Raw genomic sequence first — 72,089 nt, 5'->3', positions numbered from 1 at the left:
TTCAGCTCTTAGACAGAAGACGAAAGTGCTTCGTGGAACATCAATACTCTAGTCTTTCTGTACAACGATTTCTTCCATAAACCTTATTTACGACAAACTAGGAAGTACGCTGTATCTGTACCCCACCTACAAACCGCCGCATTTCAGATTGAGTCAATATAAAAAAACAAGAAATCAATAAATATGACCTCAATAAAACCCAGACAGAGGCAAACTAAGTTTCCGATAGGTTAGTAGAAAATGTAAATGTCAGACTGAAGAAGAACATAGACATTTGAATGGCACCCCTGGCAGTATATATCAAAGAAATGAAGACACCATACAACGAATATTTTTCAAGTGATGATGTAATATTACGTTTACCTAAATTGCATGCTGTCTTGTCACAGCAATGTTCATTCGTACATCTCATATGCTAGATACACGACTTTTTATATTTGTAATCATAGAAGGCGGGTCCCTATTTCACTAAAATCAACAAATATTTTCTATATTTCAACTATGAACACTACATCTTTGTGATATTGATCTGGCACTGCGTGTTTCGGAAAACCGCTCGATCAGCTGCTTTAACGTCATCACCAGTCATGATCAGTTCACAAGAACACAGTTATTTTACTCGTCTTTACATAGCGTGTATTAAGAAACAGGAAACATTCCGATAATGAGATTGTAAAAAATCCCTATGAAACATCAAAATTATCAAACAATGATTTTATCTGTTTTTTTCTTTCATTATTACAGCTCAACGTATTCTATAGTTATATTTTGTAAAACACGTTTCTCTCTCAATGTCAAATTAGCCTTATTAGAGTTTCAACGCGAGTCTTCGTGCATTATTTTATCGTTTATATTGCGACATACTGCGCTGCGTGTGGAACGTAACAAAAGAAATCTTACGGGCAAAATAATCCATTTGGTTAATGTGATATATTTTTTTATTTCACATGCAACATTTATACTCGCTATAAACACATAAACCTTCAATTTGTGGTTAGATAAGAATATTTTCTAAACGCGCAATCCGCACATCTCACTGATGAATCTCAAATAATAAACTCAAATTAAATTAAAATTACTATATAAAATTGATTAATTGCCACTTTTATACGTCTGTATCAGGCTGGTAGTCAACAAAGAGGCATATTAACCCAATTTGTATATGGTATAAAGTAAAAAATGCTCTACTTAAAATCTCGGAAACGCATTGTATGTAATCGCAATATTTGCACCCTTCTTAGCAAACGTTGTTATCTGTAACGTTGTAACTTTCAAAATAACACAATTTGATTTTTTGTATGACATCTAATTTTTTTGGCGATTTAGGTTCGAAAACGAACTTCAGTATCAACTGGCTTCTGTAAGCTTGATATATTATAAAATACCCATACGTAATTATATATTCATCACGGCTATTTGCATACATTGCTGTACATTAGATGGCATTTATTTTTTTGAAAAGTATATTGACAACGTTTAGTTCGCAATGATTTATGAATTGGTTTTATCGTCTTTCAGATTACACTGGATGAACCTACATCACGGCAAGTGAAATATAATGTATCACTAAAAAGCTGGGTACTATCATATAGACGGAGTATAGACGTCTACAACAATATAAGCAATCAAGATTTGAAATTTTAAGTATAAATGTAAAAGTCACGTAGGTACTAAAAAACTTACCTTGTTTTCTTAAATTGCGAGGCGAGTCGTAAAAGTGGCCTGTATAGCACCGGTTGATTCTTCGTATTGCTTCGAGCGTTCACTACCTCGCAACTTAGAATGATGCTGATTCGACTTTTATAACACACTTAGGGCGTTCTTCGCTTGGTACGTGAATTAATACTGCACCGTTTGTGTGGAGAGCCAGAACACAAAGTTGACGTCAATATAACCAGGGAGTAATGAGCAATGTCAGTGGTGACACCTTTTATTTTGTATCATGGGGGTGGTAGTGGACAACCACGTGACCCGAAAACTGTCATGCGTACTAAATAGGTGTTCATGGTCTCCCCCGAGTCATTCAGCCATGCAAATTACTAACGCGTTTCCGATGTTACTCTGACAAAGGTTAAAAAGAGATAATTGGAGAAACAAATTGATCTGCGCTTGCGCAAAACAATTAACATTATAAAAAAAATACTCGAAGCGTGGTCAGTGACGTCACTGCTCTTATCTATCTTAACATAAACATGTGTTATAACAGCAAACTCCTTGGTTGATCTAATGCATATAGCTATGTATAAAACTAATTTCAATACGAGTTTACATGATCGGACATTTGCTGAGACTTCATGGATACATCGTGTCGACCGTCGTGAGAATCGAGTGGCAATTCCGACAAGATATTCAACTCTTTAAAACAAAATCATTAAAGTGTCCGTAAATTACCACTTTAATAGTTTTCATCTAGTTTCGATTCGGGAAGTGATTAATATGTTATCTGAGTCGCGCGTCGAGATAGTATTAGAGCGTCGATTTTTCCGTCTCGGTTGGTTTTCATGTAGGTTGAGTCTTTATTTGCCATTCGTATGAATCCCGTTGGGATACTTTGTAATATAATCGATGAAGAGTAAAAATTGAAGATAGCAAGGACTTTTACAATGAGTTCCATTGAGTTCGTACAATAGAAGCACCATTGTGTCGCCATAAAGCCCACTGTAAAGATATAAATATCCCCTTGTCTTCGCAGTTAAATTAATCATGATCGTTGTTTAAAATATTTTAAACACGTACCACGCAATTGAAGATAATTAATACAAAAATCCTAGCATTACTTTTCATTTTAGTATGAACAATATTATGTGACTCCAACATGTACTCACACGCCTATACTAGCTTACACGTGCGAATTGCTTCTAGATCTCGTACCGTTACACAAGTTACGATAAACATGCCTGTTATGCCTGGAGTGATTTCTACGAGTCCCGCCCTTCCGCATGGCAACATTTAATGACTTTTCTGACTTCTTATTAGTCTTCGTATAATCTCTACTAGCTGCAAAATAAATCGAATGATTTTATCAGTTGAAAAGTTCCCAGGGCAATAGTGGGAAGTATTGGGACAAGAACTTCAATAATGTCCCCCGCCAAATCATCGCTTACTTTGCCCATACCGGGTACAAACCACGTGATATGAAGAAAAATGTTGTTCTTGCGCACACACCAACTGAGATTATTTCATATAGAGAATATAGAGAATATAGAGAATATAGTTTAGTTGAACGATATGCATACAGTTGTAACAGTATCTTGCAAATACATGATTTATGATTTATTAATGATTTATTAAACACATGTTTAGACATGTACTGCTGTTGAAATATCTCTGTGATGGCAATGAAAGTTATTGATACATACAGACTGCGATCTTTGATTTGTGCTGGTATATTAGTATAATAGACCAAAGTATCAAGAATCTAAGTATGTGAGCAATAAAATAAAATGGCTAAAATACATAACAATATTAAAACATATCGCAACATTTCAAATTCGAATCTCCATAGTCGCCGACGAAAAATGCCTGACTCTTCAACCATCCACTGAAGGAGAAAAAAAAACATACCGATAAGAAATTGCTGAAGCCATTCAGCTGTTTTTATTGAAGTCAATTGCGAAGATTACTTGAGATCCATGATTAAATCACATTTAACGAATACGTAAAAGGTAAAACGGAGAGTGTATTCAATGTTATTTGAGTAAGTTTATACTAGTATGTAATTAACGTTTTGATCCATGGTAGCGGCGTGGGCTGCGATTAATATGGGCATGTCGCATTTTTGTATGAATTTGTTACAGTAGGTGCAACAAAACTAACAAACAAACAGGCGTACACAAGTATGCATACGATTGGTTCACCCATATACATATGTATTTAAATATGACTACTCCTATTAACTTTACCTGACTGTGTATAATATTGTGGTACCACAGTATATTAAGAATTGACATCACAGCGAGGTTAAACACAAAATATCCACGCAATGTTAGCCTCGGAGCGAGTATCGAGTAACTGCGATGATGGACAGATTTCCAATCACCATTATCGATAATATTGTGATAAACAGATTGACATCTGGTCTCATGCATTTACTTCTCATTCTACAATCAATTATTTGGGTAAGGACGGTCAGACGCGATGTCATCAATAATATGAGTATAGTTAGTTAGAAATTAGCAAATAATTCAAGTTCATGCCTGCTATTACTTTCGATAATACTAGTATTCTTTTCATCGCTTTTGAAGCCTTACCATAATACATATTGTTCGGTTCTGTCGATGTTACATATTTTTCTGGCATTGATTCACATATAAGTAAACGCAAAGTTCTTCGATCACCATGGAGACAGAGTCATACTTTGATGTTATTTGTCATGAACCTTAAAATTACACTTTATATTTTTAATGCAATTCCAGTCGAGCTAATCTGTAGACCAATACGTACCACCAACTAGATCAGTACTCGGAAAAGATCTTAACCCAAATGTATTTAGTGAATTTCCATGTATTTATGTAAATCACAGATTTATGACATTAAAACAGAAAATAAGCACATCTGTTACACGCAAACTGATTTGAAATACACGTCAATAATCGAAGTTATTGATTGAATCTCTTATTTTAATCACTTAAAAACTAAAAATGAAAGATTCGATCTCAATTCGCGAACTGAATCAACAGTATCATTTTCGACGATATTTGAGTACATTAATATTTTTTTCATGTTATCCTTCTTATTTACTAATAATAATACCTTTATTGCAATTATTTCTAATTGGACATTTTTGACCATTCAAATAATCAGCATCGAAAAATGTTCCCATACACCAGCGACAAAATGTCATCATGTTGAATTTACATTGCTTAATTTATAAAGTAACAATCGCTTATAATGAAATGATGAAAAAAAACAAAGCAACAACAACAAAACAGAACTAGTTTATTTGCTTTTGAATGGATTGATAATTTTTTTCAAACAATGGTTGACAACATCAATCCATTTCAACTCATACACTGCTGACAAATACTGACGTTTTTGGAGGAGTATTTGTTCTTAGAATCATTAAACCAATATAGTAGGCGTATTTTGCCTACAAACTATAATACACGTTTGTAAATTGGAAGTGATAATCGTCGTTTAAACAAGATGCCTATTCTTTGTTTTTGTTTTGTTCATATTCGTTGGTCACTTGTTCTCTGCTATCTCAACAAACATAGGATAATGTGTATACCGCAAAATGATGCATATCTATCAGGAATTGTGATTGATAAGGCATTTCAAGAACCCCTGAAGTATGTAATTTCCGTTTCTTATCCTTAATGTTGCCCTGCAGGTGGCGAGGTGTTCCGACATAATCAGCCTATTCAATGAACCCAGCCATCTGAGAAAGCACTCTCTCTCGCTCTGAGTCTTTTTACTAAGCCGCGATTAGTTAATATATGTTAAACTTATCATTGAAATAGCGTCTCTGCTGGTAATACCGAAGATTGTAGTGATGACCCGGTACAATTGTATCTATTGGAGTGTATGTGTGTTTTATACGTGGAAAATCAGGTTGTAAAAATGTGCTCGGTGCAGAAGCGCGGTGGTCGTCGCGCAGCGCGTGTTTGAAATTTACACGCGTTGTGTACGTCGCTGTGAGTCCCATATTGAACCGGACGCGGCGCGACGACCACCGCCCTTTATAAAATAAAATAATATTGTTTCAATAGCAGTTGATTTATTGTGGAGTCGACGGTCTCCAGATAATCGGATGATATAATAAATATAATATACATCGTTAAAACCAATGCTGTATTATTAAACTTTTCGTTCATGTAGTTGTCAATAAAAAAAAACACGAAAGGCCACTGTCATAGAAATCAGGTACAACTTCCACGGACGTAAATGAATCCGAATTGGAAAAAAAAAACGTTTCCTCACTTGAGAGGATTCATGTACAAATAAGTGTAGATGAAATGAAGTTCGGGCGACCCTTCAAATCCCATCAGTTATTTATGCGGCAAGAAGCAATTAATTCATCTAATCAAAAGTCATTAGAAAATGAAGCCGCACATTACCCTTAGGATTGATAGGTAAGTTTTGATGGGCTAGATCGCCATTTAATTTGACATCAGTTACGCCAAGAATGTCATCCATATGTAACATAGCCACAAGTGAACAACAAATCCATGCATATACTTTGTGAGAGAGTTTCTAAACGAGGGTGAATGCGACGACGGGGTATGCTTTGACGTTAAAATGGCCCTTTTATAATGATTCACGTCAGAGCACATTACTGACGCCTCACTGCGATACTCGCATCCTCGCCATAGAATTAGTTTATGTATTATTGCACAGGTCTGATTAAGTTGGGCGGTGCAACACATCGTAAGAATTTAATCAATACAATTAGGAAAGTAACACTGTAGATCAACCAGTCATTATTTATACACACATGGTTGGAACCTCGTTAGTATAAACCCAACTGATAATTAATTATGAGCGAATGTACACAATTGCTACTTTGATGCAATGGTAAAGTTGGATCACATTGATTGGATCTGTTAATGAGTATGCCACCTAATTATATATTTTTCTTTACAAGAGCAGATTTCAATTGCAAGTTCATTCAATGACGAAATATTTTGCTTCATCGCAAATGTAAACGATATATACCTATATTGATTACGTGGTTGTACTGCATCAGCCGTTAAGATGCGATCTATTGCAAGTGAGCCTTCACAACGCGTTGGATTCGCTGGAGACAAAATCAGTATATTTGACTATTTATCCCCGATTTCATTTCAGGATTTTCCGGTGAATTTAAGCATTGCGTTGTATTCAATTTTTCTTATTATATGTATATGCGTACACATGGTTCACGCTTAGCGTTGCTTAGGCAACTGGGTGGCGCGTCAGCCGTTAAGATGCGATCTATTGCAAGTGAGCCTTCACAACGCGTTGGATTCGCTGGAGACAAAATCAGTATATTTGACTATTTATCCCCGATTTCATTTCAGGATTTTCCGGTGAATTTAAGCATTGCGTTGTATTCAATTTTTCTTATTATATGTATATGCGTACACATGGTTCACGCTTAGCGTTGCTTAGGCAACTGGGTGGCGCGTGTTAGAGATGATAGGATTGAGAACAAAATGAACCAATTCCTTCCTTATCCTATTTTCGACTCAAAATCAGTTAATAGTCAGGTGAAGGAAATTATAACTATGGGACACGGGGTGTCCAATTATCGGGATAATGAATGTCCATTTTCATACATATTTATTACAGTCTCAGTGTGCGTTCGTGCGTTGTTGACACAGAATATGACAGATACAGTTTGAAGAAGCACATACTTTTGACTCCTTGTATTGGCAATGCGTCTGTAATAGATTTTAGCGCGCAGAGAAAACGTGGAAATATACATAGCTCGTAATTAAATGATGTCTGCGTTCATGTCTTTATGAAATCAAAGACATTAAAAAAAATATAATATAATGTCTTTGGTGAAATTAATAAAAAAAAGTTTCGATTACTATTAGTACAAGACTGTTGGATATCTGGTTTTAATCTAAAAAATAATTTTATAACTAGTTGGCATATTTTTCATAATTTATGAACATTTAAGTAACAAAGGTACTTATAATTTTAAAAGAATCATACATTTATTAAGTATATTAATATAATATATATATATATATAAGCATAAATAAAAATCGATTTCAATGGTTGACCTATGATACAATTTGCCTGGGATTATTCCCTGTTCAGGGGGAGTGAATCACTATTTTCAATGGGAGTATATTCGTCTAGAACGGAAACGGAAGTCCATTTATGTTACTTGCCCGCTGTTAAATTGATTATGGTGAAGGATTTGAACAGTTTCCATGGCGGATTGGCGGTTCAAGCTTATTTTGTATTACATTAATGCTGAGTATACGTTTAAATAACACACATGTAATTGACATAGTTTATACACTGGGATAACGGTAACGCAGATTGACAAAATCAGGACTTGTTTTGGTTTCAATCCATACTTAATTTATTCACACACAAAAAATATTCGTCGATATATCAACGCACTTCAATGTAGGGGACGTTATGTATTACGAACATTAAATACATCTGCTATTTAGGTTACTGGATACCATTTTCATTGCACAAATACTTTATTTATACGTGGTAGTTGTGAATGTGTCTAGTCAGGACAAGTATATAGACGAGGATAGTGTTTCAAGTGTTATTTACTTCGTACAAATCCATCGACTCGTGTTAATTGCCATATAGCCTGGATATCAGTAACAACTAGCATTGTCTCCATGGAATAATGCAAATGTGTGCAAACCAAAATAACATCGCTGTCTCCACGGATTTAGGCAAATGTTTGCAAACCATTTCATTAAATGTTTGAACTGTACTGAAAAAATACATATATATATATAAATACATATCCGCTTCCCAAATAGCAATTTGCGTAAACTCTATAATATCGATATATGTTGTTATCGACCATTGCGTATTTGGCGAATCAATTTGTTCGTCACTTTAAACAACATTGATTAGCCTTGTCTACATATTAAAATTATTGGAAAAACGTAATGGCTACACTTTAGTGGAAATATGAGCGGAGTGAAATTATATACTGTATATATACCATATGTGTATATTAGTTTTGTTTTCTTGGATCACTTTTCGTCACCGTGACGTGACATACTTCGTATTTCGTTCAAGCATAAGTGACAGGTCGAAAATGAAGGTTGAAAGTTTTATTGTAATCCACGCAATGAAAACAAGTGGGGCGTGTTTTTAATGGCCTTGTGGTTCGGATGATAAATGGTATTGATAAATGTATTGAAATCGCTCGCCTCATAGTTTTGTCTACACGCGGTCATTGGTTTAGAATTGGAGGACGTTATTATTCGGACCCAATCATTCGATGGTATCTAATCAACTGTGATAAAATTGAGTTTACCATATTTATACTTTAAACAAGCAAGAACAAGAATATGTAATTGTTAATACTGTTGTTGGATGCTGAATGTTGATGAATATATTATGATTAGGATTTGTCGTGAATTGCAGACGTTATTTTTCTAAGCTAAATATTTGTTCTATGTGAAATTCTCTAATGCGCCTGTGAACTGATTGTTTCGAAACATACACTAACAATCACAGCAAATGCGAATTTCTATCGAACGCATACGAATACTATTTTGTGCGTGCTGCAAAATAAATATTCAATCAGATAAATCATAATAAAATTTACTCATCAACATTCAGTACCCAAAGATAATATTAAAAACGGCATGTTCTTGTCAATATTAGAACAGGTCAATGAACATATAAAAAAATATCAAAACCACGACGTCATGACACGTAGAACACTGACGAGATAACTACGTCATTTGAAGGTGTATTGATACTCACTAACCTCGTGACGTCAAGCACTCGTGACTGTTTGTATGAACGAGTGAAATGGTACGATTCAACCCAAAACCTTCATTTAAACGAACTTTTTTTCTTTGTGGTCATACCGCGCACAAAGTACGGACCAATATTAGGATTGGTGTTGTATAACATTTATTTTTGTAAATTGTAACCAGAAGTAAACCTAATTATTAATTAAGTTAATTATTATATGTGAGTGTTTACACATGTGCTTAGTGCTTTTCGATGGGCTGGTGGGAACCAATTCAAGTTGATGCATGCGCAAGTTGTAGTTGGCATGACTAGCTTCAAAAAATGGTCTCTTAAATGGCGGCAGTCGTGTGCGGCATTTGTGTTGATAAACAGTGATTTTCCCACAATCCAATGCGTACGAGTTTTGCCCTGGCACCACTTGCACAAATTGCCGCCGACGACTCCTTCGATGCCTTCCAAACACCAAAAAAATACCTAATTAAGCTTGATAACCTCTCAGTTTGTACTCGTTGGTGTGCGCAACAGTCAAAATCGTCATCTTTGTATATATGAGACCCATATCTAGCGCATGTGCGGCGCGACGACTACCTCCCTTTAAGCATAAACATGGACAAAATATAAGTGAAATATTCGCCTATTAAAGAACAACGGTAAGCTTAGATTTCATTTACTGGTTATATCGGCGCGTCATAACCGCATTTACGTTTTCAGTAAAGGGTGCCACGTAGTGCAAATTGATTTCGAACTGTTAGCGCTTCGGTGATACGATTATCGACAAATACATCTTAATTGACACCCAGTCACGTGATTGACGTTGATAATTCAATTGCAGCCTCAAACACGTAACAAATTATCGTTGACGATCCAATACGTTGTCAGTTAACAAGTTAGGGCAGAGTCGATTCTACGCTTGATAGTGTCTTTTCCTGCGGCAAGCACGTTATCTTACACAGCTTGTATTTGTTTAATTATAACACATGCACGTGTACTATGTGATTTCATCGCTTATTTTGCTAATCTGCGCCAATGCTACCTCTATGTTTGTTAAACACGGTCAACATGGGTGTGAGACAGGGTGACCCCGTCTCACCCGGCTCTCTTCAGTTCATCTTGTCTTTAGAGCTGCTTTTAACCCAGTTGCGGTATAGTGACTCTATCCGTGGGATCTGGCTGCGACATCAAATATTCAGCTTTCGCTGATGACCTTACATGTTTTTTATCAGATCTTGAATCAGTTGAAAATACGTTTGCGCTGCTCAGCGCTTTTCATTCCTTCTCAGGCCTAAAAGTAAACTATGACAAGACAGAAGCAATGTGACTTGGTAGTTGGAGGTCTCGTGTTGATAAACATATTGGGGTCACCTGGCCAATGCCTCCTGTTAAGATTGTCGGGATATACTTTTCTTACAATTCGCTATAAGCATATAAACAAAATATTGAGGGTCCCTTTGATTTGTTAAATAAATGTTTACAGATATGGTCGACTCGAAATTTTACATCAATTGGTAAAGTTCAAATTATTAAATCTCTAGTTATCCCAAAATTTCTATATTTATTTAACTTAATTGTCATCAAAATGGAAGATATATGTAAACTAAAAAAATCTCCTACATAAGTTCATTGATTGGAGACATTACCTATCTCCTGTTGAGGGTTACAGATATGGTCGACTCGAAATTTTACATCAATTGGTAAAGTTCAAATTATTAAATCTCTAGTTATCCCAAAATTTCTATATTTATTTAACTTAATTGTCATCAAAATGGAAGATATATGTAAACTAAAAAAATCTCCTACATAAGTTCATTGATTGGAGACATTACCTATCTCCTGTTGAGGGTTCTCTGATCTTTAATTGTAAGTATAAAATAAATGTTTTACCCATAATGCTTCCCCCGTTCTATGAAAGTTTACTCTACAGTTGCCGGAAAATTCATTGTCGCGAGGTTGATTACACACAATAGCAAATATCATAATTTGGAACAACCAACAAATTCTAATAAATAACAAGAGTTTATGTTACCCAGATTTCATCTCAAAAGGCATTGTGTACCTTGTGTTTGTGATCTATAAGATTTCACTGGTCAGTTTAAAAACTGGGAAGCATTGAGAGTCATTGGTCTGACGCAGAACCATTATTTGCTATGGCGGGAAATACTAGTAATCTCGCTATACCGAGTGAGTGGAAAGCTTGTGTGCCATATATTGTTAGACCACAAGTACCTATAGGTATAACCATTAATGATAAATGTGTGTATCTAAACGATTTAACATGCAAGCTAATGCGAAGGGTTCTGTCTAGCTTGTATTTTATTCCACCTAAGAGTACACTTGTTGTTGTTTCACATTGAAGACACCGAATGGAAGTAAATATTTTTTTTATCATTTGCTGTCACCATGGAAACAAAACTTCAAGAATTACAGTGGGAAATTACACATACTGTCCTATACACAAACGCCATGCTACATCACATATATTCTTACAGCCTCTGGTCTTTGTACGTAGTTTTGTCATAGTTTTGAAAAAAAACACTCCTACACTTGTCTGTCAATTGTGAATATGTTAAAAGCTTTTGGACTACATTGTGTGATCAATACGGAACAAATTTAAGAACCCCAGGTGCTCTCACATGTAAACAAATATTATTAGGTGATACTCTGTTTTCTGCATTATTGAATCATCTACCATTATGATACCATTATCATTACCAAGTGGACAATTCAATATGTATATCGTTTAAAAGTATACTGAACGATCAGTGTTATTACGGCTCAGGGGTATGACTTCCTCTCACATTTTGTCATTTGGTGGCGCACTTTCGGCGAGAGTCGGAAATCCGGAAACTAGTCGACCGTTTCACGATTCAATATGGTTAAAATGAACATACATAAAATACAGCAATTTGAACACTATATTTTAATTAAGGAAAATAAAACAAACCTCTGTTTTGAAAAAGTGGAAAATCTTAAAATTAGGTAAATTGTTTTGTTTTTCTACATGCTATTATTGTCACTCTCGTTAACCGTTTTTTAAGGAGTCTGGAGAAATATGGCACCACCACATCCAGCTACTTTATTTTGTTATTTACATGTATATTTATATACTCAACAAAATCGCACTAATAAGTGAGTCTTTAAGAACCATAGTCAGGAAGAAATGTACTTGGTTTGTCAAAAATGCATATTTTGAGAACAGAATTTTTTTGTGATATGTAATTTTTACTCTTTATTGTGATTTGAAATGTAACAACTTCTGACAAAATATACCGAGTAAACTGCGATATATTTAATAAAAAAAACACGGTCTTTCAAGATGTCAATATATTAACCTTGGTTATATTGAGAACATTTTTCTGGAAATCGAACATTTTTCTGTGGCACAGAATAGATGTGACGTCATATTCTATTGTTTCTTGTGTTTGTCGCACTGCGTCGTATTCGATGTGAGTCACGCGACGTATACAAATTCGCTGGTTCTCGACGTTCTTTGCAAAGTCGTCGGCTGGAAACCAGCGAATGTATACAGGGCTTGTAAAATGCATCGTTTGTTTACACGAAGATCTGAAATTTAAGGTTGTGCTGATTGACAACTACGACGAGCTAGCGCAGCAGCCAGAATTGTAATTTAAATTGAGATTCTAAAATTTAATAAATATTTCAACTTTATTAAAATTCGTGGACGAGCCTATTTCTTTCAGTGGTCTGAAATTTGGACTGCATCTTTTTACGCGGGAAAACGGTTAGTTTACCGTCAGAAATGACTATAGCCATATATGTGCATTGTCAAGCCTATTGTCTAAATGTAGAAATACAATGTGGTGCAATATTTAAGAAGAACTGTTACCTGTAACTGTTTTTTTATTTAAACTACCATCGAAAAACGAAATAATAAGTTTTATCTTGTGAACATCGGATCACGAGATTTGATATAATCTTAAATGGCGAACGATTTTCAAAAAAAAAAAACACCGTGATGCACAATATGCATTTAATTACCACATCGATCAGAAATCTAAATAAATGAATGAGTAGATAGATAAATAAGAAAATAAGAAAGATTATTCACCAACGCATCTTACAATGAAATTAGATCAATGCACCCCCATCATTCTTATTTTGAATTTCCATGTCGATCTCTGAGATGAAGGGATGATCCGCCCATTTGTGTCTTAAACTGACATATCCCAAGTGACACATGGTCATATCAAGGCTAGATGTCCATCATCCGTATCCAATTTCCCGAATAATCGTCAGATAATTTGATTAAATATGATTACAATCTCATTATTTTGACAATACATAGATACCAAATTTTGGAGATCATAGATTATGTGGAATCGATCGGAGAAAACAGGAAGTCAGGAAAACAACGAACGGATTATAAACTATTATAGTCGATAGATAGCATATTACAAAAAACTGTGTTTAAAGAGTTGAAAAAGTACGACATCGATAGAGGGTGCTCCTACTATCACATCAGGACAACCACATGGTACTCAGCTGGATTTCAGGCAGGGGGAAATTAAACATAGTGTCAATGCATATCAAAACGCAAGGTGTTTTCCGTCTAAATTCGTTAGAAAACTCGACTCTGAGCTTAAATATCGCCTGGACGAGTGAGACAATACGCTTCAATTAAAAGTGTTGCATTTGTCAATTGTGTCTCAAAGTATTTGTTTATTATATATCTTATATTTATTTTTAGCTGCAAGTTTAATATTGAATTTTAATTATACACTGTATCGTTTCCTACATGTGATTTCTGAAGTACTCTTAACCTGTTTAGTTCAAGTCACGCACTGTGATGGGACAAAAGGGAATATCTACATGTGTAGTGTAGTGAAAAACAATGCGACCTTTGGTGAGTATCCTCCCATATGCGTTATTTTGTACGTTTAATAAATGCATGATGTTTTCAAATATATCGTGTCTTAGAACACTTACAGATTTATATATCCAACAACACACTATGAATGACGTTATAAATTTATATGATAACAATTTCAACCATAAAACCTTACAGCTATAAAATGTATCCGTGGCGTTACAAATGTATTTTCATGTATATGTCCACATATGTGTACATTGGCGCTAATGAATTCATATCTTGATAACGCCCAAGTATATTTATCCATAGCCGATTTTATTGCGATGTGCCTTAGAATGAAAATTTATGAAAAGCTATTTTTGACTGTTAAACTTGATATCCTTTGTTTTTCCATTTGCAAGTCGCTGACTCGGGCGTGATGTATATGTAACGACCAGTAGTTAGTACGTATTTAGTGTAGATTAACGTGGTCATAGCGTCAGGTATTGTCACTTGTAGCAACAAGTGGAATAAAAACAAAATAACCTTTTCGTTAAAGGTTAAGTGGACGTGTAAACACCGTAGAGATCGTTTTATCTAGTTTGTGTGTGTAGCGTGCAGCGATGGAGCACCTTATTCAGTGGCTGTGGTGCTCGCTAATATTCGTGTATATGTGAAAATAGAAGAGACACTGAAGTAGTGAAACTGTTTGGAATAAGACCATAATTATTTCTTAAAATTATTATTAGATGATACTAAATTAAACAAAAATCATAAGGTTACTATATATAACATAGGAAGCTGGCATATATAGCAAGTCGGTTTCAGGGTTACCATGCCAATGCAACTCATATACTACCACTGGCAACAATTCAATGCAGCGATGACGTGATTGTTAAGGTGGACCTTGTTAAGGTGGACGTTATGCCTACACACATTTAAGGTCGTCGCGTCGCGTTCATTTCGATATGGGACTCATAGCGACGTACACAGCGCGTGTGAAATACATTGTTTCACATGAAATATGGCCACGGGCGGCGCGAAGATCACTGCCCTTTAGAAACTTAAAGTGCCTGTGCAATGCCCACCCTCACGTTTCCCATTTTAGATATGTGTCCCATTGAAAAGGGTAGTTATTGATTTTTTTGCTGAAAATGATTACTCGTATCCAAGTAAATTTGGGATATTTCTTGTGTTGTAGCCACGCCCACCTATCGTGAAACGGTCGACTAGTTTCCGGATTTCCGACTCTCGCCGAAAGTGCGCCACCAAATGACAAAATGTGAGAGGAAGTCATACCCCTGAGCCGTAATAACACTGATCGTTCAGTATACTTTTAAACGATATACATTTTTCAGTCGGCGTTTTTTCTTTTTTTTGTCTATTTTATTATTTTTTTGAGAGAGAGGTTTTAGATGTTGTGTTGTGGGCAGTTGCAGTGATCATTTAAATTTAGATTCATTCAACTGTCCTCGTCCATAAAAAAACGACTAGGTTTAAAGAGAAACGCCGGCAACGTAAACCTGGCGCAACACTTTTGAAAGAAATAGATTCCGGACCAGCCCATGATCACCGAGGCGGATTTCAGAAGAGAGAGAGACGTCCGGCAAGTGTTTCAAATCAGTTGACTTTTTTTGCGATCCTGGTTATCGTTTTATAGAGACCATTTAGTCCCTGTTAAGTAAAAGGTAGCAATAATTTTGACAGTGACACGAAAACGAAGCGTCGGACAAACAGGAAATTACACAGCCCTTACACACTGCTAACTGTTTTCATTTTCGAAGGCTAAAAGTTTCTGAATTGTTTGGTGATTGGTGTTGAATGTCGAATTCACACCTCTGTTCTTTTTTTACCTTCATGCTTGCAGCTTGATCTGCGTAATAATTTATGAAATATGAATCCGGGCTTGGTCAATGTGTTTCCACCAAATACAGTTTTAATACGATGTTATAATTATGACAATCACGCCATGGACCAAGCTAACTCGAATCCACTCTGAATTTATCTGTAAGTGTGTCGATCTCGATTATTTTCGTTATCCAATTAAACGCCGCTTTTAACGCACTTGGCCTCGCCGTGACCCGACGCGTTCCCCTATTTCAACAAAATGTCAATTTATTTCCACGCGGCTGTCATTTATTTAGTAACTGTGATTTGTCGATTTTTTTAATTATTTTATAGTGATCACTATAGTCTAATGTTTAGAATGTCAAAATATGTTCTCTTTTATTTTAATTTTGAATGTTTTATTCAGACGATCGATGAAATAAAACAATGTAGTGACGTGCCTAGTAACCTGCTAAATAACGAGATAATTCCGACGTCAAATTCTATTTTGTCCAGCAATAGTGTACAAACGTGCGCCGGTGTCGGTGACGATCACGGTGACCAGCTACACCAGAACGGACATATTTCGCATCTAACTCAACCCCATGCAACAAAAATTGATACTATGTGTTCATTATGGTCCATTCTTCCTCGACGAACAAGTACATAAGTGACAATATAGTCAAAGACGAGAAAACTGCACAAAAAATTTGCCTTATTTACACGTATCGGCAATGCAAGCTGCCATGCGACTTCCCCTTCTGACGTCACAATTTCTGTATGCAAATGAGAAGCTAATGGAGCCTCGTTTTAAAATACATTTTTTCACTTAAAAAAATAATTCGTGCTTAGAAACATAAAAATTAATAATATGTATGTATCAATTGATAATTTTAGGCGTGAAAATAGCAGCCATTTCACAGGCACTTTAAGCCTACTATTAAATAGAAGATGGCGCGTCTCACCGGTGATTCTAGAGGACATACTAGTGGAGTATACTATCAATAGAAGTGCTGTTATAATAACATATGTCTCGTAGAGGGTGGGCTGATCATACCACTCACTAACAGCTTTGTATCGACCGCGCTTGAGATGTTAACGAATGCAATAAACTACAGCCTGATAAAATGCGATTGTCGTTGCATAGAATAAGAATACTAGTACCGATAATAACTAATATTACAATCAACTCGATTAAAAAAACAGCTCTAACAAATATGAATAATATCCTTAATTCAACCCTTCTCAAATGCGTCAGATGACCATAGCGTGTCATTGTTTACACGCGTGCGCAGGTCGTCACCTCCCGCTTTAAGATCGTTGTATCTGTTGTTGTAATATCGGTGCTGAAATGCTACTAATCGCTGTCAGAATGTATAAAGTTCAATTAAAATGAATTTCCTAACTGTTAGCAGATACAATGGTTTTCTAGCCTCCGACTGGTTTGCCAAAAGTGTCCCTTGCAGTGGACCAGACATTTCATGAAGATAAAAGTATAAACCTATATATTGGTAATATGAAACAGTTTTCAGTTTTGTCTTCGAAATACCCGGCACTTTTGAAAATTTGCTCAGCGACCAACCGGACCTTGCGAATCTCAATTATATCAACAGCACAGTGCCTTCGAATTATCGGTACAATACATTAGCGGTTCTTTTCTGATTTGTTGTCAGTATAGAGTTTATTTAATCATATGCCAGCAAATTTGGAACTTTTGATACAGTCGTCGCACACGGCGCGCGCCCAAATTTCGTATTAACAAACAAACAAACAGCTTGATGGGTGTATTCTACACACGTTGTCACTTCCGTCACATGGGATTCATGTCGATCGATCGTGACGCGGAGCCAAGAATGTGACGCTTTAACTAAATTTCCATTTATTTGGCGGAAACTCTAAACAGACGAACTACATGCATAGCAACTCTACTGTGTATCGTGTGGGTTCTATAACGCGGGTTGATTTAGACGTCTTTTGTTTATGAATGACGTTCTGGGTAAGGCTAACTTTACTCTTCAATCCATCGCACGCTTTATCACGTAGAATCCAACATGCATTCAGTAGGTGTAACATAATTTCCTGCTTTATACTAATACCGACTTTTTAACAACCTTTTTTTTGTTTTTTGTTCTGTTTTATTTGTAGTTTTTGTTTTTCACTTGCGGGATGCGAAATTTACACCAATATTTGTAAAATTGATCGTTTCGCTTTGATAGTCCGTTTTCCGTTTCCCCATCCACCGATGCTATATAATTTTACTATTCCTTGTTTACAAGGCCTTGTCTTATAAACTAGCGACCTGTTTGAACAGCATTTGACACGCATGAAAATGTATTCTTACATAACTTGAAAAACTCGATCTCCAGCTTTTGTCGAGCTTCGCTCTGGATCGGTGATTTGGGGGACGCCCCCATCGACCGAGCAGTACACTAGTACAACCACAATATACCTTTGAGGGCAGCATAAGCTGGATACGTTTAATTTGTTAATTTTGTTTTGGACACTGTCGAGGGAGTAAATAGAATCACATATTACACTGAATAATGTGTATTCATTTATAATTAGGATAATGAATGTTATGAGGGTACTTGAACCCCCATTCAACTAGTATGTGACGTCATTCTGTCGTATACAATACAGCGATATGGAACAGCGTCGTTGAATCCTCACACTTCCACCTATTGAAAAACAAATAATTGTTCTACCAATAAATCTGAACAAATGAATGGAATACGTTATTAAATTGAATTACCATAGTCAGTGAGCGTAGCAATTGTATAGGGTCGTCGTGTCACGATGTTGAGTATTTTAAGGATGGCAGTCACCATGACCATATTTGGGTTTCATGCGACATGTGAAACACATGTAAAATACGAACGCACACAGTAATACGACTGCCGTCTTCTAACGTTGGACAACATAGCTTGCCCGATGCCTACATTGGTATCGATTTATCTGAAATACGTGCTCGATTAGTTACGTAATATACATGTAATGATTGATAATGTTTAATTGAAGCTAAAACTTTGCCTGGATAGTTTTCAAAAATGTTTTTACAAACATGATCTGTGGTTTCATGTTGAATATATATTGTATATACCTTCTAATCACGTCAGCCATGATATATTACGAAAGAGAAAGAAATACTGCGAATACCCTGATATCGGATCACTTATGCCAGTATTAAGATGACGTCACTATTTGACAAATTAAACGTGAATAGAGTATCTACATCGAAGGGTACCACGCTGGAGATTGAACTATACGTAGGAGTTAACTAGCACAAACATCCACGATGTGTAAGCCCGATGCTAAGAAGTTTTATAAATAATGGTTTGGAGTATTAAAAAAAATAACTTTTTGGCATTTTCACATATTTTATAACAAAACTGATCTGGTATCAGTATAGAGGACGGACGGCAAAAAAACACGTGGTGTAATAAAAACAATCTCGCCGAGCATACCATTATAAATGTTTCTACTGCCCGAGCTGTGCCCTCATCGGGTATATTGAATCTCAAAAAAACGAAGATGTGATAAGGTACATTGCTTTCATTTCACAGTGTTCTCGACACCGTGACTAACATGCACCACTGTACGCAAACTACCAGTACATTAAAATGTATGATTCATTTATCGTTATAATCTGCTTCATTCTATTTACTTTATTGACAATTTCTAATTTAAAGATGCATTATGGACGAAAGCATATGATTTTTAGTATTGTTGTGTGATACTGTACTATTGTTAGATACACAGGTCTATGATTTGTGATGAACTGCAAACGCTGTTCTTGTACATATCTGAGTGTTCTGTTGATGAAACGATAACATTTCTAATATGCATGTGTATTGGTTGTTTTGGTGTGCACACAGCAGTTATCACTGTACGTGACTATATATGGATTACGATTTCAATGCAAATATGGACGAAAACCGATGTATATTTTTTAATATCATTGTTCAACTTGAATAAAATATGAGGCGGACCAAATCGGCCGATGATTGATCTAAAAAATGTTTGCGTTTGCGGGACACATAGAAATATTCGTTAGCTGGAAATCAAATTTAAAACCACTAATACGCATGTGCAATGATTTTATTGTACGTACCAACACACACGGTGCGCATGCACATAACAATGTGGCATTGTTTCTTTGAACGAATACTCAGACGCTTGTCACATGAACAGCGTTTATAATAAACAATAATAGTTAAATGTATTCTTCAACATAATACTAAACATTTTCGCCCATATCGCATATTTGAAAAACACGACTGTTAAAGGTCACCTATCCCCCATGTTATATCCATTGTTTCAGTTCGCTCAATATATCTAAGCATTCTTCGAAAAATGCAGGTAAATATTCATAACAAAAATCGGTTATTATTGACTTTGGTGAAATTATTTAGACAAACCAGGTGAACGCACACTCATAATTTCCACTAAATATGGTGACTAGAGAAACTCTGATTTCTCACGTGACTTAGGTACGTATTTAATTTGGAATTGGAAATCTGTTGAAACCGTTTTGTCTTCTAAAATCGATGCGGGCGCGGTATTTTACTTTTCCAATAATTACTTCATTCGACATCTACACACTTTGTTTCTGTCACGGTGGATATCAATCATTGAAGGTACGATGTCACGTGTTGTTAACAATAGATACTAACAGGCTCTGATTAATTGCAAAACAAGTATGATGTACATGATGACACCTGGAAAACAAAACTGTTTGTAAACAGTACAACGTTAAGCAAGTTGTAGCCGATTGAAACAGAGGTCGTAGCAAAAAAAAATCGTTTCAAATACAAGAGTTTTCTGAACATTTCGTTCATAACTGCAATTGGTTTTCAATACATATCATAACATGTATTTCTACGTACATGCACTGCTTTATATTGAAAAGCAGATGACTATGTTACCCCCTCCATCTACAATAAAAAGTGGGCATTGTCTGTTTCATGGGGGTAATCATGCAAGTCATTTACGACAAGCATTCCTTTATCTGATTCAGTAAGTGGAATGCTGACTTGCAAAAATTTGCTAAATGCATTTTGTTTATCACATTTTGCTCAACATTTACCCCAGAACAATACAAAGGTTATGCTCAACACCGACTGAACTTGACCACGTCATTTTTCTCCGCTCCACCGAGGAGTTTTGCTATAAGTGTAATTCAAGTATACCTGTCAAGTGCATGTAACAATAATCACCGGATACGTGACGATTGAAAGCGTTTGATCGTTTTGTATTACCTACACTACCCACATGTTTTCGATGTGTCACACACGAGACTGTGCTCAAAGGTGAACTACCCGCAGTTTGCTGTTGATACAAGGGTCACGTGATTAGTCATGTCCCAGCCCAACAAATTGTGATTCATGGTACTAGTGTACACTCAGTGATGGCATCGACACTGCAGCAGCGATAACTACGGACATTCCCGTATTCATAAAAAGCATTGCTTGCCGTATTTGATTTACTTTTTATTAACAAAACATCATATCAACTATCATCGAAGACACACAGCACCGCACCGTGATCTGCTGACTGTGTCCTGACTGATTTGTTTCCACTTTTTCACACTTTCTTTTAACGACATAACCAACACTGAAGATCGTGAAAATGGAAAGCAACGGTAGCGCAATGAACGGGAATTTGGCGAAAAGTCAAGAGATTGAACTTTCCGAATCAGACTGGCTATTCAGTAGTCGTCAAACGCAGAAATCGGACGGAGATTCTTTGGACGAGAAGAGCGATAAATATAAAGCATGTATGGGAACCACGATGGGACTTCTAGCCGGTGTCGGCCTTGGCATTTCCGACACGTTCTGTGTGGTATGTTTGTACTACGGCCTGTCCCCAGCACAGGTGTTATTGGTGAAATCATTGATTATGTTAATAGTAGTTATACCGTTACTATTTGTGCATAAAGTAAACATTTTAAAAGTTTCACGAAGAGATGTGACATTGAACGTAATGAAAGGATTGTTCGAGAACGGCGGTGATATTTTTTTCTATTACGCTCTCGCCTGGGCTGGACTCGGCGACGGCACAGCCATCGCAGCTGGAGCCTTCCCCATATTCACGCCGTTAATTGCGTGTGTCTGTGTACGCGAGCGATGTAAACTAACTGACTGCATAACAATTGTAATAAACGTCATCGGTATTATACTCATCTCACGACCAGAATTTATCTTCGGATCTGATCCCGATACTGTTGGGGAACGTAGTGACAAGGCTGCACTGGGGTACGTCATGGCTATTTGTGCCAGTTTTTGTCTTGCGTCCGGAGCTGTTTGTGTGCGTGGAATGAGTAAAGGTTTAGAGTTAGTTGTAGTTATGTTCTTTAATGGTGTATGCGGCCTCGTCATTACGATACCATTGATATATTTCACGAGCGACGCACCCATATTTAAGTTTATATCAATCTATACCGTTTTGTTAGCATTACTAGCAGGAATGGTTGTTTTTTATTTCGTTTACGTGTACTCATTTAATAAAGCTCTAAAACTGCAGAAAGCTGGTAGAGTCGCTCTGCTCTGTAACATACAGGTAGTTGTCGGTTTCGCCGGTGAACTGCTAATATTCAACAACCCACCGACAACGCTGGAACTCGTCGGAGCCGGACTCGTTCTATTAAGTTCGTTCATAGTGACAGTTATATCCTGGTGTGACAGTGACAGTGGCAAGGTGGAACCGGAACCCTTCACGGTGATAGAAAAAGAACACGACTCAGGAGTAGATAGTATTCAACTTGATGAAACACAAGCTTCTATTAATCTAGACAAGAACCGAGAAAAATAGTAATATTCATAGAGAACCAATCATATGCTTAGTTAAATGCTTTACAGAAACAATTCAAGTTGTACTATTATTTCTGTAGGGCGGGATGGTTGAGTCGTACACATTATTTATATCAATCTCTCATATTTGTACTGCGTGAAGTGGACAGAAGTCTTATTACAAGTAGTTGTTTCTGTCTAATATTTTGTTTAGTTTTCTTTGCTGGGGAAGTGACGGAAGAAGGCCTCGTTACGTTGCAAATTGTACCGTCCCCGGCAATACATCGTATATGCTGATTATTCCGAAGATAGATTGTATAACTCACATCCGATGACCCCGTCCATTATTTAAGATGGCGGAGGTACCTGCTACTTTGCAATGTACGCTATATAAGTTACGGTAGCCTCCTTGTCGAACAAAAGGTCGTGTGCTGAACTTGATGAAATCACCGAGAAAAATCAGTGCACTCTGTGTTCAATGCCCATGCAATTAATTTCAGATTATAATGCCGCATTTCCTTTGCCATCTAATTGCTTTATATAAGCACTAAATAATTGTGTAATGTTTGTCTTTGCTAATGGATATTAAATCTGAAATAATTTGAGATTGTCTATTTTATTTTCACTCTCGATCCCAATAAATGTGTTTAACGCGGGGAGTCGTCACCCGTGCATGCTACGTACGACATGCGTCTTCCCATGAACATTTGCGTTTTTAGCGTGCGTCGTTATCGTCGCTTGGGACTCAATTCCCGCGCGTGCGCAGGTGACGACTCTTTCGTTTAAATATGTTCTCAATTACAAGACAGTTTGTTATTCTTATACGCACTCTGTTTTTCTTCTCCGTTGTCGGATTCCTTATTTTCATCAGAAAATAACGACATTCAAACGCCACAGTCACACTTCAGTCCCCCGCATGAAAAGCCCACAACATTTCGCAAACGTGATATTATTTGCTGTCTCATTTACACAAATAAATTAGTTCTGAGTATTTTTCGGCAGTCAAGTGACTACAAATATTTGAAATACAAGATATTTGTTGAAATTGCAAAATCAATCTAAGTGTCTATCAAACTGATTGTGACTATTTGTGATAATTTGAGCTTTCCATGAATGCGAGGTAAACTTTCTGGTCACAGAGTCTTTAGAATTTGTTTTAAGAATATCGAGCGATAGTAATTTACTCCTCTCTGAGGTGTAAGGTGCAGGTTCCTCAGCCTGGAGGTGTCACTTTGTTTTTGAGGATGCGAATGACTTAGGCCGGCGGTTTTAACGTCTAAAAATAACACTTATTTGGAAAAAAATACACAAAAAACAATGTTTACATGCTACCGTTAATAGTACTTGGGTGGCATAAAATGTCAAGAAATGACAATTACAATATTATTTATCCTAAATGCCACCAGTGTTCCTTCTAAACCTTATTTTTCTCAGTCACCCCAGCAAGTTAAAAAAAACGTTCTGTTTAAATAAAAATCCATAAAATTACACCAATAGTTAGTAGAAGTAGCCATTTTAAAACGCGGTGGTCGGCACGCAGCGCGTGTTCGAATTTCATGTAAATAAACAATGTATTTTACACGCTTTGTATACGCCGCTATGAGTCCTATATCGAACAGGACGCGGCGCGACGACTGCCGCCCTTTAATACCGCCAACAGGCAATACTCCAACTACTCTTGAATGAGCTTTAGCGTATGGTATGAGTATTATGAAAAAAAAGTGTTTGGTTATCTAATATTTTCGATTTATTTGAATTGATGGCTTCTGACTATTATATAGCTGCCACGAAATCCTGGTTAAAATGATCATTGCACAATAATTTGTGAGGGCATATACTTTCCAGTCACGTCAACTTTAATTTCTATTTATTTTCCGTGCTTTTGTTTGTTTGTTAATACTTTATTATTATTTTATTTAGCCATCAAGTTTGGTCACTACTATTAGCACACTATGGGGTGTCCAAATTATTAATTGGGTCACATGTGCATGTACCGAACGGAAAACTGAAAATGTCAAAACAAACAGTTGTGACATAATTACATGTAAAGATGTGTTTGGTTGACAGTGAGTCATTACGATGATAACTTACAATGACTGTACAATATAGTATACGGTAAGAAACGGCAATGGCCATGGTTTTACTAAGATAAAACGGTAGTTTTGTAATAAAATTTCAACCACACTACCCCCCCCCCATAATATGCTTATACTTTCCACATGTACTTATTTAATCCGATTATTAGGTGAAATCCATGTTGAAAAAAACTTTCAGGCAAATAATTAATGCTTAATGAAAATAAAATACTTGATCGTGATCAAGCTAGAGTTTTTGTCATTTTGGACACAGAGACCACTGCTCAACTTGTTGTTATTTCTGTTTATTTAAGTAATTATCATTATTTAAATATGGAAAGAGTGGACACTGCTCATCGGATAGATTTTTTCAATTTACTCATGTATGTATGTGTTCAATAATTTGCATAGTATATCCTTGCTGTATTAGGTAGCATGTTGAGCAATAATTGTGTATAGTTATTGTTGGGTTCTTGGGTGCAGTGAAGGCCGTAACAGGCTAAAGAATACAAGCTCGGTATAAACAACACAACTGGTTTATTACAGTAATGGCGGCGTTCTGATTACGCATGTGCAGATGACGTAATAAAGTACATGTCATTAAATACGACCCAAGCTCAATATACTACATCCCTCCCCATCTAAGTGAATCTCACTCTAGCAGTCTATATTGGGATTTAATATATAATGTTCTTTTCTGGATCAGTTCATTCTGCATGCACTTGTACTGAATACTGCAAAACTCAACTAAACTACAATGTGGGTGGCGCTAGGCTCACACCCTAGTGCAGGCTTTATTCTGGCCTATCATATGCACTGTTTCAAAATGTAACTAAACATACATATCATATTTATCTGGAAATTTTCTCTGACGACTAGATCTACGCACTTCTGGCACCGAGGCAGAAGTTTCTGAAGATTGTTCATTTATAGGATCTGTTGTCTCATCTTTCAATGTAGTAGATTTGTTAGTAGTTGGAGGTGATACATTCTCTACAAGTTCTTCCGGTTTCAATGATGACGAATCCTGTTTAGGAACTGGCACTGATGGCGAGATAGAAGGCATCCGTATTGGTACATGTACCATATTCGGTTTACTCTGAGTTTGGTCACTTTGCGTAATTTCCTCTGATGGCAATCTAGATCTAAGCTGATCTTGATGTCTTTTCCAAACTCTTCCATCCTGAAGTCTAACTAGGAATGTTAGTGATCCCCACTTCTCTTCAATTACTCCAGGTATCCATTTTGGTTTTCCTGCATAATTCATAGCAAATACCGAATCCCCAAGGAAGTAGGTGTAATCCCTTGTTTTTGTATCGTAATTCTCTTTCATCTTTCCCTGGTTATGCAATACTCGTGTCTGAAGTGATGGTTGCACAAGATCAAGTCTTGATCTTGGATGTCTATGCATAAGTAATGCTGCAGGAATCTGTCCTGTGGTAGTCTGTGGCGTGATTCTGTATCTTGCCAAAAACCGATACAATCTGGACTCTAAATATCCTGAAGACTTTCTGAGACCTCCCTTGACTGTTTGTACAGCTCTTTCAGCTAACCCGTTACTGGCAGGATGGTAAGGAGCTGTTGTGATGTGCTTTATTCCATTTGTTTTACAAAAGGATCTAAACTCTTCGCTGGTGAAACAAGTACCATTGTCTGATACTATCACGTGCAGTAGACCATGCGTAGCAAATGTTTGGTACAATTTGTTGATTGTTGCTGTGGATGTTGCTGTCGGCATAACATGAGCTTCTATATATTTACTATGAGCATCAACAATGATTAATATCATTTTACCTTCATATGGACCTGCAAAATCTATGTGCAGTCGGAACCACGGCTGGTTAGGCCATTCCCAAGCATGTAATGGTGCTTTAGTTGGGGATTTCGTAGAATCCTGGCATGCTGTACAACTGCGAACTCTGTCATCGATTTCAGCATCTAACCCTGGCCACCATAGGTAATTTCGGGCCAAAGCTTTCATGCGCACTATACCAGGATGACCTTCATGAAGTTCCTCTAAGATAGCTTCACGAGCCCGAGCTGGAATTATTACCCGTGACCTCCACAAAATACATCCTTGCTGAACTGAGAGTTCTTGTTTGCGTCTAAAATACGGTCGCAGTTGTTCCTCCACCTGCTCAGGCCAACCATGGGTTACCCACTTTAAGATGTGTGATAATACTGGATCTCTTGCTGTCCAGTTTGCTACAAGCTCAGTCGTTACTGGTGATCCATCTAGTGTTGATAATGTAAGAACCACCTCTTCAGGGACAGGTACACTGCCTGGTTGTTTCTTTATGTGTAAGCGACTTAATCCATCTGCATTTCCCATATTAGATCCTGGTTTATACTCTAACTGGTATTGATAATTGGCTAGTGTGAGTGCCCATCGCTGAATTCTGGCACTTGCCAACTGTGATATAGCTTTATCTTCCTTTAACAGACCAAGTAATGGCTTATGATCTGTTTTGATGCTAAATTCACGCCCATATAGGTACTTATGAAATTTGGTAACACCAAACACAATTGCTAGGCCTTCACGTTCTATCTGGGCATATCGCTTCTCTGCGGGTGCTAGTGTGCGAGAGGCAAAAGCTATGGGCTGTTCCATTCCATTTGGCATTCTATGGGAAAGTACTGCTCCAATGCCATATGGAGAAGCATCACAATCCAAGGTTAGTTTCAAACCACTATCATAGTGTACTAACAGTTGAGACGACTGTAATAGTTTCTTTGATTTGCTGAATGCTTCCTGCTGACTTTTCCCCCACTGCCACTTGGTGTTCTGTTGTCCAAGTTGATACAGTGGTGCCAAAACAGTGCTAAGATTCTTCAAGAACCTATGATAGTAATTTAAGAGACCTAAATAACTTTTAAGCTCTTCTCTGTTCTGAGGCGCTGGAGCTTTCTGTATGGCTGCCACCTTTTCTTCTGTAGGACGAATACCAGTAGCATCAATGCAATGTCCTAGGTAAGTGACTGATGGTTTCTTAAACACACACTTGTCTCGTTTTAGTTTGAGTCCAGCTTTGTCTAAGCGATCCAAAACTTCATCTAAATTCTCTTCATGCTCTTTTTATATCATCGATATAAACTGCTGTCATTGATATGCCTTGGACTGTCTGTTCCATGGTTCTCTGGAAAATACCTGGTGCTGCTGATATACCGTAGGGTAAACGTGTGTATGCATATATACCTTTGTTAGTATTGATGGCTGTCAAGTTCTGTGACTCCTCATCCAATAGCAATTGCTGATAAGCATGACTCAAATCTAACTTAGTGAAGAATTTACCCCCAGCAAGCTTTGCATACAAATCTTCAACATTGGGTATTGGGTATCTGTCAACACATAAGGCTTTGTTTAAAGTTTGTTTGTAGTCATCACATATGCGAACATCACCTGTTGCTTTAAGTACCGGTACAACTGGTGAAGCCCAATCTGAGTAAGATACGGGTCTAATGACTCCTTCCTTTTCTAAGCGATCAATCTCTTTATCTACTTTATCTCGGAGGGCAAATGGTACAGTACGTGCTTTCATATATCTCGGTGTTATCTCAGGATTAACATGCAGCTTGATGGTAGTGTCTTTCAGGGTTCCCAATCCTGGTTCGAACAATTTTGGATGTTTACTAATCCATGACTCTCCATCAAGATGAAAAACTTGTGGCCAGTCTAGTTTTATTATTTCTAATCAGTCTCTGCCTATCAAGTTTGGACCATTACCTGGTACAACCAATACTTTTAATTTATGTATGGTATCTGCTTCACGTGCCTCCAGTTCTGTCTGACCTAAGGGGTTAATGCAATTTCCTGCATATGTTCTCAATCTGGGTAGTCCCTCAGTGTGTAGTTGTAATGCTTGCTGACCAACTTTCAGTTTCTTAAACTGCTGCTCACTTATCAAACTTACTGCTGCCCCCGTATCAATTTCCATGGTTGTCGGTACCCCATTCAGTTGAAGGTTGTATCTATATGGCTGTGTTTTGGAAATACTTGATGCAGTTCTATACAGGTCAACGTTATATGTTTCCTGCCCATATGAGTAGACTGTGGTTGGTTCAGTAGAAATAAAATTATTTTCTGTTCTCCCCTGTGACTTGCAATATTTAGCAAAATGATTCTGCTTATGACATTTTCTGCATTCTTTTCCCCAAGCTGGACATTTCTCCTTTTTGTCATGAGGCCATTTACCACCACAACCCCAGCATGACTGTTTTTTATCACCATTACCAGGCCCCCTAGGCTTGTGTGATTTCTTCGGTTTGTAATGGGTCATTCTGTGTACTGTGGGTACATTGCAAGGTGCTTCAGCCCCTGCATTGACTGTAGACATATTATGTGCCTGAGCTGTAGTGGCTTCTAGTGAACGACCATATTTCAATAAATCATCAAGGGAAAAATTCAGCTCTCTTAATCCTTTTTCTCTTATTTTCGGATTTATGCATTTCTGTATGATCTGAGATTTTATTTCTCTCTCTTTCTCATGAAATTCACAGTTCTTGGCTAGCTGTCGTAATCTAGCAGCAAATTTATCAAGTGTTTCTGATGGTAACTGACTTGCCTGGCGAAACACATACACTTCATACTCTACATTTCGTTTTGGCGCGAAGTACTCACTCAGTTTTGTCTTCAACTGTGCGTACGTTTCGTCTTCCGCCTGCTCCAATCCGAGGTGAATTTCAAAAACTTCTTCCCCCGCTAGGTGAAGTAGGAGAGCTCTTTTCCTCGCATCCTGTGTAATATTCTTGGCTACAAGATAATTATCGAATCTTGCTATCCACCTTTCCCAGCGCACTGTAGCTGTCTCTGGCGGAATTGGGTTGAACGGTTTCAAAGCATCGTTGCCGTCCATTGTGACGCTGATTTGTTTTGTCTTCAAAACAGGCTCAAAAATAATTTGTACTTACTTCACTTCTTCTGACGGTTTTCTGTACGTCAAAGTTACTCCTCGTCGCCAAATTGTTGGGTTCTTGGGTGCAGTGAAGGCTGTAACAGGCTAAAGAATACAAGCTCGGTATAAACAACACAACTGGTTTATTACATTAATGGCGGCGTTCTGATTACGCATGTGCAGATGACGTAATAAAGTACATGTCATTAAATACGACCCAAGCTCAATATACTACAGTTATATATTTAAAGGGCGGTGGACGTCGCGCCGCGTCTTGTACGATATGAGTCTCATTGTTTGATTACATAGAAATTGAACGCACGCTGCGCTGCGACCACCACCCTTTAAAATATAGAAACCTAGACTAAAATTGCAGGTGCGATCAATTCATATCTTGAGTTAGATTTTACTACTGATAATTGTGAGACAAACGTTTCCCTCTATGATTGAAGACCAGCTCTCACAAATCAGTATAAAGTACAAGGTCATAGAATCTGAAAAAATATCTGGCAACACATGTACTAGTATGTGGACAGCATTGAGAAAGTCCAGCGCAAAAATTATCAAATGTTTATGGTTTAATTCATACTTACATTATTCTACTAGTAATTATATAGACCTATGTAATCACTTTGCAATCTGCAATTATATAATGTGTACCCTTCTAGATGCATGAGGCCAACTGAAGCAGCGAGTTCAATGTATACTTGATATTAATATACTGAATTTAATATACTGAAAACAGATGACTTTAATTCTAGTACTGCGCCCTCTGTTGATTATCCTGATACATGTTTTTTTTTCAAGGTAGCCAGAGGCGAACGGTTACTATATCAGCTTGGACGGTGAAGAGGTTTATAGATAATAGGCCTTTGTTCATAAGTGGTAGTCATACTATCACCAGGGCAGCTAATGGTTCTCTACTCCTGGTTCACTCCACTCATATTCAGACAACCACCTAGACGTGATGCTAATCTTCCTCCTTGAATTAAACAATCTTTCGAAGCTTTGAGAGGAACTTTGATTTGACACACAGTTACCTTCTGTGTACCATGGCTGTAAAAAGACATCAAATGCATTAGATTGATGGTGTTATGGTTTTGATCATATTCCGTGAAGGTTACGTAATGCAAAGGCTAGTTATCAAAGTTTGGTGGAAGCATGTTCAGTTGGCTGAAGTAACAAAACATTACTGTTATGTTTGGATATCCTTTCTTTTCATGCATATATCAGATGTTTTGTTTTTTAGAAGGGTATATCTACTGACCCCGCCAAATATCAGCTGTGCTGGAATGGTTTCTAACCAAGAATGGAAACACATTACTGGGTTTTCATGGTTTAACGGGTTATCACAGTCGATATGTATCCATGTTGCTTGTCTTGCTGCAACTTTACATCTGTTCTTAAGAGAACCAACGGGGGTGAAGGGAAAGTATTCAGTTGGGTCAAACCACGTACCTTTAGACTTTTTTTCTGTTTTTTTCATCTATTCTTGGTTATTCCGACTTTATTAAGCCATTCATTCTGGAAATACTTATGGTAGCAGAATATTGAAGGCATCAGAACGAAATATGAAGAATTATAGTCCTATGAAGTTAGAATTGTTGGCTCTGAAATCAATTTCGTTTGTGCTATTTGGATACCTCCAAATTGGGTGCTACATTAATTCGTTGGGGGCCCAGTTGTTCCAGTGTTCTGGTGAGCATGAAGAAAATGCAGATGCACTGAGTCGTACATGTGCCCTTGAGAGTGAGGTGTGTTCATCAGTCCAGCCAATCGAAATAGAGGTATTTTTGAAAGAAAATGTAGCTTGCTGCTAGTTAACTCATTCCGGTTGAATTTAGGAAGGCAATTGAAAGTTTAGTTTCTATGAGGTCAGTAGGATTACATATGATATCAATGAATGATTCATTAAATACGCCACCTTCCATTTCATCACATCAGACATCTTCGCCAGCCAAGGACATTTATTCGGCCGCAGCCTCAACATTAACCTTTGGCAGATTTCACAACGATTTACTGCATGTTGCACGCCCTCAAACGATTATAAGATTCACTAGGGCTCAATTAATTTACCCAATCAGAACTCACGATAGAAACGACGTATTACATGGTAAAATCGTGGAATCATTCAATAATCTCGCTGGTCATCAGGGTAGGGAAAGTACTCTGGCTTTGGCGTAGGTTTAAAACTAATAAGCTATTGACCTGTCTACTTGTATGTTATGGATGTAGAGGCAATGTGTAAGTCACGTGATCGTTGTTTACTATCAAAATCATCTATTCCCCGGATTATAGCATTAACGGCTAGTTTTTTTGGCATTTAAATCATTATACAGTCTGGTTATTGATAGCTCAGTATTGGAATCTAAGCAAGAAAAACGAACATTGTTCATAACGTTTTCATATTTTTGGGATTTAAGAAACTATGTCATGGCTATATTCATTCATCGAAACACACACGTACTATATCTTTCTCAGTTAATTTTCTTTGAAAAAATCATCTTTTTCAACTGGTAATTCACGTTTCTCAGCTGTATTACATAGTCAAGCTGCCCTTTTTGCACCCCGCTCGTTGCTGGGTAGGTTACGCATGCGCAATTAGAATTACATCGCGTCTGTTGGTAATTCTGGAATTGTTATTTGTGACCGGCGACACTGATAAGTTCTTTGATATTGAGGTCTCAATTTGGAAGGGAATGCGATAAACGAGTTATGCAGAATGTGTACAGTAGAGCAATCACCCGTAACTCCATATAATCCCAAGTTAATCCTCAGTACGAACGATTTAATGGAACCATGCATGATCGCCTACGTACCGTTGACCCCCTCCAAAGCAGAGGAGATGGACTAAATATTTGTCATAATGTTGATCATTTATTAGGAAAAAATATATTTGCTGAACCTACATCAGCTTCAAAAGATGTTTAAAGGTGCTGGAACAATTATGTAATAAGAATAGTTCTGATTTCTAAGTTCCAGTTAAAGGGACAGTTTTTTTCTTCCACTATGTACTTGAACGAATTAATGATTGATATTTCATATAAAGTAGTTGAAAGACCAGATCTACATTGGATAGCATTGGATAGTAAGGAGATGAGTGATACAGTTTGTGGATAGGAGTTTAATGACCAAATCAGCTGGTGGTCGTGATGGTAATAGTTACATGACAATTTGGTTTATGAAAAAGTAAGTGTGATATAGAGACGTGAATTAATTTTGGATTTTGTCTGAGGACAACATACAAAAAAGATTATAGGAATTAATCGTGCATTGTACATTTGTTATTTGTTTTTGTGTTATTCCAGGCCTCGTTTTAGTACTTGTGTTAATATTTACATTATTCATGCAATTACGGGAGCTGATTCACTGCTAGTACTACTATGGCTGCATGGTGTTAATGGAATAAACCCTGAATTTGGAAAGCATCCTTATTTGTGTTACGGTTATCTTTCGATGGCGAAGGATGAGAACAGAAGTTTGATATACGTTCAAACTAGACTAGATGTGTCGTTCTGTTGATACTGATTTCAATCGCGTTATGCGGCAGGCATAGAGTTAATCCACGCAAATATATATATAACTAATAAAAAAACCTATCTATGCCCATTATAATCTTTTATCTGTTGTAGAAAATAAAGGAAACTGTGTGTACTATGCATACGATTCATGTAAGCAAGATAATGCTGCCTTTTATGGGGAAAGAAATATTATTTTTCGTGAAAGTCATGGAAAGTAACGTACACATGTCAGGGATACTTCGCCATTTCTTTTATCGTACTGAAAGAACACCAGGAGCATTGCAATACCAGTTAACCATTTTATATGCCTGTAGGTACGAATCTGGAAATATATGATTCCCGCACGATGCTGAACAACCGCACTCCACTGGCAAGTGTCGAACACTGCTGTCATCCGGGTACTTTGTTACGCCCTCTAGTGGTGTTCTGGTGAAACTAGAGAACTCGAAAGTCAGGAATTTTGTCCCTTCATTGTAACAGCGCCCTCTACGTGTCATTTGATTAAACTCTGCATTCAATGGAATATTTGAACATCTGTATACGAGTATTTCTGCAAACCCGCTTCAAAGTAATTTGTTAGTAAATTTCACTAATATTTAAGCAAAGTCACATTTCTTGGCACCCACTCATTTTAAACATTCGCCCCCAAATTCTTAAAGACAATTTCACGCAATTTCTTGTTTTCACCTATTCTATTTGTTTTAATTATTTATTTCGAAACAGCCGAAAACAGCCCAAGCTTTACTATTATCTTTTTTCTGTCATTAATATGAATATGTTCATGGTATATAAATACGTCAGGGATCGGTATACTAGTATATGTAGTAGGTATACATACATATATACTATCGACTTCTGGTAGTGTAACGTCACGTGACGAATCCAAGTTGGTTAGCAAAGGACGGCCAAGCATGAATGAATTGTGTTTTTTTTTGTAGACATGGCTGGCTTTTATTAAGTTGGTGACTTTAAATCGTGATTCATCTGCAAAAAAGAATGTTATTTCGGGATAATGAATAAAATATACAGATCACAACTAACATTAAAGATACTTTAGTCTGAAAACGTGATTCGATTTGAAATAAAAAAAAAAAAAACATCCCATCTCAATCTCGTGACTATCCTCAATCCTCCGCTATACTAGCACTTGACGCCCGGACGTGACGTATGCCCCTTACACGGCCATTTCATTCCAGGCACGTGACTCAGGTAACGATGACATTTTACTCTAATAATAGTGTTTGATAAACAAGTCGCAATTCAAAATACAAGATAAAGCAAATTCTATGCTTGTTTTGTACTACACAAAACACATATAAGCGTATAGTTACTTAATTTAAAAATACGTCCACTGTTTTTATTTTCGGAAGCATTTAATTGTAACCATGGTAACTATACAACCTGCGAACAGAAACACTTAATCTTAATGTATCTATATAATGCTCGTCAACAATAAGTAGATATATTAAATAATTGCTTAATCCAGCGTATGCAATATATACAGACACTTAGGTATAAATCCTTAATGTGAAAATAATAAACACCAAGAATTATTAAAACGTGCACGTCAACTATGGTTAAATTTAAATGGATACCGAACATATAAAATAACTGTTGCATTTCTACACACTCGCTACACAGTGACGCGCAGCTGGGGGTATAATTTCCTGCACTTAAACAGTAACGAACAATGGGCTTAATAGTCGGCGCAGTTTTACATAATCAAGCATACCTATTTCATTTCGAGTCTTGGCATTCCCACAACAAGTGTCGCAGGACCGTGAACAACTTAGCAAGGAGGATGGAAAATAATTCGAGCACAACTTGTAGATACGAAAAGTGGGAACTCTCCGATTCTGCTTGGCTGTTTCGAACCAATTCCACGGAGGCAAAATGTGATATTGAACGTGTTAGCGAAGGAAGAGAATCCACCAGTTGCTGGATGGCATTTCTTGGTATCTCCTTGGCGCTGCTTAGCGGTCTGTTCATGGGTATAGCGGACGTGTTTTGCGTTATCTGTGTGTATGCTGGTCTGTCTCCGGCTCAAAATCTGACCATTAGATCCTTAGCAGTCGCAACAGTGATAATACCTATTATGATGTGTCGTAGGATAAACCCGTTTAACATTAAGAAGAGGGACATTGTGCTTGCTGTCATGAAAGGCTCTCTAGAAAACGGGGCTGATATCATGTTTTACTATACAGCAGTTCTGCGTGGTATCGGAGATGCCACTGCGATCACTACTGGAGCCGTCATGGTGTTTATACCGGTTATTGCTCGTATATTCGTCAATGAGAAGCTAACAGTGAAAGACGGCATCACCATATTGGTCAATATCGTCGGCATTATTCTCGTTACACGTCCGGAATTCATTTTTGGTCCAACTCAAGGTGGGCCCATTCTGGACACTAAGCACGTAGCTTTGGGCTACATTCTGGCGCTGGTGACAAGTCTATCTTTAGCGATTGGCGTAGTGTGTTTCAAGGGACTGTCTGATGATATATCAGTTTTAATCGTTATGTTTTATTCATGTCTGTCCGGTGTACTGGTAAATTTACCTTTAATATACTTCACAAGCACCGCGCCAATTTATACCCTAATCAGTGAAAACATCGCTATAATTGGATATTTGTTTGCAATAGTGGTCTTATACATTGGTTACCTGTACACTTTCAATACAGCGCTTCAACTGGAACCTGCCGCCAAGGTGGCTCTTCTATGCAATTTCCAGGTGATGGTTAGTTTTGCTGCGGAAGTCATCGTCTTTCACAACGTTGTAACCGTTCTGGAACTTGTCGGTGCCGGCCTTGTGCTACTCAGTTCGTGCATTGTAACTATATTAGCTTGGCTATCCAGTGAAAATTATAATAATGCCAAGAAATCGAGTTCAATACAGTAATAATGAGGATGAACTAATTAATCCCAAGTACACTGTCCATGTTTGTTAATTGCTGTGTCTTATTACGTTTACTATCTACCGCACATTTATGACAAAAATGTCTGCCACTGAAATGAAATGCCACTGATTAAATGCAGGCTCATTCTCTTAAAAAATCGTAGAATGATGTTGTTTTTTTTAAAAAGGGATATAAACTTGTAGTGATTTCAATATGACTGTGTTTATTGCTGTGATCAGTTACGACGTTACAGTGGCGGATCTAAGAGGGGTTCTTGGGGTCCGTACCCCCGATGAAAAATTTATTCAATTTGTTTTTTTTTGTATAAATAATAACAACACTTTAATCAATGTTAATATTTGTAATTATATATATTGCCTTTACGAGGCATGATACTAGGCGGTAGGCGATTGTGCACAAGTGTGAAGCACGCTTTGCGTTTATATTTCATTTTAAAATTTGGACCCCCCCCCCATAAAAATCCTGTATCCGCCAATGCGTTATTGTTCTTCTTAAAACTCAGTGTACTGTTTTTTTCAGCCAACAAAACGTATACTTCTTGTTCTGTGAGTAGTTCATTATATTTATTATTTTCAGATCAACAAAAATAAAGTACAGTATGTAAAATATGTATTTACTAGCGGGTAATTTTGTTGTTGTAGGCTGTATTGCTGAAAAATGGCAGTAGCGCCGAACTCTGGTTGATCTCCAAAAATGGCTCCTTGCTGTGAGCAATTGTGTCAGACTCAATGAAAGAGGCCCTCGTCCAATGACCTGCAATCATTCACTTAGCTGCGCCCCACTCACAGATACGATGGACGCCAGTACTGTAAATAAATCACGTGACATTCACTCTATCAATTTTCATTCTGAATACATAAGAAATACACTTTTTGAAATACACCGATGGTGTTCATACATTTGGGAGTGTAGTATACGCTGCTCCATACGTACGTACGATCGAACATGGAGGTAGAAAAGAGTAGCCTTATACTAGTACTGACTCGTATCAGTGTTCGAGTTAGTATGCTATAATTTAACGTTCGCTCAGCTCTTTATAAAATACGACTTCAGCATTTTAAATTCAACTAATATATCAGCATTTTAGAAAAAACGTACCTATGCAGTAACTGTTGATTCGGCGTACCGGGCTTCTCGTGGGAGAGGGGGGTCGGCTGCGACACCGGGGCGTTTATATATTTTGTTGGATCACGCGTTGGAGAATGTATTAGTTGGCCGCATCGCCGAAAATATACGTTGGGTTAGAGCACATTCCTTCTGTTCTATTGGTATAGAGGCACTGTGGTTAGAATATATTTCTTATGAACGGTCGTAAATTTCGATGACAAGAAAGACATTTTCAGTGCAGTTTCACAGGCCAGAAGACAAGATCCATCTGCCAAGAAATGAAGAAGCGTTTTCTGTATTAAACACTCTACCGTACCTAGCCTGACATGTAGGAATGAGTGGCCGAACGGCATCAGACCCTCACCTCACTCAGGCTGCGTTGGGTTCTTTGAAGGACCACGGAAGGTGCTACAAAAAGGCTATTTTCAGTTTTTTACTACTCAATCGGCCAAACGTAAGACAAATTCAAAATAAAGTCGCACTAGAAGGGAAACTATTGTAAATCGAGACAGGTTTCATTCAACCACAGGCAATGAGACGAACCTTAATTACCTTATTTCTCAGACCAGTATTTATTAGTGGTCTGAGCTTATTTATAGAGTTCCTCAGTAATGCTATACACACGGTGATCGTTACAGCAAAACGAAAATTTTTTACATCAGTGTTAAAATGTCTTTGGGGCAAAAATGCGTGAAAACTTTTTTCAGTTTCGTCCACAATGCGAAAAAGCTTGAAATCTATGCACCAACAAATGGTGATCTTGTTTTGCGCGCAAATTGCTACCAAGCCTTCCTTCTACATAAGAATAGATAAAAAAAATCAAATTATTTCACAGTATACCACTGGAAGGTGCCAGGCTAAGATTGTCGCCATGTTTGTAAGCGTCTACGTCTTGTCTGTTTTTATGTAGTTTGCTAGGCTAGTAGATCGCGTTTTAGGTAATTAAACAAGGAGCTAGGACAGGAAGTCACACACCAAGCGTGGGTAATTTGTTTTTATATCGTTGGACCTTTGAATTGCAACCAGGATTGGTTGGTAAGTTGGCGGCGCTTCAGAGGTATCGACGTGGTAAAGTTTATGGACGATGGCGTTGGTGGCGCTTCGGGATTTCCAGGCTAACAAGTTGGGAAATATGTTTGCAATATGTTATTCGTAAGTTAGTGTTTTTATTGGCATCTGATCATGACATTGATCTCCACGTCTCAGAGTGGATGTTTAGATGTCTGATCAACATGTAACAAATTTACTTTGTATACTGCTTAGAACGCATGGTATTATTATGTGTATAAAGGCTAAATGGTTATTATTGGCATGACTAATACTATCTCTACTGAAATTGTCCAAGATATATGCATACATGTTTGTGCAAACTTGCGTGACAGTTAGAAATCGGTTTGTAGAAATCCAGCACTTGAGTGAAATGTCATTCTGATGAGATTTTTTTAAAGGTACGTCCCTGTTTTTAATAGACAATCCCCAAGTTGATTCAAGTATATTGCGACGCGTTCTTCAATGTATGCCGTGGGTACATTGTTGATCAAGTACTTATGACATGTGGCCATCTGTATATGCTCCAAACAGGAGCTTGAAAACGGTTCAACTTTGGAATAACTAGTAGACATTGCGCTGTGTGTTACTCAGTTAGGTTGTTTGCCAAACCCCTGAAAAATGCGCTGAACTTTTTAACCAAGTTTTACACATTTGTTATGCCAACGTTGCAGGCTGTGTGTGGCATACTTAGTCAGCAAAGTGACACATATTTACATCGATCATGTTTTAACAAAATAATGAAACTGTCAACTATGAAAAAAATCTCAGAAACTCCACTCGACTGATCATCAGAGTTGAACAGTTGCACAATTTTCTTGATTTGCCACTCCCTGTCCTCGTTGCAACAAACTCATCTTTCTTCAACTAGTAATATGTACTGCTGGGGTCGCCATTTAAAAAAAACGCTCTACTCTATTTTGATACAACATAGCTGATTGACTGTTTATTGTTGTCGCATCTTTCCTTCTTGTGCCTATTAAATACACACTGTAGTGGTTCAATCTGCCAAGGGTTAGTTTGGAGGGGTGACCCGGCCCGAAACAAACGTTCCTTGTCTGGCGAAGATGACAATCAGTAGACAGATTTGCTACAAGTTATACTTCTAAGTGTCCGAGATTTAATTTAATCTCCTTATTTTGGGGAGATTTTTTAAATTCGCTGTGATATTGCCAGGTGACACCATCAGGGTTTCTTTTTTCAAAATTACCTAAAGCTAGACGGAAGACACTCCTTCATAACGTTTTAAAATAATTCATGAATGTGAAACATGCTCTCTTGAAATGAAATACACGATATTTGATATGCTACTTACTTATTGAAACTTCAATTGTTATAAAACAAACTGTCAACGAAAGCTTGTCCCAGCTGGCAATCTCGTTCGGATGGTATGTTTTGCCATATAGCTTATAGTGTAAAGAGGATAAACCATGGGAAGCAGGCACGTGTCTTGTTTTCATATGACAGTCAGTCAATCGACGTATAGGAAATAACACTAGTATGAGAGGCTGTGATCGCAGAAATTATCAATATGGAGAAATTCAGTTCTGTAATTTGACATAATAACAAATGTTTTCTGTTTTTATTTTGTTTTTTTGCTTATGTGGGTGGACCTCAGATAAAAATAGACCAGTTTAGCGTACGATATATACCCGCGTATTTAAGTGGTATAGTGATTGTATACGTCATCGTTAAATCCATTCCTATTTATCCAAGTATTCGATGCCATATGTTTGGACATTATATGCATCTCTTGAGAGCGAAAAATGGGAAACCGCGTAGAATCCATGAAAAAAATTGATGACGACAATGCAGTAGAAACGAAGTCGTCATTTGAATTGTCTACGGTACGCGAAGCTTTGGCACTAGAACCGATCACCGATAAGACAGACGTAAAACCCAGCGATGAAAGCATGGCAACACACAAGCTCCGCCATTACTGGACCGCGGTCGTTGGAATTCTCTCGGCTGTTTCAAGCGGTATATGTTTGGCATTTTCGGATGTGTTCACTGTTATATCAATTGATAAGGAATTGTCACCAGCGCAACTGTTACTTGTCAAGTCGATACTTGTCTTTATTATATCGGTAGCAATTCTGACATATAACAAAGTTAATCCAATGAAACTATCCAGGAGGGACCTACTGTTGAATATCATGAAAGGTCTGTTCGAAAACGGAGCTTTTGTTCTGTTTTATTATGCATTGGATATCGTTGGGATGGGAGACGCGACGTCAATTGTAGCGGGCGCACTGCCGATATCTACATCATTGTTTGCGTGCGTATTACTGAAAGAGAATTATAGGTTCCAAGATTTGATCAGCTTATCAATAAACTGTGCGGGGATTTTATTAATATCACGTCCTGAATTCATCTTTGGTAGTAATCCGTTGAATATTGACACTCCTAGACCAAATGGAATTGGATATGCATTCGCAGTATTGGCTGCTGTCGGTTTAGCCATTGGAACAATCTGTTCAAGAATTATGACTGACAGGATGACACTGTTAATTGTAATATTTTACAATGGATTAACTGGTGCGATTCTAACGGGCATTTTAGTCTATCCCACCAGCTCAGAACGAATGCCCCGCCTAGTGTCGAGCAATCCAGTCTTAATCGCTTTCATAGCCGGCAACGTGGTGCTATATGTCGCGTACTTGTATTTGTACAACAAAGCACTTCAACTACAAACTGCTAGCAAAACATCCCTTCTACTAAACGTTGCACTCATTATTAGTTTTGTATCAGACGCTCTCGTGTTTCATACGCACGTACTTAGTATCGAGTTGATCGGAGCTGCACTTATTTTTCTGAGTTCCTGTATTGTTGCATTGCTTGTTTGGATTGAAACAAAGCGGGTAGTACAAGAAGAAACTAAATTACTTAGTAATAAAGACTAGGTACAGCGATCTTATTCCTATGTAGTATTATTTGAGTTATTTTAAAGGGGACATAGTTGTGATTATAAACAAAATTACCGAATATTGTAATATTGTTTTGGGCACAGTTGCAAGAACAAAATCGTCTTACACGAGGCTAATATCACATTACATGCGACGGGAGAACTGAAGGTCGAGTAGTTACTATTTTCAAGTTTGCTGAGATCGGTCACCCAATGGGAACCGTAGAAAATTACGACGCACGACTCACACTATTATGAAAATTAGCTCATGAAATCAACAGAGAGAAGACTTAGTTTCTCAAAATGGCGACGTATTTGACATTTCGCCCAGATTACCCGCTGAGTTGTGATACTGCACTGTAATCCCCGAGGTTCCCTTGACAGAACTGTATTTCAATAGACGGCGCCCTCTGGAGGCTTTGATTTAATGTACAACGTCGGTATAAATGTCCACATTTCGGCGATGGCCGTTACAAATTGGCACTATACTATAATTATAACTTCATTCCAGAAATGTTTCTGGGTCAAACTACTGCCGCTTCAAATAGATATTTAACAATATGCAAATATGATGCTCTGTCGTTTTATCGGACACACAATGAATGCAATTCAAATGTTACCTATTAAAAATTCTGTCAATTTTTGCATTGAGTAAAATACGCTAAAATAGCATGTAGCTATTTCAACGTGTTTTACATTATATCAACGTATTATATTTCATGTTGCGTCATTTATTCGCCATGGAATAGTCGATGAATATTGCACGCTCAATTCATTTTTTTTCTGTATTAGAATCACAACAATATAAAAAAAATACTTTTTTTTCAATTGCAAGAACATAGCCAATGATAAATACGATATTTTGTGGCATACAAAACAAAATTACATTCATAATAATCATTCGTTTTCCCATCTTCGCTCGCGCCATAGTTTGTGAATTCGGCCATCGCCTCAGCACTGCCACATCTTTGCATACTAGTATTCTCCGTATCCAGCCAAAGTGTAATAAGTGCGCCCTCTTTGGCAACACTAGAAACATTTTTTCCAATGCGTTACTAAATCAAACAGTTCATCAAAGCTATATCGCAGTCAAATTAGACACGTCGAGATTTTACAATTCAAATAACGATTCAATTAAATAATTTGTTTTCATACTTCACTTTACTACACTGAATAAAACAGTTCAAAAACAGTGAAAATTACCATCGTGAAATGCAAGGTAATATTCGTGTACAAGTTATTAAGGTCACAAGTGCAGTGTATGAGCATAAATTTTCATCCGTCATACTTTTGAAAACGATAGTTCGACCAACTGATTTTTGTTCTGTTGTTCTCGTTCTCCAACATGTTTAAATCTCAACCGAGACACGTCCCCCTTCTTCTGTCTATGTTGCTACGTCATTTTCGGTGGTCGTCGCGCAGCGCGTGTTCGAATTTCATGTAAATAAACAATGTATTTTACACGCGTTGTATACGTCGCTATGAGTCCCATATCGAACAGGACGCGGCGCGACGACTGCCACCCTTTAAAGATCTTTTGAATTAATCGAAAGTATATTTTTGCAAGTTTATGTTAGCTGCAAACATAGACCTTAAAAAACGATTTGTAACTCTACATCACCTAATAACCAGTACAAAAAAATGTACTTGTATTGAAATCTAGTTAAAATTCGATGCACAAGCACAAGCACTGGAAAACGCGTTGCAAACTGCCTCGGCCGATTGATTGGGAGTGACGTCATACGGCACCCTTAGCTTGGTCATTTGTTTATAACTGTAGTAGCTCACGTTGCACGCCGGAATTCGGGAAATTCTTTGTTCATCCATTTGCCTGTCCCTCTCTTTCTTAGGTCTATGCTTCAACATACCATGGACAATCGTCTACCTGTGAAGTTCGTACACCACTTACACACAGTTTCATTATATGGGACCCATATATCTCGCACATGCGCAGCGCGACGACTACCGCGCTTTAAGATGGAAAAATGTTGACCGACCCTCAATAATATTTGCATCGATATCCAGAAATGATTATTCCTATCAGTCACATTTTACGAAACAAATCGAACAATAATCAATTTCAGGGAAATGATGAAAGATTTAGTGCAAAAAAAATCATTAAATGCAGGACAATGACAATGGCTGTTAAGCTCTCATATGGCAACCAACATATGGACATACATCGAGAAAAATATGAAAAAGCTCTCTCAAAAATACCTAAATGCGTAATTACCAAATCGCATTTAATATATTGCTTTGATTTGTCGTGCAGTTCCGGTAATTGTATTGACAAATTTCTACTAGTTGTCTGAATTGTGTACATAGACCTTCTTTCAGTATTGTACTTCTGAAACCAAGCGGCATGTTGACTGAGGGAACCCTTTCTTTATTTCAAAAATGACTGAAAGATAATACAAAGCTAAGAATTTATCAGTACGGGGAAATAGCTCTGTCTTTCAAATATCATGAATGTATTTGTTAAAGCCATGGTCAATGCTAATTTACTAAAAGATATCTTTGTGCAGTGGAAAACTAGTTAAAAAGGCATTTTCAAATAAACATGACTCGGAATCTGCAATACATATGTGTTATAACTACAATGTATTCTTTTGGCACAAAAGGAAAACTGTTCCACTTTCACCCATACTTCACTATTCTAATATACATGTAAATGTCAATTGAAAGCTATTATATTGTTCTTTCATGCCTGTAATTACGATGGATGAACTAAAAATACACGACTCTCCTCTTATGACTGTCTTTAAACCACGTGAACTTCCCCCATCCCCCCCCGTCCCTCTCCCACTAGTAATTAACGTCCAGTTCCTTGCTCCAAGTTTTCTTTCTCATTAAGTCAAACTGTTCAAAGATTGTTTTCATTATGCAATACGGCGCCTGAACGCTACCGCACTCGAACTTGTACACAATAACCATTGACCATATGCATAACAATGCCATACTAGCAAGTTTTCACAGACCACAATAAAAACACATTCCCTCGTTTCAAATTCATTAAAAGTATTACCGATTTTTAAATACTTCTTTAAATAGTTCTCTGTAAGACATTATATATATTTTTTCAAAATGTCACCGAGCAAGATTTGAAGATATTGAGATATACCTTTGTTATAGGAAACTATGATAAAATGATCATAAAATGCCCTGAAACAATATCATGTATTTATTACATATTTAATGTAATTAATACGGCGGAGCAATATTTTAGCCCTGGTATGCGCCGAGACACCGCGTCATGTGACGTCACAGCGCCGTTTGTCCATTATAAGATATAATACGGAATTCATAGGTAAACATAACATACGCCATCAATATATTAGAATGTGTACCGTGTATACTACTGCATGTAATGAATGCGCTGGCTGTTTACCACATATAATAACAAAGTTCAGACTGAAACAAGAGGTTTCTATTGTGCGATTGAATAACATTAGGACGTTTTCAAATGCCGCTGTTGCGCACTGCGCTCGTTGGTTTACTTCCATTGAAATTTATAAATATTTATAAAGATGAAGGGAACAGTTTTTTTGTACCAAGAGTATGTTCTTTTCTCAAATAATGGTCTAAAGAAAAAGCATTTTATTATTATTTATGGACGAGCGAACACACGTTTGATAAAACAGTGGAAATAATTTTGTCATTGCCCCGGAGTGTTGCTCTCAATGTTGTAAGATCAGAACAACTAATTAAATACTTGGTTACAAAATATTGTTGATTACCTGTAGACTTGAGTCTAAAGTCCTGACATGTTTACTGTAAAAACAATCGCGAGTAATCGACAATAGTTTAAAACAGAATAGGTGATAAGTTGTTCTAATCTATCACCAAGAGCAATCTCAATGTAAATCTTTGTGGTGTTTACTCACTACATTACTCAGAATTATGATACCACCCGCTTCATTTTATTGAAACGCAGAATTCCCATTGGTCGATCGGTATCACGTGCAGCCTTGCTATTAATTACAGAGCCATGTCCGTGCTTCAACATTCAATGTTTCTCCACATTTGTATGTATGGTTAAAGCACGGTGGTCGTCGCGCAGCGCTGTTCGAATTTCATGTAAATAAACAATGCATTTTACACGCGTTGTATACGTCGCTATGAGTCCCATATCTAACAGGACGCGGCGCGACGACTGCCGCCCTTTAAACAAAACAGGTACCATTAGTATTTGCCCTGGTTGAGAAATCCTGGCTACTTTCATCTGTGAATTTACCCATGTGTTCGTATGTCGTATGCTCGTGTACTTTTACATGTACCTGTAATGTAAGTGTCTACGTCATCTATTGTGTTTTCCCCAACCGGCACGTATAATCATTTTGTTCGGCAATCCATGATGGTATTATTATTATTGAAATAAATGTTTCCACAATGCCATTCATTGCGTGGTAACAGGGCTTGGATGGCGACGATCGCTTGAATATTAGACTCCGATCGACTACGTCTCGTCCATTATTGTGCACATCCACCTTCTTGATCTGTTATCTCACATAATGGGCAATGTGTCGTATTTTACGCAAGTAGTGCCCTTAAAAAACAAACAAATACAGTTCATTTCACACAAACCTGTTTGGGGGCGCTGTTAAACACTTCATTGCACATTTACGTCGGCTAGGTGTGAATGTGCCATTAAATTATCTTGCCATATTTCGGTCAGTATTAAACGGGGTCTATAATCATCACAAGTTGCATCAGGTAATCTTTAACATTCTCCAGGAATGAATGTGAATTCTAAGCATTTTCTGTCGATTTTTAGAGACTCGATCATGCAGTTACTCCATGATCCACTATGTACACAACGTTAACTGAACTACATACATGAAGCCTACTTGTGCGATTTTGTAATACATGTTTATTTATGGTGACATATGATTTAACAAAATAGCCTGTAGATAAATTATAGTTAAAGTCATAGTAAATAGTAAATATTCGCAAATTAAAAGAAAATAACAATACGACAAGTTATTTTGTGTATACTATTTATTTCATAATTGTATTCTAGTCATAATAAAAGTATGTATACAGTCGAATAGAACATAACTAATAAAAAATATTTCTATTAACTACGTCTTATTGTAGCGATTATTATTACGATCTATGCGTTTTAAAATGTATTTTTGATGTTTAACTAAGATTACAAATTTGAACATCTGAATCTAACCATGCTCTGTTCTTCTTTATACACAGCTGACACCTCCCTTTTCGGCTGCAAATATAAACACAGGAATATATTAATGTTAATGAACTAGATCACGTGATTCATGACAATTGGCTAGTCATACTCTTTCGAAATATTTGCTCGTAACTTGTGTTAGTAAGACGCATGTCAACTTCATCAACATGAACTATGGGATGAATATAGTGGTTGGGCAAGGGTACACACTTACCGTGGTCATTTGCGGCCTTAGCACATACTCCGTAATATGTGCCGTCTTCTTTCATTGCCCTCAGTGTGTCACTGAACCATGTAAGTGGATTATCCTTCCTGTATACACCATGTACAACTTCCGAATCAGAACACTCAATAACGTCCCCAATTCGAATGTATCCCTTATCAAGAGCTGGCTGTGAATAAGCTTGTTGCAGAAAGATGGCGTCATCCTGGAAAACAGATATGTCATATCGATTAATAAATTACTGATATATGCCGGGAAGAATACCTGCTTTCTATGCAATGAATGTTTGACTTCATGTGTCAGAATAAAAAAAAGATAATCTTTACCTCATCGTTTTTCAAGTTGTCGAGGAGAGCGATTAGATTTTGGGCATAGTTGCTGCTCGCTGTATCATAGCCATCTATGCCAGACAGACAAGGGTCGCCGCCAGCCCATGCAGTTACAAAACCTACAAAAACAAGCGGTGCGCATAATATCAGACAAGAACTTAATTATGAATTGCAGCCTATCGTATTTTCTATGATTCTAATATATCAACTAGCAAATTTCATTAATTACAGTTTATAAAGATGTGGTGACTGATTAATGATTAACGCGAAGAATACATTTTCTTACCAATACGCTTGCTCCCAATATTGGTCGGGTCAAATCCATTCGGGTTTCCTTCTTTAACGTAGAAGTTATATTTATTCTCAATTTCCCAGTATGATTCGGTGAAGTTAACTGCTTGGGAGCGTGCGACAGACTTAAACCAACCAAAGCAGGCATCGTATTCCTTCCCAGCGAGACCTATAATAGAAATACCATTTACGTATTTACACGATGCTCATTGAATGCGTACGTGTTCCGGACGAACCTGCGATGTGGTTGTACGTCACATGTATTATCAAGTATGCTATCGTACAAATGTATAAACTCTTACCCTTTCCAACAGTAAAATGGCGTCCATCGTGGCCCACACAGTTTTCAGTTGAATCGTAAATGCCCACGCATTTCTTTCCGGCAACTTCGCACACTGAAACATCAGAGTACAAAGAACGTTACTGAATTACATAGTCCACGCCAAACACCCCTACACACAAATGAGGGATATAGCATCCTAGTTATTATCTAACTACATGAAACGCACATGTGAAGTGAAATAGGAAGGGTAAATATTTGCCCATGCGCTCAGTACACACCTTTTTTGAGCAGATCGATCTGGAAACCTTTCATTTCACCTTCATCGTTACTATAAAAAAAAATAATAATTGTTTCAATGTATTTTCAAGGCTAAAATTGACGAGCAGCTGTAAAAAAAAAATGGCATGAATAAATTTCTAAAAGATATTGACATTTGCATGACCAGTCACTCATGCAAAAATTGTAACATAATTTCACTTTGACAGGTTGACAGGTAGCCGATCTTTGGTACATCCAGTTCAACTACAATGCGATACGTTAGTTCACAACACTATTGGTAGTTTTTGTAGTAGCCAGCGTTGAGTGGAAGTCTCATCTTGTTGACATCTTCGTTTGCAGCATAAAATTGCACATCTAATTCTATGCCTGGCTACACAACCGCCTTGCGATTGCTGTATGTATAAAGTTTCTATTCCTGACGTAGCTGGCGTCATTTGCATGAAATGCATCGTCATGCATGCGTCATCGATGTGTTTTCAAAGTTAGCACGTGATTTCAGCGCATGCGATGTTCACTAATACACACGGTGTTTTATGGTTTACGATACAGAGTGTGATCCAGAGTTATGGGGGAACCAGAATTGTAATTGCATAATTACAGCGTATTACATGATGGGAGTTTGGGTTGATGTGGCTTGTTAGGTGTTGTATATATCCGGTAGCGTCGCTTATGTGTGGGCTTCGAATACGAACACAACGTTCAGCACCATTGATGTGGTGAAACCTCATTGACGGTGCTGAATGCTACGTTGCATGGAACGTAAACTTCCAATCATCCCACTGTGATAACGCATGCGTTGTTGAATACTACGGTAAAAGAGCCCGAAGCATGCGCACTGCGTACACAATATGCTAATAACTTTTAATAAGATTATGACGTAGCCATATCTCATGAATATTATTTGAAAGTGAAGTTATTAATATAAAGGATTTAGTATGAAACGCCGGAATCGCGTATATTTGGTCTTGACCCCCCACTCTGTCTATTGTGATTATTTGAAGACTGTAAACGCTTTCTATCATTCTAAACTGGTCACCGAATTTAACAACTGTTTTTGCGGTTTACACTCAAATCTAAATAAGCTACGGCAAGCCTCACTAGGTCTCGATTGTATAACACAGCGCCACCAGTGGTTGCTCCCAGCTGTATGCGTCTGGGGAAGGTTCGCTGGTCCCCGGCGTCCTTTGCGAATGGAAAGTAGGACACATGCAAGTAGTAATCGCCATATTATTCCACTGGCTCGGGGGTTCTGACCCAAAGGCACGTGACTGAGTGACTTGATTTGAAAACATTCAAAGTCCTGTTCTACGTAAACGTGTCTGTAATACGATGCGGCCATTCATTCCTGTCTGCTTCACACTTGAGGTGGTTCTAGGCTTTTTCGCTATTTTTGTGCAAAGTGATAAAAACACGAAACTATATTCTTGAAATCAAAAGGAAAACCCATACTCCATACTTAGAAGTATCACGAGCGTAAGCGCTGACGTCAAGGGAAATAGTACAAAGAATGAAAACTTGATCAACCATTCAGAATGCTGGGACCATTACTATTCACCTGCCTCTTGTGGCTTGGTGCGCCATGACACTTGAGGCGGGAACCAGCCAACTAGGGAAGGCAAACGTACGAAGCCATTGGTGACGTGGCAGTCGTACTGTGCATAGATTGACGCAGTAATCCGGATAGGTGATCAGTATATCAATGACAAAGCATGAACAGATGAAGACAATAGGTATCGCCTAGCAACGTTTCCAAACCTAACATAGCTTTGCAATAATTAAAAGGCTTACGTGTATTCCAAAGCACTGTCAGCTACTAATGGCACGGCAAACGAATAGATACGTTTATCCTCAATTGCTTCCTTAATATCGGCCACTATTTTCTCTCGTACATTGGTAACAATCGTCTTCAACAACAACAATTTTGGTAATATGGCCTGGTCTCCATTCTTCGTTACATAGGTAGACAAAACATATTGTGTCAGTATCCATTCATTTTCAAGCATGTATAGATAGTGTGATTAGCTTCCGACAAACACCGACATTGTTTGTTCAACCATGGTGATACCCAGGGTTATATCTTATTTCATATCAGTTTTGATGTGGACCAGAGTATGCACAAATATATTTAGGCCAAACTAGTTCAGAGTACAATGCTGTATTACAGATAAGAAACAATGCCACTACCAGTACCCAATCGCAAGGACAGGGTGGGGGGTGGGGGTCTCCGATGGATTATCAAACTGGTAAAGATATATAGAATTATATTATACAACAAGATAAATTGGTAATTCGTGGATAGAATATAACATATATAGCACATACTTGCATAATTTGCTTGGCAATCAAAGCACGGAGGATAGGTGATGGGGTGTCGCCGGACAATGCACGTAATAGCGGGCTGGATTCGTCTTCTTCGCCAGCTGATTCGCTAAATATCTTCTTTAAAAGCAAAGCTTTGAGTACGGGGGGTGGTCCGCTACCACCACCAACTGCTCCACCGAGGACATTCTTCAGAAACATCATTTTGAGTATGGGTTTGTCGGAAAATTGTTCAAAAAGACCGCCATCTTCGCCGCCTTCAAAAAGCGAACCCAAAACACCTACAACACGGAGAATATGCTCGTTATATATATAGTAATTTGCAGGCATTGTGTTAAAGGAGTGTATATGGACAAACCATATTTGTCTCACCTGTGCTTAAGCACACCAAGCAGAACAGCGTCACCAGTGCAATACGTGCCATGTTTCACCCGTGAGATCTGGAACCAATGTGATTACTGAGAGGCCACTCTAGCCTTTTAAAGCTTTTCAATCGCAACGTCATTGTTTTTTTTATCTCTGTCAATTGATTTTATCTTCTACACGATATCTTACTTAAAGTCATTAGACCTATATTTTCTCGCTGTTTTATTTGTTCTGTAGCCTTTGGAATGCACCTTTGACCACTCCTGAAGATACAGTCTTCTTTTATCTGATAAGATAGGTCAGCCGGTTTAAATTGCAGTGATCACTTGATCATTTAGTCTAGGCTATTGTGTGGTGTACTTGCGCTTCGGTAGACAATTGTGACGAGAATGCTTCTACATATTAGAACAGATATTATTACTATTAGAGAACGAATTCATATTATCTAACACAACAGTATAGAGATACACAGGTAATAGTATTTTCTCCTATATGGTCATGACCACTTCAACGGATATTTGGTTTATTTGACCGAAAACATAAACTTCCTTGTTGGAAAAGTTCCTCAAGGCTTCCTCACCCCTACCCTAAACCCAAATTCTCGCGCCTCCTCCAATGTAATTGTATATGCCCCTCCATAACTATATGTTTCCCGAAGGGGAGCATATTTATTAAAAAGGAGGGGGGTCACTGGAGGGACAAGGTTAGGGTTAGAGCGCAGTTAACGTTCCTCTATAGACTATAGAGGGACTGTGGTTAAAGTTATGGGTAAGGGGTACGAGAGAATTCTTACACGCTAGCAACACTAGTATTGACTGTCATTTAAATTTAATCAAATCATAAAATAGCATATCCTGAAGTATAACATATTACTGGTGCAAGCAGTCAATTAAATAAAGCGGTATATTATTGCATAGAAATAAACTAAAGCAAAAATGGCCTCCAGTGCGCCATTTTTTGTCAATCTTTAAAAAAAATACAATGTGCACATATAACCTAATGAGCAGGATCCTGGTACAAAGTTGGAATGAAGTCGACTTGTTAATTTCCAAGAATTAGCTTTGGACACATTTACGTATTGAAATTTAGAAAAATAATGGCCGAAAGTCAGCCATATTTTATCAAATGGTAACGACTATCTACTTTCATATGTAAAGCATCATACGTGATTTTTGTGTTCCGTGGCTCCGTTCTTGCGATGTTAAGTTTATATAGTTTCACATAGTGGTAAATGTTTCTTGTAATGTCTGCATTTCAGTTCACTTTTGTCACTGGAGTACCGAAATTTACCCCAAATATGTTTTTGCTACACACTACAATGAGAGTAACCCCACGACCCAGCATTCAATCTGACCACCTGCCCAACACGTGCTAATGTGTGGCCCTTGGACCGTACTAGCCGGTGATGTCACGTGTATATACTGCGTTTAGCTTGCGGTAGACAGTTGACCTTTCAGCACCTGTTGAAGGATTCCGCCTTGTCACTGTTTTAAACATGAAACATTTGATATCATCTGTCAAAGGCATTTCAAGATCTCGCAACAGTCGCAAAAAACGCCACAATTATGTTCATAGTTGTTAAAAAATTTTAAAAAGTAAAATATACAAATATTTATAAATATTTTCATAGAAGAAGTGTTTTAAAGCACATCTAACTATTTCTTTATTTCACGAAAGCTCATAATTCCCACTAATTAAAATTCGATGTTACGTTAGATACCACCTGACTGCTAAGTAAATAAATCCTTTATTTATTTATTTATTTATTTATTTATTTATTTATTTATTTATTTATTTATTTATTTATTTATTTATTTATTTATTTATTTATTTATTTATTTATTTATTTATTTATTTATTTATTTATTTATTTATTGATTGATTGAATTATTCACGTAAGTACTGTGAATAAATTAAAAGGGATACACGAGGAACATAAGAGTCACAGCGATTTTGAATATTGAATTATTATTTTTGCATTTTCACTAGGTAGTTTTGTTCGTTTTTACATTCAGATAGTGAAATCTTCAGATTGTGTTAATTTAACAAAAATCGCCATGACTACTCACACATATTACATCTACAAGTTCTGACGAAAGTGAAATGACCTGATTGGTGCCTGCTGAGTAGTAATAATTTGATTAACCACTTTGATTTCAGAATTAAAACAAAGTTATACATGATTTTGCATATCAATAATTGAAAATGTGAAAGTGGAGTTGCTGCATTATTTTTTGAATGGTCATGGAATCTTCTGTGACCACTGTTTTGACGTCAAGTAAATCGTAGGTGATAGGTGACCACAGTTTTAAACGTGTAACATTTGTGATAGAGCTCTTAAATTTTTACAGAATCTTTCGATATAAAATATAAAAAAGTTTCTTTTGATTAACATGTGCCAGAGAAATCTATTACATTTTTAAGCGTGACATGTTCACCCGTGAAACCATCAGTGCAATGAGGCACTGATTAACCTGGGTACCCATAAAAAACGTTGACCAGTTGTACCCCCCTGTCTGTTACACGACTCACCTCTCCGTGTCATATCATTTTACCGGTGTGTTATCTGTGTTGTCGATTGCAGTGCTTCCTGCCGGACGTTCCGTTGTCTGCAATACAAGTATCATTGTTTGTGCAGATAGTAACTGTTATTTACAACAGAACCTCCGGTCAAAATGGCTTTAGACAAATTCGGGTATCTGATCAAGCCTACAATTAAAGTTGGCGATGTTTATTTGGAACTCATAAATCAATAACTCACATGTGTTTGATGATAATTCGCTGTCTATTGCATTGATAACAATGTAGTCTGATCAATAAATCACTGTATTGCCACGCATACAATACAATACAATCAATTATGTGTCTGTGCATGATGTCGATTCAGAAGACATTTCCACCCATTCCCAGCTCGATCACGAACCTCCCATGACAATTATTTCTGTAAGAAAAATATGGATTCGCATCAAGTCGAAACATAAATATCAGTAATTGAAACTTGACACAGACATGTTTAGTTAAACTGGGAATAGGTCAAGGTCATTGCTTCGTTGTTTTTTTTTTCTTGACCTTTTTTTATTAAAGTAAGTGGAGTTCATTGGATTAAACATAACACATTTGACCAGTACGCTAGGTAGCAGTTGATTGTACACACATTCAGTTTTACCATTAGAAAAGACACGTAAATCAATAAAGAGTCGTAGTATACACTATATGCTTTATATTCCTTGACGTGAATATTCAATCGTGCAAACCGTGTTACAGAATTTTACCAGTTCTAATACTTATCTTTTTCTCATCAGTTAAGTCATTTCCTGAAGTTTTTATGATGTTAAAAATTACTTGTTATAGTGACAAAATAAAATTTGTTTTTTAATGCAATTGTGTTTCCTTGCAAAGAAAATTGACCCTTTTTGTTACCTTCTCCTTACACATTTGGATGAGAAATATCGCAATTTTTAATTAATAAATTAAATTGGGCTAGTCAGTTTTAAATGTTTTTATATTATTAGCCATATATTGAGCTATGTGAGTGTACATTGTGTGTAGATATACCGTGACCTCGCAGGCAGATTTAGCGGATGTAACTAATTACAATACAAGATGTAACACTGGTATTGACATGACTCGGTGATATCAGTTGGAATTGTGTATGACCAAGATTACATGACATTTATCATGATTATTACTCCATGCCCTTGTTTTGCTCACTACAGCCTACTTTGTTAACACACTTATATAGTTGCCAACTTCGTATCACTTGGGCGTGACTGTAGCAAATTGCTCGAAGTTCATTTCTGACAATCAGCTACAAATGTTCTTGTTCATTCAGTACTCAACTTCACACATGATTCCATAACGACCCATTGCTTTTGTTGTCAACTTTCTTTATTTCAGTTGATGTTATCCCATGATGCACATCGTTTGTATTCCTACCGCCATAGCTATTTATTCTTGTGTATAACACTTTTTGGCATGGACCGAAGTTAAGTCTTTCTCTCCCCTCCATCCCTCTCCCCTTCCACCCCTGGTCATCGTTCTCGTGGAAACACTTTACTCAGTCGGCAAATTTGTTTGGTAAACACACGCTTACTAAGGTCATTCACCTTAACCTTGGCCCGAACAGTCAAATATCAAATATATCATTCATTGTCCTTGTTAGAAAAGTAAGTAATTAACTTTGAGGTGCAAGGTAGTAAAGAATATTCAACAAAAAATGAAAATCAATTGATACAATTTTTTCAAGTTACTGTTACGTAACTACAAGTTTCACAGTGTAAACTGCATTATGTTAATTGCAACAAATAAAAAAGTGAACGAAAATCCCCCTCCCCCCAAAAATTGTATTTAAGTAAGATGGTGGCGACCGTAATTAATGACTCAGTTATACATACAAATAGGTGAATGGAAGAGTTGTACACTGTTTATTTTTTTTTTTAAACAGAAAGTCATTAATATACATTATATCAACAGAATAATATATACGACCCCTTTGATCCAGAAAATATCGAAAAAGAACCTTTCAACATTGAAAATGTAATTTTGTTCCGGGAAGCTACTTTATAGGTTCTGTCGAGGCAACATTTAAAAAGCAGGAGAGGGTATATCTTTGTTTTTAATTAACTCAACCAATTTGTCAATACTACCAATATGATGCACACTAACAATCTATAGCGCCACCATCAGTCAGTGTCACGTAATTCATTTGTAGTCATATATTCCGATCGAAGTTTTAGGAGCACTGCCCTCTAGGTCGCCGAACTATGTGACTATTAGCAGTATAGAATTTATTTATTTACAGAGTAGCAATTGTTAAATAACATGTCTTTGGCAACTGCAGAGTGAGACTTAATTTACTCGTGGTTCAGTGTGTAGCGCCCTCATTCAACCACAATGTATAGTTCTTCTGACTTCTATCGTTTCTTTTCATTTATCCCAGAATGATATCACCCTTATAGCTTCCCGTGAATGAATTCCTGTTTGGCAATAATTGTCCGTTCATTTAAAATGTCATCATATTAGAAATGTATTACATCATAACAGAAGCTGTTATATTCTATATGCAATTATGTACAAAATAATGTGAACACTGAATATTTACATTAATAAGCATAACAATTTACATATTTGCTTTGGTTAAATAAATACTGCTAAATCATCACATTTTTTTGCTTGCCATTACGCAAAATCTTACACTACCTGTAATCCACGGAACGCTACACCTTCACCACCCCTAACGTGTTTTTATCTCGATACGACGCGCTGTCATCTCATTCTCTTCACACAGTGTGCCCTCTAGTGTCAATGCTAATGTTAATTTTGTTTTTCACCAAATTACAAATTCCATAACTATAGTAGGATGTCTTGCAAGATCACTATATCAGCTACCTAAAAGATTGTACCGGATTGGCTACCTAACCTTAACAACCTAACAGTCAGACCAATCAGTAGGCAGCTTATTTGTTAAACATTTTTTTCGACGTATCAAATCTTTTCTTATATAAATGCCTCAACGCAACTCGCACCAAATAGTATCGAATCATTTGTCTCAAAACTCCCTCCCCCGTCGTTGTTTCATCGGCTTTTAATGGCTATAATAGTTTAAGCGGGTATATTCCATGGCAGCATACCAAACCTGCCTGATGTTGATCTGTCAATTCAGTAGCACTTTGCAGATACTTGGCACCCTCTGTCGACATTGCCACACCTATCCCAATAGCACCGTGACGTCGCGTTGTCAATTAAACCACGCCCGTATTGAATTCGCTGATCTGTAGGCTGCATATGTGAATATCTAAAAACAATGACAGTAATTATTTCAATTCTTGCTATTTACAGAACCTTTCCAAACGGCCTATCAAGCAAATCATTGCATCTTTCAGGATTCCGACACAATCTAGACAGTCAACAATAAAAACATACAACAATATGCAAATTATATTTGCTAATTGTGTTTGAATGTCATGCGTTTGTACATGAATAACCGGGATAATATATAATAATTCAAAAAATGAAAATTAATTGGCGTGCACCCTGATATACGGTCACTAATAATTTGAATTTGATTTACCCCGTACTGATATGTTTGTTTGTGTGTTTGAAATTAAAACGTTCTCAACAATTGTTCATTTTGGTTATAATGTAAATGTGATATACTTACGAGTCTCTGACACTACAAGCCAGAAGCTGCATACCAGCTGGACAATGTACCGACGGGTTGATAACAATCTCACTCTGAATAGTCAATATGTCATCATGGACTCCTTTTAAACAACCAATCAAAGCCTGTAATAAATAATGTTCCAGACATGACTGACATGATCATGTTCAAACATTATATATACGTCATACATCATGTCGCACATATGCAGATTTATTCATTTGACATTCTGACTATATAAGTTCAAAATTTATTTATTCCTTAAACTTAGAGAACTTACGGGGACTATATTAAATTACTTGTTATAATATAGTATCATCGTTCCTGGTTTGCTTTATGTTGAATAACTGCAAATGGGAAATATAGCTCGATTTGAAGATTTACTTAAGTATATCTACACAGTCCCTTTTTTAAGACTTTTAATTAACTCCATACTACTTAAAAAGCATGGATTAGGACTCGTCTAGAACATGCTAATTAATGGTGAACTATTAAACACTGTGCAGATCTAGCTTATCCAGAGTATCGACACGTTTCTCACCGGCCTTGACTGCAATGATGCAAGTAAAATACGTGTTGTATTATTTCTTTTTTTTACTCTAATCAATGGGAAAAAACGTGTTTATGCCTAGACATCGTCATACACACCATGGTTAGTAAACTTATGACGAAAAGCAAGGTAAAACCAGGTGTAATGATTTTCCAACGATTCCTAATCAATCTATACAGAATACATAATCTTCCCCGGACTCGATGAGTTATGTTACAACCGTGAACACCACATTTTAAGATTCAAGTTACGTAACTAGGTGAAACACCTAATTGTACATAAATTTGTAGATTTATGCCGATGACTGTCTGTTTCAAAAATCGTGTCTCACCAATATCTCAAGCACCACTGGGTTAATTGGAATGTAATTTAGTACACAGACATTTTTGTACTAATCACCGCATAGTAATTAGATACTTTGCATAACGATCTGTTTTAACACGTTCATATGCCGAAATGCATAGAAAATTGTTAAATGTTTGCTGTAAATTAATATCTGCTCATTGTTTGTAGTTGATATGTGATGTCTCAGGAAGACCTGGTTCCCCATACACGGATGAAACAGAGCCACTAACTCTGAGTGCAGGCAGTGTACCATGTGCAAATAACAAGCTAATTAACATAATGCATATTAACACATTTTAGGCTGTACATGTCTCCATACAAGGTTTGTGCCGCGGGACTCTGAGCAGTGGCATCCACTTACCGGTTTTCGCCATTGATTATGTGTGATCGTTTTTCGCTTTTACCTGGTCTTTTTCTTGCCCCCCCCCCTTGTTAAAGTGCGCTGGCCTCCCAGTGCATATAACCACTATTTTAGCTTATTCGTGTTAATACAATCTAAGTTCTCATCACTCATATTATGAGTAGATCTAACAGTCATAAAGTAACCGACCAAGCATCCTGTCAAACGAATTTTATGTTTGCTACGCCGATAAAGGAATATGATGAAATGGAAGTTAGTCACAGATTGTGTAGCTAATCAATGAATTGGTTGCCTGTATTGAACCCGGCAAATGACGCCCACATGGGAAGACGACTCTGATGCAGATTGAACAGGACAGTACGTAACATGCTACTGTCGCTCATTTTGTCGTAGTTGTGTAAGACATTTTTTGAGCGGGGATTTCCATAAATTAAAAAAAAAAAAAAAAAAAACGCGCATGTTCAAAAATATTTTATCGGATTTGAAAGTATAAATATCTCAAACTAAAATCATGTCCAGGTTTGGTATATAAATTATGGTAGAGATGCAGTTTACCGGACAGGTATTTTAATTAGTTAATTAGGAGACCAAGATGACCTCCCTTGACCACAAAACTATATATTTTCAGAAAGCTTATTGTATGAATTTTAAAATGTTGTTACTATATTTTTTTATGGACACTATAGTTTGAAATATGCACAAAAATGTGCTTTTTTGGTCAAAAGTGATTTAAAAAAAATAGCTCCTAAACTATGCTTCTGTTTCCTGTCAAAATTGGTTTACGGGTACATCTATTTACTATGAAGAAAGTGCCGTCTTGAAAACTGTCTACCGGTTGTCAATTTTGCAGGGCAGCAGCTCAAATTTCAGTACTTTAAGTTAATGCATAAATTAACACCCAGGCTAGTTGTCTGTACGATTGTTGTAACACTGTTCAACCAAAAACAATGCCCCGACGGCGTTTTGAAGATAAACACATTGTCAATCATTTGTGAAAATTTCAAAACAATAGGTCAAAGCGTCTAGGAGCTTTTTTTTAAAAAAGTTCTGGGATGGGCACTAAAATGAAGCTGAGATAATTGCTAATTTGCATAACAATTCACTCAGTAAAAAGTTTGCTAATGCTCATAATTAAAATGTCTGTAACAGTTCCAAATTTAAATGTATTATCATTATGTAAAAAGTTAAATATAGTGCATAATATGGAGATCCCATCATTACTTTTTTTTCGCCATGTTTCTTTTTTAATATTTATGTACAGCCTTGCTCAATCTTGCTAAGCATTCAAAAGAGAGAGTGTTTGCACCTGTTATCTATATTTTAAAATCGTCTTTTGAGTATGTTCCACTATTCACAAGTCTACAAAATTTTAACAGTCTATAGCCAAGACTGTTGGAATGATAAAAAGCAAAAAAATCACTCCCAAGTGCCCACAAACCTGCATCTCTACCTTAACATAACTGCCCTGCCAAATTGCTAACGGCAGGACTTACGTATAATACAATGATATCGTTTTCATTTTAGTATTTTATCCCAGTTACCTGTGCACGGGTTGTACATATCAATATGCGCTATAAACATGTATTATCATTTATGTTATGAGTCCAGAAAATGTCTCTAGTTTTGGAATTGTTTTTCATAAACTATTGGTATGAGAAAGTTAAACTATTTAATCATGACAAAAAGTTTCCCAAAAGCAACATTTTATTTTAAATTCTGTGTCACAACTGCTAGAAGTAGTCGGTAATATATTACAAATGTAAAAACGATGTGTATAAAGTTTAAATCATTTTTCGCAAACGATCATTAATACAAGGCACATAACCTATAAATAGATATTACTTAGTATGCATAATAAGTAATTAACGTAGCTAATCCTTTTCATTATATTAGCGTGGTTTGTAATAACACGGTGACAACATGTCAGGAAGAGCTTAATTCCTACTTTACATAGAAGAAATCATATTGAGGTCATAGTACTATTTTCTACGGATCCTCTCTAGAGTAAAATATAATCTTTACGTAGAAATCATATACTCAATGTCACATTGACAGTTTTATTTGTTCCGTACACTGAGGACAGGGGCAGCACATGGAACTGATATTGTAAACAATGAATTGGCAGTGTATAATCTTATTTACACCGATTAGTACACATCTCACTTAAACTGGACGAGCACGCTGACAATTGAGCCGAGAATCGTGATTATCCACTCCTAGATAGTGAAAATCAATGCACTTCATGATCATCACGTAATATATTCATGTCCTTCCGATTGATTAATAAATTAAACTCGAGAAATACATAATTTCATTACAGTTATTCACCCTCTATTGTAAGTACAGATCGCAGGCCTTGCGCCCCAAATCTAGACCGCAAAAAAGTGTGTGGAAGAAATAAATACAATTATACAATTTATATACATGTCATTGAGTTAGTTTTATTCACGTACATGGGATATTTGATGATTGGCATGGGATTGTAGAGGAATTATGTCAATTAGTTTGCAAAACTAATTGTTCAGGCACTTTTTGGCCGCATAAGCTAGTTAATGCAGTAATTAATATGTATGGCATTAACGCTGATACTCTTATTGTATGGCTTAGGTATTCATTTATTCACTTAAATTAATATCTGTACTATATTTTTGTTCCGTTACATTGTAACTAGTATCAATGTTAATGCTCATATTTTATAATGTTTCATTGTTTTAAACATAAAACGAAGCTGATATTCAAGAGACACAAATAAGCCTCGATCGGTTCGACGTCTCTCGCTGACATTACACTTTGTCTCGCTTTAACAGACACACCAATCGCCGCAAGTTCTCATTCTGGAAAGCACTTTCAATGAGTTGGCATTCTGGAATGCTGTTTTTACGTGTTTTTTTGTCAGACTAATAAACTACTGTCTAAATATACAGCTGCCATATCCAATAACAATAATATACGATACAGTACAGGGAGCAATATTAAAAAATAAAATGAACGTTGTTTAAAAATACATATAGTTTCCTCGCATTCCGTAAAATTGTTATTACAAAAACGCATCTGATTTGAGAGCTACATCAGTCAAGCTATTGTCACTATGTATAACTATACAAAGAACGTATACATCATTCTACGCTTAAGTGCATGGAAGTGCATGCTGATCTCATGAGAATGCGGAAGGCATTGTTATAAGCAACTCTATTAGTCATATTACATTAGTAGCGAGAAAAGTACATATAAGTACAAATCGTGCGAAACAGAGACATTTTGACTTATCGAATGTAAATAACAAATTTAAGAAATGAGCACATAGAGAATAAGTCTGTTCTCTAATGTCCATGTCATCTCAGTATTAGTATTACAATCGATATATATATATATCGCAGGTCATTATAACTGGGGGCAACGTATTATATTGCCACTTGAAATACACAGCGCTATCTGGAGAGAGACTAAATTTACGAGGGATAAATGCAAACACCCGGACGTTTTATTCAGTTCCATATAACTTGCATATGAAAACCAGTCCACTTTGAACATCAATTGATAGGTTTATCAATGTCAAATCGTTAGTATACATAAGGTGGTTGAGTACACTTCCTGCACAACATCACGACCCTTGGTACAATTATTGCGCCTGCTATTGAATAGCTGTAACGAGAGTATAACGCCCTGACAGACGCCATTAATAGCGTTCAAAATAAGCAGCTAGTATATTTATAATTCTAAACCGCGCGGTTGTGGATATAATTTTGTAAACCGTACTCCGGGCCGAGTGAGGTTTACAACATTACAAATTTATATGAAACGGATTATACGAAATTATATGAAATTGAACGCGTTTTGCACTGATGGATTTTCAATTAACTTTTTTTTTTACATAAGATTCAATTATTTGTCACCATTCATAATGTAATGTGCTTCTTTTCTTGGATCATATGTTCCAATAACCTGAAATGGTGAAATAAAGAAATTTACAATTACAATTCACAAATAATAAGCAGCGAGATCAGATTGTATTATGAAATGACAGCAACAGAATTACCATTCTGGTAGGCGAACGCACTAACCATTCGAAAGTGATTTGAGAATGCCTGACCGCACCACTGAGAAAACATGACACTATGAACATTTTCCCTTGCAAAAAAAAAAATCTAAACTAATATCGCAGACAACGATAATAGTAAATTAACATGCAACAACACACTAGCATATTAGGAAACGTTCAGAAGAGAGGTTATCATAACAAGCTGATTTGCCAACCGGAAATTTATAAATAGCATGTGAAATTGCACTAAGTGAGATCTCGTTTTATTTCCGTTGCTTTGGCGTCAGCATTTAGTTGACAAATGAAACGTGAGTGTTACTAGTTACAGGTGAGAGAAGTTCATAATCTTTCCACATATTTCCCGTATTATATTGTCCCAGGCAGTCAAAAATGTGATATAATTGTGGACTTTCAGAGGGATAGTAAGTCTCTTTACGTAGACATACACGCCCTAAGTGCATGAAATGTGTACATTAGCCTAAATATTGATTTATTTTTGCATAACAGACACGGCTAGCTCATTTTCCAGCTGTATTTGTCTAGCAAAAGTCCATACTCATCAACAGAGTGTCTATACTTTATACCAATTAATTACGATTACGCGAAATTAGACGCATTCTCATCGAGCGAAGATAGACCATCCCACGATACTGTGATTAACAATCATTGGCGGATTTAGATGTGGGGCCGAGGGGGCCGCGCCCCCTATTTTTAACAACCAACAGGGCTTCACGCCATCGGCGCTCGCGAACTTGGCCTTAGGCCAACTTATCGCCCCCCCCCCCTATTACAGAAACCTAGATCCGCCCTTGACAATAGTAACAATTGTTGATAGTTGGTCGATAAACTCATGATAAATAGTACGCACAGTTAGTAAACAACTAATCGAACGCAATATGACAAATAGTTTACCTCCGTACAACACCTGGGGAACAATAAGTCAGATGTTATCATGATTGTAGTGTCTGAAGAATAATTGGGCTACATTAGAGAGCGATTCCTTTCCCTATATTTCGACACCACCGTGCGATCTATCTATTCTAACCCAAACGTCCATCGTTCATATAAGTTGTATCAATCACGCAAACGTTATTGCGCAGATTATTTTATAGTGCTAACTCTGACTTTGTTAGCCATCATTATTGTATTGATCACATCATGTCCACGACACATAAATGGATCAATCTAGGATTTAATGCGTCGTCTGTTGATACAATAATACAACGTATAGTCTCATCTTTATATATTGATTTTTTTCCTGACAGTATTTTCTCACAAGGAGACTATACTGATGAATATAATAGTTTCGCATACAAACCTTGAATAGTTTGAGGCAATTACCAAAACATGCAAATGTTTTATATTTCGTTTTTAATTTTGCCGTATTTAAAATCTGTGTTCAGCTTCTTTTAACCAAGTCTGGGAACAATTCTTGCCGCTGGACGGGAAGACACAGCATTCAATTTCGGCTATTGTTTGTATCTGTGGCAATCCGTAACTCTTATCGTGTTTTGTTTTTTTCTCTTGAGATGGATACTGCCAGTAACAAACTTGCCTTGCCCAATATTCCTACAAATTCGATTGACAGCGAGGGCACCATAACTTGCAGCAAATTGCCTGGTGATCGATTTCAAATCCATAAACAGTCCATAGAATTATGCAGCCCCCTTCTATAACAAGCTGACACTCCCAATTCTGTGATGGTTTTGTTTAAAAAAAATCGTTAAATTCAGATGCGTCCTTGTAAGTGGGGTTTGCTATTATAAACTGCTACACGCCTCTTAAATTATAGTCGCACGTACACAGGTCAAGGCTGCAATTTGAGTCCAAATTTATTTATTCATCAATGAGTTCCTTTCTATTTTTGAAGTTCATTAATGATACCTGAATTGTTGTCACTCTTGTACTTAGAAAGGGGTGACAGTGTAAAGAGGGTGTTAGACATCCGGAAAGTAGATAGGTACATGACAGTGTACTCAATTGAATCAAGGAGGTGCATCTAAGTAGCAAAATCACGCCAAGCAACACAAAAACTTAAAGAAATGTTATACGGTTACATATCTATAGTGCATAGGCGACTCAAACAACAATTATGTCTTCGAAACGCAATATTCATAAGTGTATTGTTCAAAACATTGTTCCCGCATTGTGCGTTCAAACAGGCTACGGGATTTATTTCAGGACGGGAAAGGCGGTTTCAGTTAAGGTAGCGAGACTATTATTTGTGTTGAAAATTACGATTATCACATTTATTTATTAATTGATGAAATGCACTATAAACTTTCATGTGATAAAGTCAACATAACATAGAATGTCATGTAAGTTGGTTAAAATGTAGATTTTCTGAAGGGAAGTAAGGCAGCCTCAGTAGTGATTTCCAAAATCAATAACACAGGTTTAATCTGTGTGCCTATAAGTTTCAAAGATAAACTCAAGACAAAGCAATGTTAGGATGTGTTATCAGTAGCTATCTGCCACACAATGAGTGTTTCCAAACATTTTAGTGGTTTGTCTCCGCCCCTGTTTGTTTCACAGATTAGTCATTTGCATATGAATGTGTCAGACACAAGGTCACACAGCCACTGAAAAAAAATCATTGATTTTGGTGTTTTCATATGCCGAATTTATCCAATTATAGCTATCCCATTCCTTTATTTTTTTGGTTTCCAATAGCCTTACACATTTGGATGTCCCTACACATGTTAAAGCAGACCTTGATGGGAAAACAAATTGATTGTGCCGATAAACAAGCTTGAAAATCTTTGCTGTTACTTCATGGACGTTTTCTGGGAGTTTATGTTTTTCAAAATACAAGGTCTTTAACAAAAAATAACGTATACTTATTGTCATCGGATTAACACCAAATTTTCACAGCTTTAAGGTGACAGTGAGAGGAACTTGAATGTGTCCAGACAAACTATTTCATCGATTATTTACCAACGAGTTGTGGTTTGAGTAAGGGGCAATGCGACTAAACCAGTAATTGAAATTCAGCACACTATTTTTTAAAATGCGTTGCTTGAATAAAACTAACCAGACACATTCAATTTACCAGACTATTGAACAACTAGGAAAAGTGAAAAAAATACTTCTTATCGCCAGCATAAATGCGTAATTATTTTTTTTACAGAAAAAGTAATTTTTCACCTTTGATTAAGTAACGGGTCATAGAATGCAGATACGGGCATGGCAAACACACCTTTGCAAAGCTTGAAGTCTGGCGATTCTAAAAATATATACTTTCCTGGGTCTATTTGTAGTCATTTGGTCACAATTAGAAGATGAAAACAAGTAAGCAAATAATAGTCCCGCTACCTTAAAGTATCATTAAAATGTACACATTCATAACAACTATGGTATTCCTTGGTCTTTTGAAAAAATACGAACTATCTAGGTATAACGAGATGCATGTAATCCCTCGTATTATGACGTCATTTTGGGAATTATCCAAACGAATTTTCTCACAGCGACAAGATAACAAGACGACAAGTCGTGAATGTATAAAAGATAGAATTAAAATTAGTGATAAATATAAATCCTGCATACAACTTTGCATGTCAAATAATACAAACTATCTAGTTATAACGAGATGCATGTAATCGTTTGTGATATGACGTCATTTTTGTTAATAGTCCTAACGAATATTCACATAGTGGCATTGGGCTTTATGAAACTACGCATATACGTAAGGAATAATTCACAAAAGTATTAAATAAATATCTTGATGACAGCTGCTGTAGTGATTTAATATAATAACTGCTACTTTAAAATACTATTTGAGGCAATAAATGAATATCATAAAAATATACCATATTAACCTAGTGTTGTAGGATTGTACCATCGTACCATAGACCACAGAAAACAGGGACATGCAACTGCTGTCAGAGTAAAGAAAATCTAACGTAGTACAGTTAACCCCTTTAATGCATATAACTGTTAACATCTGAAGACAGTTTTAGTTGTTACCATTCTACGATGGTTTAATTTGGATATTTGATAAGTTATGCTGTGCCATTATTCACACTTTTCGCAGTATATTTGATCTCAGACTAGTCTGAGATTAGATAAACTAGGCTATATCGCTTATAAATCTGATGATTCAGTTTTGTTTTATTGTAGAAAAAACAACCATCGCAATTTATGTTACGAATGATACCCAGGTTCGTGGGCGCTTATATTTAAACCTGTATTTCACAGTAGAGATGGCATTTGAACACCTACATGTTAAATATTTTTAGTTAGCTCTGTGTGTGAATTGTGTGAAAATGTTATTTTTTCTCAAATGAGTGGAGTGTATGCGTGTATTCCTTGAAAACAGGTATTAATAAATGTGACTAAGCCATTCAGTTTCGATAAAATGAGATAATTCTGATTATATTCTAACCACAAAGTTGACAAATTTTGTGTAGCTTCATTCTGGTAGACATGTTTGGCTGACGTTGTCTGTTCTTCCCATGGGTGACTTGGGTAAATGATTATAAGCTTATATAAAAGGGATCCTAGTGGTTGCATGTCCCGTTTTTTTTTAAGGTTTGTGGTTAAAAATAAAATATTCACGGTAAATTACTAAACATGTCAATTTGTACATATTCAAGAAGCCGGAGCTTGAAGACAACATGAACGACTTTAATTGCTCGCAGATTGAATGACGGAACAGGCTAAAACAGACCGAACAGCAGCATATTGTTTGTTTTCATGATTGAAGGTGTTGCTGGGTGGAAGAAATCTGATATTGCTTTATTAGTATATTAGTTCATTTTTACCAAATCCAAGACACACTTTGTTTGCTTAATACCTTGCAACGGAACTACAGAAACGTAGTAATAACGACCAGAGATAGCTCACTTGTGATGTTCTTCATGGTACTTTAAATATTTGCCATATACCAATCGTGTATAAAAACATTGAAACGCGTAGTTATTTCCAATATCCGTAATATACATATGTACACACTGCTCTAACAACGTGGTTAATTATAAAGATATAAAAAGTCCCAATCATTTTGTTGTGCTAGTAAATGCAGTATGAATATTTATTTTTTTTTATTCAAATTCCTGGGACATTCTGTTTGGAAATCATGTATCCATCCGTGTATGCTAGTAGCAAAACATAACAATTGATTGATGATCATTTGTTTCTTATTATTAATACGTTAGTGCATCGGAGTCTCCACATTTGGTGCCATAAATTGCATTCAAGAGAAAGCCTGGGCGTCTACTCCAGGTTTGAATTTCCACTCGTAGAACTCGCGTACACAAATGTTGAACACACACACTAGGTGACAAAAAAATGAACCAAGCAATAGCATCAAACATGTGCAGACACGTGACGATCGTGTTAACATGTGCGAAATCGCTATACTGGTAATATACAATTTCGGTAAACAGATACATCACTGATAATACCTATTTGGTATTTTAAAACATAAACTCTACTGTGTCTGCCAACGCGCAGCAGAGGTCGATGCGCGGCGTACTGTCTTAGTACATACTTTGAGGTATTCTCGTAATAACCTTATTCCTCAGCTCCTGAGAGCGAGGTTATTTGTAGTTATGTTGGCGCTCGCCGCTGTGTCTGCCGAAGTACAATGTACTATGGGAGATTACATGATGGGAGTGAAAAGTCTTTTGATCAGTAAAATAATTTTAGAAAGATAAAACTAGAGTGACTGTGAAATAAAGTTGGTTTTAAATATTAAATATCATGGAATCTGGATGAAACGATTAAAAGGAAATTGAACTTGTATGAAAGGGCATTAAATGTAGCTAGAATGCAAGGTCAGAATCCGGGAGTCAAAATACGTCATTGCAGCTACGTACAAATTGTCAACAACTATGGATGCGGTAAAAGACTTGATTTGCAGTTTGTTTTTGTTTTGTTTTTAAATGTTTTTGTGCCAGGCGACAGTTCCGAACATTGAATGTCACTGTTGTCTCTCCTGATTTTTTTTGTAAGTGCTAATTGCAAGTGCTAGTGCTGACACATAGTGCATTTTGCCACAGAAGTCATTTCCTGTTTGGAACTACATGACAGGGCTGTGTGGCCATCTCTCTGTCAAATGGCAATTTTAATGCGCTATCCTGGCGTCAACCAGGCCCGGTCGAACACAAGCACCTGCGGACCTTAACCAAGGTTCCCCCAAAGTCGCATTCGTTAGTGAATGAATCTCGGCCAGTGGAATTGGCCTTCCCATTGAGTCTGTGGCACACTCACCCAGGGTAGGGGTCGACCCTTTGATGTTCAGCCTAAGGTAGGATTTGAACTCGAGTCTACCGATCATGAGTCTGATGCGACAACCACTATGCAACCAGTGACCGGCAGTTTGATATGATTTGATTTGCAGTTTGCGTGAATGGCCGGGGAAAAAAATCATGCAAATTATGTGCTTCAGTAACAGAGGTACCATTAAAATACATTTCCTTTTACATTTCCTTGTATTACATAACAGTCTTTGTGCTGAGGCAGTTATGGTTCACAACCATCACCAGTTCTCTTGTTATTATATATCTTTTCCTTTCAAGAATACATCATCGAAATCCAAAAAATTTAGAACAAAATCAGCGAATTTGTTTTTTGCGGAGTCCGGTCAAACTCTGGTGACAGCCATGGTTGTTTTTATTATTAGAAGACGCTTACGTGCGTAATCATTCCATATTTGGAATTCGTATTTCCTAATATGGTAGGATGAAAATACCCCCTGAAATACCGCAAAATTACGGCACGCTGTAACTTATGGCGTTACGGTGACAGATGTATAATAATACACAATAATACATTGAGATAAGCTAACACTCATAGATACCTACCCTTGTAGATATATCATTATTCCAGTTATTGTTGTCGTTCTGTGCAACACATGTACCCGTATTCATGAAACTCGCTCCGTCACACTGCTTGACGTCACATTCGCATGTTATTAAAGTCATACCAATTGGGCACTCCATCTCCGATAGTTTGTCGTCAAGATCGACAGTTGCGACACCATAGAAATATTCTATGAATAAGACAAATGGTGTTCCAGATATAAATTTTGAAAACGATATTGTTTATTGGAGACCACGTGTCAAACGCGTTTCACTCTGAGTAATACAAACAGAACACGACTAAATATTTAAATTATGTTACAAATATCGACAAAGGGAGGAAGCAATAGTCTCACTTTAATGGTGCTACAATCATCAACACAGGGATTAAGCACGACTGTGAATTTGGATGATGTTAAAAAAATCAACACAGGGACTGAACGAGGCTGTAAATTTGGATGGTATCACGAGTATCAACACAGAAAGAAAACACGATTGTAAATTTGGATGGTGTTACAATCATATACGAATTATATTATAAATATCAACACATGGACTGAACACAACTGTAAATTTGGATGATGTTAAAAAAATCAACACAGGAACTGAACGAGGCTGTACATTTGAATAGTGCTACAATCATCAACACGACTGTAAATTTGAATGGTGTAACACAAATTAGCACAGGGACTGAACAAGACTGAATTTGAATAATGTTTCAAAATACCAACAGAGGGCGTGAACGATATTATAAATTATAATTGTTGTACTAAAATTAAATGTTACATATATCGATGCAGATACGACACGCTACTTGGTTAATACGTGAAACACGCGTGTTAAAGCACTATTCTGAGAGAAAGTACGACTAATCCTCATCATGCCAGAGTGCATTACACAAATGCTTAGATATGACTTAAAGTTATTGCACTGCTTTTTTAATCAACATAACAAAAAAATCACTCCGCCAGATTATAGCTTAACCATAGCTCTGGCATTTCTTTATTTGTTACGTGGATTAGCATGATTGCAGTGGCGGATTAAGAAGGACACTGAGGCCCTCTAGCCTTGTGGTTACTTATACATATATAAATATATATATATATACCACAATGCAATGCGAGTATAACGCCATTTTAAACGTGTACCCCTATAAAAGAACATCCTTCATTCTCCCCTGAATTGCATTTGAAATGAAAGTTATGAAGTTGGATAAATTAATCTGGGAGGCGATCTCCTTGCTCGTCAATACAATGTCAAGGCAGAAGTCTTGAATTGCGTTCGAAGTCATGTGTGCGCAGATTTACTGATCACGTTAGATAACCACCACTTTAGTTCAAGTGGATATTAGTAATCAACGCGCCTCATCAAAGACGATTCGCGGGTTTAAAGCGGGAGGGTCGTCATCTGCGCACGCGCAGGAATTGAGTCCCAAGCGTGACGATAACAACAAACGCTAAAAACGCAAAGGCTCATGGATAGACGCGTGTTTGTAAACAATGACAAGCTATGGTCATCTGACGCATGCGTAGGTGACGACTCCCCCGATTTAAAGTGCCGGTCATACGTACAATTACATCTACTGTAAATCTACTGGCTCGTCTACAGTGCGAATTTGACTGGCCTCGCAACGACTCATATTTACCGAAATTTATACAAAGTGGATGCACATTTTCAGGAGTTTGCGGTACTATATAAGTGTTGAAGTTTTACTTGTGAAAACTTTGTTATATCAAATTTGTGAATTATCTTAGCCTTTTTATAAAACAAGCTACTAACAAGAACGACAAAATTACGGATAACTGCGAGGTATTCAGAAAAAATACCTCGTTACGCAGAAACACGCAAAAGGTCTATTGTGTCAAACCTTTCATTATATCACGTACGGAGACGATTATTGGGTGTGACTTAATGTCACTGACAGTTTTCCAGACACCGCTATGACGTACCCTTTTTAGTTAACCAAGGATGTAGCTGCTTAATGTTTTAACGTGAATATACTACATTGTAATAATAGAACACACAAAACATAAAATTGATGTGAATTAAATTTACCGTAAGGAATGCGAGTTTCGCAAAGTATTCCTGTCCACAAAGCGCGGCATTTGCATATGAATCCATCTCCGTGGTTACAGCTAAGCTGGCACGTTCCGCCATTTTCACACGGCGACGAGACACAATGATCGTTCGGAAACCAAGCCATGTAATCCTGAAAAAGTACAAACCAAATACAAATAAATCAATATATCCTGAGTCGCGTTGAATACGCGTTTTTATACCAACAAGGTCATTTTTCAGAATTGTGCATTCGAGAATTTGAAATAAACATGCAACTGCTACACAATACATTAGACAGATATGATCAGACAAACGTATGGACGAACATTTGTTTTCAAATTCCGAAAATAAATTATTCCCACTACACTACACTGCACTGCACAGCACAGCACTGCACTACACTACACCACACTACACTACACTACACTACACTACACTACACTACACTACACTACACTACACTACACTACACTACACTACACTACACTACACTACACTACACTGCACTGCACTGCACTACACTACACTACACTACACTACACTACACTACACTACACTACACTACACTACACTACACTACACTACACTACACTGCACTGCACTACACTACACTACACTACACTACACTGCACTGCACTACACTACACTAAAATGCACTGCACTACTACCTTCAGTTCCTTTTATTTTTTTGTACTTGGGAAATTCTCAAACAAAAATTTGTTTTTCTTTTGCTGTATTATTTCGTTGTATTACAAGAAACAGTAGTTTAGTATTCATATTGGTATGTATTCCGTTGTATGCCAATTATCCAACATTTATACTGGAACCAAAATGTCTCGCCTACTTATTAACAGATTTAGATAACGTGAAACGTTAATAATATCAGATACAAGGCTAAAACACAAACCTGCGATGGACGTGGTCGAATCCACAACCCTGCTTCAGATAATGACACGGAAAAAACATCTGAAAGATCACAGTCACCAGTCCTACGGTTGTACAAATAACCTTTGCAGTCAGTAACATGTAGACAGAGCAGAGCACATTCTGTACTGCTGAATACTTTGATAACCATTGGTATTTCTCGTGGGTAAGTGGAAACAACAGATGTCGTGTCTAAGCAAGCAAAGCAGCATATCCATAGAGTTGAGTGAATAGTGACGCAGACGGTTTTCCAGTTCAAACCATGCATGTTTTATTAAA

The 72,089-nt window shown here is 37.0% G+C and overlaps 4 protein-coding genes and 1 long non-coding RNA gene across 8 annotated transcripts in view; 2 read left to right on the top strand and 3 right to left on the bottom strand.

Annotated features, from left to right (window-relative positions):
* Positions 1-1,979, bottom strand: part of LOC144355616 (uncharacterized) — a 14,310-nt gene extending 12,331 nt beyond the window's left edge. For 2 of the 4 annotated variants that reach the window (XM_085501416.1, XM_085501415.1), the window contains exon 1: positions 1,684-1,883. The gene's annotated coding sequence lies outside the window, so the exon portion shown is untranslated. Of the gene's footprint in view, positions 1-1,683 lie in introns of all 4 variants that reach the window. The other 2 variants (XM_085501417.1, XM_085501418.1) reach the window with 2 other exon arrangements.
* Positions 1,980-35,113: 33,134 nt separating this feature from the next.
* On the top strand, positions 35,114-36,211 carry LOC102808872 (solute carrier family 35 member G1-like). The gene has a single exon (XM_006818559.2). It carries the CDS (start codon positions 35,114-35,116, stop codon positions 36,209-36,211), a length of 1,098 nt encoding a protein of 365 aa, XP_006818622.2.
* A 571-nt stretch (positions 36,212-36,782) lies between these two features.
* On the bottom strand, positions 36,783-39,761 carry LOC146740893 (uncharacterized). The gene is made up of 3 exons (XR_014930006.1): positions 39,700-39,761; positions 37,329-37,605; positions 36,783-37,036 (listed from the first exon to the last, which is right to left on the bottom strand). It is a non-coding gene; the product is annotated as an uncharacterized LOC146740893 (long non-coding RNA).
* A 331-nt stretch (positions 39,762-40,092) lies between these two features.
* Positions 40,093-41,301, top strand: LOC102808758 (solute carrier family 35 member G1-like). Its single transcript, XM_006818558.2, has one exon. It carries the CDS (start codon positions 40,151-40,153, stop codon positions 41,285-41,287), a length of 1,137 nt encoding a protein of 378 aa, XP_006818621.1. The 5' UTR covers positions 40,093-40,150; the 3' UTR covers positions 41,288-41,301.
* Positions 41,302-46,269: 4,968 nt separating this feature from the next.
* Positions 46,270-50,664, bottom strand: LOC100372126 (uncharacterized). Its single transcript, XM_002736387.2, has 9 exons — positions 50,577-50,664; positions 50,208-50,485; positions 49,674-49,831; positions 47,885-47,934; positions 47,626-47,718; positions 47,319-47,492; positions 47,030-47,151; positions 46,695-46,908; positions 46,270-46,513 (listed from the first exon to the last, which is right to left on the bottom strand). Exons 1-9 carry the CDS (start codon positions 50,626-50,628, stop codon positions 46,485-46,487), a joined length of 1,170 nt encoding a protein of 389 aa, XP_002736433.1. The 5' UTR covers positions 50,629-50,664; the 3' UTR covers positions 46,270-46,484.
* Positions 50,665-72,089: the final 21,425 nt, after the last annotated feature.

This window comes from Saccoglossus kowalevskii, chromosome 7 (assembly GCF_978046115.1).
Source record: "Saccoglossus kowalevskii chromosome 7, keSacKowa6.1, whole genome shotgun sequence".
Taxonomy (NCBI): domain Eukaryota; kingdom Metazoa; phylum Hemichordata; class Enteropneusta; family Harrimaniidae; genus Saccoglossus; species Saccoglossus kowalevskii.
Note: the sequence above shows the minus strand (reverse complement) of the source record. Positions and strands in the feature narration are given on the sequence as shown.

Excerpts from the sequence above, each read along its gene's own strand:
- LOC100372126 (XM_002736387.2), bottom strand. The coding sequence starts at position 50,628 with ATGGCACGTATTGCACTGGTGACGCTGTTCTGCTTGGTGTGCTTAAGC. Across the intron at positions 49,832-50,207 it reads TTGCCAAGCAAATTATGCAA|AATGGAGACCAGGCCATATT; the intron begins GTATGTGCTATA and ends TATGTAACGAAG. Across the intron at positions 46,514-46,694 it reads TAAGGCCGCAAATGACCACG|CCGAAAAGGGAGGTGTCAGC; the intron begins GTAAGTGTGTAC and ends TTATATTTGCAG.
- LOC102808872 (XM_006818559.2), top strand. The coding sequence starts at position 35,114 with ATGGAAAATAATTCGAGCACAACTTGTAGATACGAAAAGTGGGAACTC.
- LOC102808758 (XM_006818558.2), top strand. The coding sequence starts at position 40,151 with ATGGGAAACCGCGTAGAATCCATGAAAAAAATTGATGACGACAATGCA.